The sequence below is a fragment of the Copadichromis virginalis genome, linkage group LG14, assembly GCF_057382275.1.
Source record: "Copadichromis virginalis isolate Kocher_CV1m ecotype Utaka linkage group LG14, C_Virginalis_male_GT1.1, whole genome shotgun sequence".
In the NCBI taxonomy this organism is placed as follows: domain Eukaryota; kingdom Metazoa; phylum Chordata; class Actinopteri; order Cichliformes; family Cichlidae; genus Copadichromis; species Copadichromis virginalis.
Genome location: NC_140631.1, coordinates 41,463,722 through 41,524,669, shown reverse-complemented (window position 1 = coordinate 41,524,669; position 60,948 = coordinate 41,463,722). Strand labels below are relative to the sequence as shown.

The following is a 60,948-nucleotide window of genomic DNA, read 5'->3' as shown; positions in this document are numbered from 1 at the left end:
ATGAAGAGGACTGTTGTTGTGATTTGGTGCTATATCAATAAAGCTGCACTGAATTGGAAAGAGATGAGTCTGTGGACTGAAGGCCACAGTTCTGTGATTGATGAAGCTCAGGAACTCAGATGTAGATGCATCTACATCTGAGTTCCTGAGTCTGTGGGTAGCTGAGGTTTGTGATGAATCTCAGTACTCTGTCATAGATGCTGTGTAAGCCTCGTGCATATAAATAACATCACCATAACCCAGCAGTGACATGAAGCAGGAACAGCATGCTAGCCTCAAAGGACAGGACGCGACTCTGAGGTAGAAACCCAGTTTTAGGAAGCAGCTAAACACAAATAAAGCTTCACAAATCTGCTCATTAATCAGAGAAAGCCACAGTTCAGAACCTGCCTGAGAATCCATGCATACTGTTAAACTGTTCTACATCCATGACACGCTGCAGAGAGCAGCTGCTGCTGGGTCTCTCTGCTGCTGTTAACAGCACCGCTGATTAAACAGGAATAAACTCAGGCTACAAATGGAGCTCAAAGATGGCCTGGAGTCAACATCACAGCAGCACATAAAGGCTGCCTGACACCTTTATTGTCGTACGTGTTCCCAAACTACTTTAGTTCCCATCAGAAGGAGGGAACATCCTCGGTTTTCACAAAGAAGATGGATTTACAGGTAGCAGCCAGTTCAGTGAGACACATCAGGTTGTTTCAGCTGCAATTACTGTTGAAGAGAAGGTGAAAGATGAGTCACATTAAAAGCAGCACTCCTCCCCTGCAGACAGAAATCCACTCAGAGTGGGCTTTTTTTGGACTTTCTTACCTAACGTTCAAGGTTCAAGGTTCTTTATTTGTCACATGCATAGTTATACAAGTATAACACACAGTGAAATGTAGCCTGACACGCTCCTCGACATGTGCAAAAATGGGGGGGGGGGGGGCTGGCTGTAGAGGAAGAACATATATATGTAGTATATACATTGGGTGAATGTGCAGTAGTAGCAGCAAGCAGGTGAATTCTGTACATTAATAAGAATAGACATCAGTTAACAACGCCGTGGTTCAGGCTCTGAGAGGCTCACCTCCTGGGTCACTGGTGGTACTACGGTGGCATTTGGTTTGGAGTAATTGGGCATGTAAACATTTCTCCTCTAACAGCTGTTACTGTTAGCAGACAGACTGTATAAGAACGATGGCGTTAGCTACTATAGCTCGACTCACTGGTTTCTGAAGTACATGTGACCATGTTTGGACCGGAGGATGGAAGGCTATGTTATCAGCTAATGCCAGTTAGCAACCCCAGACTGTGTGTTAGCATCACACAGTACCATACCTGCCAATCAGAGCTCCGTGACATCCAAATATAATCAGAGAATTTCACCAAAGCTGGAGCTCAGACCACTTGGATACTCCTGTGTCACCATCCACCTGTCAGTCAGAGACCACACCCCTAATAATGCCATTTAAACAGGTGAGCTATGAAAACATTGTTGTTAAGAAGGAGTTATTTATAGACCAGCACCAACGCCCACCCACAGATTCAGCTGTGCGAGGTAAAGGTGCGCCGCTCAGGTGTAATGAGCTGTTTGGGTTGCTTTTCCTTCTTATTATCAGGAGTATATTTAGCATTGCTACATATATGGAGGCAGTTTAAATTGCCTAAAGCTTACCTGCACAGCTCAACAAATCTGTTGAACCAAAGTTGGAGTTAACGACATCAGCAGGTTAGGGCGGGACCACCTGGAAGTAAATCACAGGTGATGTCAAGTCAAAGTGAGCGTGTAAAGTGACTGCAGTGCTGTAAAAAGTGAACATCCTGGAATCATCATTGTTCCCCATCAGGTCCACAGAGGGTTAGCTCTCCGCTGATAAACTGCAGGACAGTTTCTGGGCTTAAAGCTGTTGTTAACTGATTTTAAATAAAGTTTTATTTTGTAGGCGTTTTGACACAGTCACATGACCCCACAGAGGTTTCAGGTTCCCCCGTCGCTGATCATCAGTAAATAACTCGTGTTTTCTGTAAATCGGGGATTTTAGCGAGGCTGAGCATCAGCAGTAAAGCCTGCAGCGTGTTTACATGCTGTGGTTATATTTGGACAGTGATGGATAGTTTCCTCTTGGAACGGCGAGCGCTCTGACGGCGGCCAGAAAGAGCTGAGCGCGATCCAAACCCAGCAGGAGGCGAGATGGAGAGAGGAGAGCAGGTGGAGGAGACAGGTGCTGAGGCACCAGGAAGCAGGAGAGAAGAGAAAGGTTAGGAGGAAGCAAAATGAGGCGTTTGAGATGAGCTGTGTGGCGCCGGGCGGCTGAATGAAGCGGACGCAGACGAAGAGTCAGACAGGAGTTATTTTATCAAGTGCTATTTACAACAGTAGTTCCACATTACAGGAGATAAAGTCACTGTGTGCACAAACAGCCTCCGTTCACATGACAGCTCCCTCCATCATACCCGCTCACACAGAGCGAGCTGCTTCCTCTCACTGCTCCCCCCGGTGGTCGAGAGAGGAAGCTGCTTAAAGGATGTAGTGAAGGAATCCACCAGCTCACCCTGCCTGAGGGTTAATTAGACGAAGTGTTTGAGTGTCCGATTGAAACCTTTAGTCTGGATGGTTTTTAAATGTGTCTGAGTCTAAAGTGTCACAGAGGCCATGTGACTTATGATGTCATTTTAACATGAATACATTATTTCAACGGCCTGCGGCACCAACCACGTGCATGACGTCATATTCTCAGAAGATTGAGCATCTTTAATGTAGCGCACACGTTACCTTATGTGTGCCATCATCTGCAAACAAGACTGCATCTCCTTATTCTGTATCCAGAAATTATCACCTTTATATAGAAGAATTAAAGAGCATGATTATACTAAATCCCCATTTCTACGCTCAACATTTTAAACTTTGGTCAGCAGGAAGGTTTTTTTATCTATACATGGGAAAAAATTGGGCACACGATAGCAGATGTTCATGTTGTGACCTGACAGTACTGGAAACCGATCACACACACACATGCTGTGTGTAATAAATGTGACATAATGTGCAGACCTGAGGCTTCTTTCTGAAGGTCTTACTCAGGGATGTTCCCCAGGGTTCGATTCAACCTGTTCCTGAGCCCAATTCTGCAGTACGACGCGAGATCATGAACCTGCTCTCGTCCCACAGTGTTGGTGTTTAAATAAATGGAGCAAAGTCGATTAAGGTGGAGTACGTCAAGGCTCTATTATGGGCCCGTTATTTACAGATGTACTCCTCTCAGAGTATCATACGGCCTATTTGATCTATTTATTAATAGATCAAAAACTATATCATTAATATCTGTTGACAGGATTAAATTATGGACTTTCAGATATTCAATAAGATGTCAGATTCTTACTCAGTTCTATGCAGATGATGATCTGTCCTCTACGTAACTTTAGTTATTTGAATGCAGCAAAGCTTTTAGTGTTTTCAATTTACTCTGAGGCTACGTCCACACGTACACGGGTATTTTTGAAAACGGAGATTTTCCGTTTTCGTTTTAAAAAATAATCCCGTCCACACATAAAGGCACAAATGAAGGAAAACGCTGCTATGAACATGCCAAAGCAGCAGGTGGCGATATATTCCTAACCGTGCAGAAATGTTGGCCAATCAGAAGTCTAGAAGCCTCGGTGGGAAAAAGTAAACAAAGCTGGGGCATAGAAGCAGAACCGAGTCGTATGTGTGGAGGGACAGTAACTGTGTGTATATGTGAGCATTTAAACACTGCAGAGAGTAGAATTAACAGTAACAGTATTGTAGAAATTCATTTCACCGAAACAATAACGTGGCGCACAGTGTGACGTCAAAAAATGAGCACACCTTTGACGCTGCGTTTTCTCCGTTTTTCTCATCCACGCGTAAGCGCAAAAACTGAGTTTTCGAAAATCTCCACGCTGGCCGGAGTTTTTAGAAATCTCCATTTTCAGTGACCGAAAACGGCGTTTACGTGTGGACGAAAGGTGCAAACGCATAGAAAAATCTTTCAAAAATACCCGGGTACGTGTGGACGTAGCCTAAGAATTAGTTCTGGGCTCTCATATCTGAGAACTACGCAGATGATAAAGACATTTCCTTCTTCTTCTATGGTCCAACAAACTTTACTAATAAATAAACAGCTCCCTGTTTAACTTAAATGTCAACCACAAATCCAATAGCAGGTTCGATGTTTGATCCTGAGGCCTCCCGTCTTTATTCTGGTCTCTAACTGTAGTATAATTAAGATAAATAAATCTGTGCAATGCAAATTTTGTAAAACAAATCACATGAGCTAATGAGTCAACTGAAGTGGCACAATCCAGGGTTCAATCGTGAGGCCTTGTTGACCAAATCTTGAATTTTCTTGTTGTTCCCTAAAACTGCAGACAATCGTAATCTGAGTGGCGCCGCCCCAGATTCACTTCTGGAGTGTTTTTCTTCTCAGCCACTCTTCAACAGAATCGATCGCTGTGCAGATGACAGCCTGATTTACTCTGTGGAGGCGAGACTTTCCAAGGTTTGATGCTCATATTCTGCAGTTTAATTTACTTTTCTGATGACACCGAGATGTCAGTTACACTTATTAAGAACTGAAGTTGATGCAGAACTTCATTAACTGTTTTTCCTTTCATGAAATGTAAACTAAGGTTTCATTTTATTGAGAACTTTAGATGTAAATTTGAGAAAGACTCACTGAGGACGTAGAGAGAAATTCAGCTTAAAAGACTTTATAGTGAAATCCAGCGAAGAGCCTTCACAGATGGGGAGGAGCTGCCATCTGAAGGGATACACCCACCCACGTCTACGTTGCATAAAGAAATCCATCGTCATAACAAAGCAGAGCAGCGAGGTACAGAAAAATAAAAACTCACAGTCAAAAGGTTCTCAACAAATAGAGAAAGCAGTAAGGTCAAAAGTCACGGAGCTCAGAAGAACACACTGATTACATTTCCACCGAGCAGGAGAGCGTGGTGCGGCACTTTGATGGTGTGAAAAACCTCTGAGTGGGAGTGTCAGTGCGGGTCTGTGGGGTCGGCAGAGCAGTGTACCGTTTAGCTTTAACTTACTTCAGTGTCTTAATGCTACATGACGTATATGTGCGTTTGTATAAGTGTGTACTTGTTCTGTGTTCACTAATTGCACTTGAGGATGAGGATATGGAGATCGCATTGTCTGCAGATTCTTTTTCTGGTTTTTTGCATTTTCCTGGAAATGTTTCAGACTTTGACAAAAAAACAGAACAAACCTGGGACGACTCACCTTCGGCACAACCAGCTGCGGCTCAAACACGCCGGCGCGCAGTCGCATCCTGAAGGCGGCAGATGTCGCCGATGCTCGTTTACGTCAGGAGATCAAAAATATCTGCTTTAGTGTTTTTAAGCTGTAGTGAGCTGCTCGCATTAGTGCTGACTGCAGTCGCGCTTCAGCTGTCCAATCAGAGCTGAGCACAGGCTCTGACTCTGTAATCAATATTTAGGTTTCACCGAGGCTGAAGCTGAGATGAAGCACATTTTTCTTTTCCTTGTATATAAACACGACACCACAGTGTCTGATGGTCATGTGGCTAAATCTGTGATGATTTGTGCCCCTCAAAAAAACCCTTGTAGAGGTGGTGGTAATGACATCACAGCACCATCTCATTAGACACATCCCGCAGCCAAGCTGCCTGAGCTCCAAACTGAGGCTCGCCACATAATCGGTGGTTTCTGGAGCCAAACAGCGTTCGCTTACTGCACAGTAACTGTGCCAGAAACCAGCCTGGAGCTCCATCACACCAAACCTCCACCTACAGTTGGAGTGTAAAAAGTCCCAATCGGGATTTGGTCCCAATGTTTTGTGAGCGACCTGAAAGGCCGACGATCACGTGGCGAGCTGGCGGCGCTGAAGGGGAGTCGAACCCTCGACATCCAAACACTAAGAAGCAGCTGCGGAGTAAACATCGGTCAGGTTAGAAATCATAAACTAAGTTACAGTGAAGCTTATTAAATAGTGATCAAAACAAACAAGATGGAGAAAGAGGAAGTGGCGAGCGAGGCCGGTGATATCGAGCCGGAAGTGACACGTTACTGACTGCGGTCGCCGTGCAGCAGATTAACCTGAGCAGTAAACAGAAACGCTGCTGTGAGCTTCAAGTCCCAAACTGTTACGCCTCGCTCACACGCACAGGCCCAAAACCCACCACGCCCCCATCAGGACCACGAGCTACGCCATCCGTCTGGATCTGGACCCTGGAATGTCTGGAAGGATTCTGGACTACGCTCAAGCTCATCAAAACAAACTGAAATGAGGAAAACTGGGAAAACATTGCAAACTACACGGGATCCAGGGCGTCTGTCAGAACGTGAGCCTGCGAGCGCGAACGAGATGCAACACCAACCGGCAGCTCAGCCGACTCCATCAGGGGAAGCTGCGTCTTTGGACCAATCACAATCACTGCAGCTCTGCCGGTTAATGAGAACATCTACAGCGTGCACTGCGACCACGCGTCGGTAAAGTGTCACCATCAACTGATATGATATACCGTCATTCGACAGCGAGGAGGACACGGCGTCCGCCATCGAGAGGAAACACGGCGGTGTTTGTTTTTTTTACATTCTGTGCAAAATCAGACGAAAAGTAGTCGACAAACCATCGTCAGTCTGTTCCTCCTTCTGCCCACACATGTCAGAGTTCAGTCACTTTGTTCCTTTTTACAGTTAGTTTCTAAGACGTTAGTACCATCATCGTCGTCCCGCGGTGGGACTAAGACATTCCTCAGAGGGACAAAATCCAGCTTCGTCCGAGCTCTGCTGCTTTTGCTCCTCGATGTGAGACTTCAGGCTGTCCGCAGCTCCTGAAAGCGTCCGCCGTCCGATCAGCGAGCTCTGAAATGCTCGACGCCGAGCTGCTGCGAAAACTTGCTGTTTGGTTTGGAAAACGAGTCATTAGATATTTTGAGTAACTTGCTCATAATTATGAAAACCTCGTACTCGTGTCATCACGAGGAACGAGCGCGTGGAGGTGAAGAGCAGCTGACGCTCGCTTCAGTTTTTCTGCACTGGTCAGCATTTAGACCGACCTTCATGACTCCTGCAGTTCTCTGCTGGACAAATGCAGTCCTGCCTCATCAATGATCCATGCACGGATCCAAATATGAATGTGATGATCTCTGAGCCTCAGTAATCACCTGAGGCGTGTAACTTGGAGCTTCATCGTGCTGGAAAACAAACAGATTGTCACCGAATTCTTCCTAAATCGTTGGGAGAAATTCGTCTTTGAGGAGTTTTAGTTTGTCTGGTCTTTAAGGAGCAGGTGGAACAGCTGAAGTCCACAAACTGAAAAGCTCAGGATCAGATCTCCATCGATCAGAATTCGGCTGGTGTCCAACATGAGAACTGCAGAAGGCCTGAAGAGCACGGGTGAACAGTGGAAATGCTGAGTCTTTGCAGAAATAGGATTTATTTATTTATGCTTTGATTGTTCTTCACTATATCACAGAAAAGTAAAAATGAAATAAAAACTGAGGCTTTGGCCACGCCAGCACTGAAATTCCCACATTCGTATCAAAGCAGCTGATTTTAGCCCGGCTCCTCGCTTTCACATCGTTTCTGCCGTCAGAGCTTCAGTGCCAAATTTAAACGACAGCGAGTCTGGCGTGAGACACACGTCACGATTTCAGGAGTTGGTGGACTCGTCTCATTTCCAGGATCCCTGATAATTATATTGAACTACAAACTACGAACACTGGAGCAGCAGAGCCGGCCGAAGGTGGACTTCCATCTCTTCCTTCATTTGTAAAACAACCTGCTGCTGTGCAGCTGTGTGTAAAAGGCATTCAGCAGGTAAAAACCACAGGGCACACAGTGAAAGAGGAGGAGGTGGGGACGGGAATAGAAAAATAAAAAAAATTGTGGCAGACACGACAAGACGATCACCTCACTTCACTCTGTGGCAGAGAAACATAAAAAAATTAAAAAAACAAAGTTTCAGAGGAGGTGGGGACAAGGCGAGGAGGAGAAAGGCTGAGAGGGAGGAGGAAGTCAGTCTCAGAAGAACTTGTCATCGATGCGGAAGTGCGGCCGCGTGACGTCGTCCGGGTTGATGAAGACTGAGATGGATTTGCCCGGATTCTCCGTGACGAGCTGCTGAAGCTTCTTGGCCAGCCGGTCGTCGGGCTGGTTCTCTCCGCCGGCGTCGGACTGCGGCGATGGCAGGTTGTTGGTGCTGCCCCGCCACTGCAGTTCCACCGTCAGCCTGTTGGCGGCCTTGGCGTGCTCGATGGTGGTGCGCAGGTGCTCGGCTGGGTCGGAGCGCACGGAGGAGAGTTTGCGGGCGTGCAGCATGGCCGTCTCGTCCGACAGGTGCTCCAGCATGTTGCACTGAGGGATGAAATAGTTGGGGCACATCTTGTTGACGAGGCAGTGCTGCAGGTCGTCGATCAGGCCCAGGAGGAAGTGGGCGGAGAAGTCGTCTTGCGCCAGGTAGTTGGCGGGGAGGCGGTCGCAGGCCCACAGCATGATGCTGCGGAGGTGGTAGGGGCTGATGGCTTTGGGGCGGGACAAGAGCTTGATGATGATGGCTTTGCAGGCCTGGTACGCCTGCATCAGGCTGGACGAGATGCACTTCTTCAGCTGCACCTCGCTGCGGGCGAACGACAGGCGCCACTCGTTCTCCTTGCGGCCTTTGTGGGAGCAGGCGGGGACGAGGTAGAAGCCGCTGATCACCTCCTCCTCGGTGATCTTCCCATCCCAGAAGTGATTCTCCATCAGCCAGCTCTGGGCGACAGCCGGCCACCCTTTAAACGACACCACGGGGACGATGTCGTAGAGCATCCGGCTGCTCCCGACGCCCAGGATGACGGAGATGATTGTGCCGTTCCGCTCCACCTTCTCCACCCTTGGCATTCCTCTCTGCGGCTTCTTCTGCACCTCCAGCAGCACCAAGGAGATGGACTGGTAGAACCAGTCAGCCACCAGTGTTGGGGAGAAGAAGTAGTTGGTGGTGCCGTTGATGTGGTCGACGATGGTGCAGCAGTCCTTCCACTTGTTGATGGTTCCTTCGTCGAAGAGGCGGAGGCTGAGCCAGGAGTGGCCCAGCGCCGAGTGTCTCATGTCCAGGGTCACCGGCTGGTTGCGGTCGTGGAGTTTGAGCGCAGGGACCAGCAGGGTGAAGTCCATGTCGTAGTCTGTGCCGCGGGCGTAGACGCTCAGCTCGTCCAGGTCCATGTCCACCACGCCCTCCCGAACGCCTCCTGACAGGAGGAGGTACTCGTTGGCCACGGGGAGCTTCTGGTCCAACTTCTGGACCATTCCTGAAACAGAGGACGACAAAAAGGATCAGATAAAGATTATGTGTAAAAACGAGCACCACGCACACAAGTGTAACCGGGGGTCAGGATTTAGGCCTCGAGATACTCGTCTTACAGCCAGCTGAGCGGGTTCAGTATCTGACCAGGATGGCTGTGGCTGACCTCAGGAATGTGGACCTGGGAGGAGACCCCGAGGAACCCCCAGGATGCACTGCAGAGATCCAATCTCTTGACTGATTGGCGGAGCGACGCAACGTTCCTCCAGATGAGCTGCAGGTCGTGGCCGAGGAGGGCAGGTCCGGGCACGTCTGCTTACAAGATAGACTGACGTCAGAAGCAACTCATTCGTATCTGGATAAAGTTCGACTAACATCGATTTAAAAGCTTCCCCCTGTTGTAATTAAATTCTTTAACGTTGACCGGCGGCTCTGCCGATTCGTCCAGTCTGGTTTTTGCTTTCACAGACGAGGCTGATGTTAAGGTGAGCTTTTAACGAAGTCTGCTTCGTTTGTGTCCAGCTCAGTCTGGATCGGGTCCAGTTTGGCCCTCCTGTTTTCCAGTTCCTTTCATGTCAGGTCTATTTTTGAAGCTCGCTGTGTTTGGAAGCGGACCGCGTGAGCCCCGACGGGTCACTGCGTTCAGCCCCATCGGTCGGGCCGGGCCGGCCTGGACGAGTTTTCCGCTCTGCTGAGTTTAAAGAAGAGGCGCACACACTTCCTGGCTGTCGACTGCATTCCTGCGCTGCGGTTGTTTGGACGCACGCAGTCCGTCTCTCAGAAACAGTTTCAAATAAATCAGATGAACTCAGCTCGGGGGCTGCTCGTTACCTCGGTACAGAGACGATCCTGCAAATACACACTGTCTTTGAATGAACGTCTCACACTCACTTTATAATTCCTGACTGATTTTCCTTTTTTATTGATTGGATTGATTAAATCTGGAGCATAAAACCGCCTCATCGCTTTTCTTTTGGTCTGTCTGTGAGCTGCAAACAGTGAGCGAGCTGTGAAGACAGGATGGAGCGCCGCTTCCTGTTGGGACATTTTGGAACGCTTGTTATTTCTGTGAGGAGGCGCCGTGTGCGAGCTGGCAGACTGTCAGTACATCTGAGAAAATGAACACTAATGTGAGTGTGCGGCTCTGTCAGATGGACATTTCTGCAGTTTCTGTGTGTGATTCTGTCTTTGTCGTGTATGTGTGTGTGTGTGTGTGTGTGTGAGAGAGTCTTTTTACATCCAGATCTTGGAGGCGCTCCAGCGTCATTATCAAACTCGCATTCCTGCACTCCATCCTCCGCACTTCCTCTCAGGTTCAGTTATGATGAGCTGAGTCCTCTCAGCAGATTTGTGGCCTTTTATTTTGAAAGGTTAGGGCCCCACCGCCTTCAAAATTTTAATTATAACCTTGTAATTCCTGATTTATGTCAAATATTAAAGCTGTGTGAGGTTCATTTTTTCTCCTAAGTGAAATGTGAAGACATATTTACCATTTATATCTTGGCATATCTTCAAAATGCTAAACACAACAAATGTGCTGTAGAGCAATTCAAAGAAATTCAAAGGTCAACGTAATAAACTAAAATGTTATTTCTGATCAAACGCTTCAAATGTTACAGAGAAACAAAGTCAAACATTAGATCATCATTTAATAAAAAAAAGTAAATGTTAATACAAACAGAGTATACAGAAATATCTAATGAAAATAATTTTCTTTATTTTCAAACTCTGTCAACTGTTTGTAAACAAACTCTTGAATAAATAAACAAAAACAAACACTGTGCGGAGCGATTCATTGGATTTTAATCTGGATTTTCGTGCCCGTGTTCTAACGAACATCATCGAGCGATACAGAAAGTGCACGCTCCACCATCAGAATCAAGAGCTCCTTAAATGAGCACTGAGCACGCACCTGCATGAGCCAATCACAGCTCCTCCCTGCACCTGACCGCAGTGACCTCATACAGGCCATCGAGACAATATTCAGCACGGCAGAAGCTGAAGAGCTCCTCTAAGAGAGTCAGATTTAGCACGAGTGATGTGAACTAAACACGCATTCACAAGGAGTGTTGTGCGTCTGCACCACAAAGCAACACAACTAAATTATTCAGCCACCTGCAAACACACAGCAAACTGCAGGATAATCAAAGCACGAAGGCCAGAAAAATGAGACGGAGGACGCTGACGCAAATCATCTGACATCAGCTCAGCGCGGCGCGCCAGCTTGTACACATGCACTGAAATCACCAACCAATCAAAGAGAGTGCTCAACACAAAGGTCAACAGATGCGTCGTCCCCTCACACAGTTAATTTTTCCAAATCCTGCACCAATATTGGGAATAAAATAAAATAATTTCCACACATGTGCACACAACAAATCAGTTTCCTGGTTGTGCCGCAGAAATCCTACATGCTAAAATCCAAGAATTTCCCCTAGCAGGACCGGAGCTCCGCCTTCGTGGATGAGCTGTTACTACAGTAACCTCACAGCAGCCATGTTATTGGTCACGTGACACATTGAAAATGTTCCAAAAGGCTCCAACAGCACAAACACGGTCCAGAGGTCCAGTTCAGGTGAAGCTGAGCAGTCAGCTAGCAGCTACAGCCACCTGTGTCATCATCCACCCATCAGTCAAAGAGGCCACGCCCCTAATCATATAAACTTTAAGCCTTATTACAGTTTAACCGGGTGAACCCTAAAAACTTTCTTCTACTGTACAGGTGTTACGAAGGAGGACATTATCCACAGAGACAAACAGTTTGTGTATCAGGCTGCAATCATGTTTATTTCTGCTGTACAGTTTTAACATGGGAGTCTATGGGGGACTGACTCACTGCTGCCTCTGCTGGACGTCAGAGGAACTGGAATCTTTTCATTTGCCCCACGGGGTGATGTTTGGGGAAAAAACGGATGATTTATTTCTCGCTGTAAAAGAAATTCGGACAACTAATTTGGCAGAATTTAATCTGACAATTTTAAATATATTTGAGCACATTTGTTCCTCACTGATGCGCTATGTGCGGAAAAAACACCTGCTGGTCGGAGTCCTCACAGCTGGAAGTTTAATATTAGTGAAGATTTGTTTGTTTTTAATATATTTGAAGGTGTGGATGAGGCTGGGATTGTAGTGGGCTTCACCTTGCACTGAGGGTGGTGTTAGTGTCGTCTGTGTTTAGTATTTCCGTATTTGTGCAGCACCTGGAGAAGCTCAGCTACACTTTTATGTTCGTTTTAAACCAAGAAACGAGAAGAAGAGAGGCTAAGAGGATGCATGCGATCCCTAATGCGGTCCAGGTGGAGCAGATGTGCATCACCTGAGCCTCTGCACATCTGGATCACCCCTGCAGCTCCGCGCTCACACCAGCTGAAATAATCAGGTGGAGTCCGAGGATGTTTACCGCAGCCTGGTGTGTGCGTGTGTGTGTGTGTGCGTGCGTGTCCTCACCCAGCATGGAGAAGATGAAGTCCTTGGCCGTGTGGATCTCCAGAGCCCGCTGGTCGTCGTACTCCCGCTGGTCGTGCTTGCTGAACTCCTGGATGAGCCGGTTCAGATCCTCCATGCGGGCCGCCGACCTGAAGTCCAGCTCGGGCCCGCCGCCGTGCGGCAGCCTCCCGGCGGCCATGGTGGGGCTGTTCCCGAGGCTGCCCGACGAGCCAGCCCGGCCGGAGAGAGCAGGGGCCGCCATGGTTCCTCCGCGGTCACACGCTGGTTCTGCACTGCCCACGCTGCAGCTGCTCCTCTGTCGCGGACCGAACCGAACCGAGCCAAGGCGAGCCACTCCACAGTGAACACAAGCACCGGAAACCTGCCCCGCTTCCGCCACTCAGCGCTTTCAAAATAAATGCCCCCTAATTAAATTGTATTATCTTATCTTATATTATATTATATTATTATCAGCGTTCACCATCTGCTTCCATCTCACCCACCCACCTATCCCAGCACCCTCCTCTGTCACACCAACCCCATGTCTTCCACTGTATTCATGGATCACCTCAGAGGTTTTTCTGTTTTCCTTCTGGCAGCTCCACCTTCAACATCCATCTCCAAACCATGCATCACAGCAGGTCTCGCTATCATCTTTTGAACCTTCTCTTTCACTCTTGGTGCTATTTTTCTGTCGTAAGTATCGGTCATATCAGACACTTGTCTCCTTTCACTCCACCCCGCCTGCAACCTCTACTTCTACCACCTCTCCTGTGCACTGACCCTTCCTTTGGGTGGTTGACTCCCGGGTATCTATCTTCCATACTTCTCTTCACCTTTCCACCTTTCTCCTGCTCATTGCTTCTATTTACTTTCATTCTTCTTCTCTTCTACAGTCTCATCCACCTATACCATACTCTCATCACATACTTTCTGTAGATCCACAAAGACCACAAAGATCCACAGTTCATCACCTTCTGACCTTCTCTATACTTCTCCATCAACACTCTTAAAGTACACTGCTCCTCAGTGATCGCCATTTCTCTTCTTCTCAACCACTCTTTCTCATATCTTCATCTTCATACCTTGTTCTTAAAAATTAGTACCAGAACACTTTTGTATTATTCCTCTGACACTCATTTGCATTTTTTGTGTTTCACTCTGAAAATAAATATCAAATTTCGTTGTATTGACTTTGGCAGCGTTTTACCTTGAAGGTCACAGGCGGATGTTGTGCTTCGTGTTGAGGATTTTGTTTTGTTGATTCAATTGTGTGCAGTATCCGCTTCTGTCCTGCGGGCGTCGCTGACGGTGCCGGAGCTCCTTGGTGACCCGGAAATGAACAACTGCTAGGCGGCCCTTCGGCCGACCTGTCGGGGTCACCGGGATCCAATATGGCGTGGAGGAGCTGCTCCGTCCTGCTCAGACTGACCGGAGATGAAGGCTTACGGAGCTCCGTGAGGGGTGGCAGGTCAGTCCCCACAGGCGGGGGCGAGCAGCCCGTCCCGGGTTACAAACAGACAGATCCTTGCTGTCGGAGTTAGCTCCAAGGACAGTTTAGAATCAACGGGCTGTTAGCAGGTTAACGTTAGCCGCTGCTAACAAGCGGGGAGCTGCCTGGGTGTGTTTGTGTGTTTATCTAATTATCCGGTGATGTAAAGCTGTTTGTCCTATTTAAACACCCCAGTGTGCCCCCTTACATACATGCCCATTACATGCAGTCCTTCCGAAGCTCTTTCAGGTCCTCCCTCCGGCTCAGTGCAGAGGGACGCTGCTTCCGTCGGTGCCCTAAAACCCAGGGGTTAATCTCCTGTGGCCAGCTGACCTGTGCTGCTTTAGGTGGCTTTATTTATAATCCACAAGCAGTCCACTCGGACCCTTCCAATGACCAAAAGTTACTAAATGGATTCAGTGACATAAAACCAGACGTTTGTGGTAAAAATGTTTTTGGGATTGTTGCTCAGTCTGAGGCCGGCTGGTAAAAGGAGACAGCAGCTAATCCTTAGATAATTAAAAGGTTGGCAGGATGTTTATACTCTGACACACTGGTGCATTTACAGTCATGATAAAAAGAAAGTGCACCCACTCTCAGCGGGAAGGTTTTATCTAATCACGGGAAGATGAATTGAGTCGGGTCCTTGGCAGAAGTCTGTACTGCGAAGCAGGAGTTCACCATGGTAACTTGTGCTGTGAACACAACCTGCTCACCACCTACTGACCAATCAAATCTCCAGAAATTACCATCGCCTTTCCTGTGTGTGTGGAGCGTCAGTAATAAATGTAGATTCTTCGATACAACTTTGTTCCTTTGGTTATTTATTAATGATTTTTTCATTTAATTATTTTTGCCTTTTGACAGGAAACAACATTTTTTGTTGTGCTTCCTGTCTGTGGTTGTGGCAGGAGGATGCTGGCGCTTCATTAAAGAGAACTTTTTTCTCACAGTTGTGATTCCTCGTCTGTCCACCAGGTGGCCTCAAAGCTTCCAGCAGAGATGCGGCTTCAGGAAAGCTGCAAGGAAACCCGAGTCCAAGAAGGTGGAAGAGGAGTTAGGCCCCGCCCACAGCGAATCCTCTGAAGCTGCGGCACAGCGCCGGACCCCCGCTCCTCACTGGGACCATCAAGCTCCACCCAGTCCCCCACGCGCCTTCGGCCGGCTCGTCAGGCCGCTCGTCTTTACCATCGGGGTAGGTGATGTTTTTTCGGTGGCGATGACACCGCTGATGATGTCACGGACAGGTGTTGACTCCATGTCAGTTTACAGGCTGCTCCTTCGGCTCGGCGGCCATCTGGCAGTACGAGTCCCTCAAGTCTCGAGTGCAGAGCTACTTTGACGAGCTGCGAGCCGATTGGCTGGAGAAGGTGCGACCTCAGAAACGAGGAGACATCCGCAAAGAGGTGAGGGTTCGACGTCATCACCTGTAACCAGGCTCCACCCACACTTTGATCTGAGTCTTAATTGGCTGTCTGTGTTTTAGATCAACCAATGGTGGAACAGCCTGAGCGAGGGCCAGAGGACGGTAACAGGTGAGTCAGTGCTTACGAGCAAAGCGCTGAACTTTCACATGGGGGTTGCTGGATTGAATTTCTTTTTTCCCAGGGATCATTGCTGCTAACGCCATCGTGTTCTGCTGCTGGAGAGTGCCGTCTCTGCAGCGCTTCATGATCAGATACTTCACCGCCAATCCGGCCTCCAGTGAGTCTCGCCACCGCCGCCACGATTCGTTCAGGGTCTCCGATTGAGCCTCTGTAACTGTGGCTGTTTGTTGTTGCCCCGCAGGGACTCTGTGCTCTCCCATGATTCTCTCCGCCTTCAGTCACTTCTCGTTCTTCCACATGGCGGCCAACATGTACGTCCTCTGGAGCTTCTCCACCAGCGCCGTCTCCATGCTGGGCCGAGAGCAGTTCATGGCCGTGTACCTGTCGGCAGGTGCTTTTCACTGTGGTGTAATCTCTGAGATTATCTGTGTTTGTTTATGAGTGTGACGTTGATTTTATTTCTTCCGTTTTCAGGTGTTATTTCTACGTTTGTCAGTTATGTGTGCAAGATGGCCACGGGGAGGTTCGGCCCATCTCTCGGAGCGGTGAGTGACTGCTTCACAGGTCAAACTGTACCTCGCTCAGAGTCACGTCTGTTTTATGGTTTTATTTTAGAGGACGTGTAGATTTTAGGAGGTCAGTGCGAACACACTGATGTGATTCTTTTGAGCGATTTTCTTTGGTGGACGTCTGTAAATGTTCTCAATAAATAAACAGCCTGAAGTTCCTGTTTCTGTTTTCAGTCTGGCGCCATCATGACCGTCCTCGCTGCTGTTTGTACCAAAATACCTGAAGCCAAACTGGCCATCATCTTCCTCCCCATGTTCACCTTCACCGCTGGCAACGTAAGACCCCGCCCACCCCTCTCCTCGCCCAGTCTACCTGGACAGAGATCTCTTTTTCATCTTCTGCATCATCCCACCTGCAGCTGCTGCACATCTGCAAGCTGCTTTGAAACCCACCTGAGCTTCAGCTCCTGCTGCTGGCTTTGACCTGACTGAACTCGCGCTCTGTTTCCGTGTCTGTCTGCAGGCTCTCAAGGCCATCGTTGCCATGGATACCGCAGGCCTGGTGCTTGGATGGAGGTTTTTCGACCATGCTGCTCATTTAGGAGGAGCCATGTTTGGAATGTAAGTTAACAAGTTAGTCGATTTTTTTATTTATAAAGGTTCATTTTTAATTTTCTTTGTTAATTCACAGAGAAGTTTTTTTTTTTACCTTCTTACAGCAATTTTCTATATTAGATGGTGGGAAAAAAACAGCTTTTCTGTCACTTAATTGTTGAACTTAATTACTTAATCACGTTGGTTTAGTGTGAGTGGCCGTGGGCGACGTCTGTATCCATAGGAACAGCTGTAAAATGTGGAAATACAGTTAAAAGTACAAAATTGATGGCTTCCTTGACATTTTCCAGAGCCAGACTGCAGTCTTTTCCGGGCCGATTCTGGTCCCTGGGACTTATGTTTGACCTCTCTGGATCAGATGGTTAATAGGTAGAAGCGGAAGTGTGAAGGCAAAGCTGTCGATTTCCTGTTTGTGTTCCTGAGTGAAGAAAAGAGCGAGACTGTAGACACGAGCTGTAGAAAGGGAGCCCGCCGAGGAGGTGCAGCGGGACCAGGGCCTCCTCGCTGACGTGTTTTGGACGTTGAGATATTTGGAAAACTGATTTATTCTGTTTTGTGACGACGTTGCAATGACGTGTTTTTAATCAGACTTGTTCTTCTCTCCTCAGCTGGTACGTTCTGTTCGGCCACGAGTTGATCTGGAAGAACCGAGAACCTTTCGTCAAACTTTGGCACGACTTCAGAACTCGAAGGGGACCGGGAGGAGGAGAAGGCGGCGGCGGAGGGGACCGAGGAGGCGCCATTTAGGACGCTGAAACGCAGAGAATGAAGGAAATAAAATGCTAACGTAACATGTAAAGATGTATAAAATGTACAGAGAGAATCACGGAGCCCGGGCACAGGCCGGAGTCGAAGTAAAGACTCGTACTTGTATTTATAAAACATGAACGATTCCATTGTTGTCTCCTCGCCTGCTTTTGTTTACAGTTTGATCAGAGACAAAGACAAACGCGGCACAGAGGTTTACAGCAACGACCTGTCGGCTGATCGTGTGACAAACAGCCCAGACAGAACCAGTCAGAGGGACTTTTTGCCTCAAAAATCTGTAAAAGACTTAAAAAGACAGCTGAGGGATTCTTAAAGAGCTCCACCTACCTCAGGTGAAACTTCAAACCCCATCAGGACGCCGTGTCTGAAACTAGAGTCTGGCTGCTGCTGCAGAACGAACCGGACGACTGAACAAACACCGTGTTTGCCAAACAGGCTGAAGTCCACCAACAGATCAGACTGATGGTGTCAGAGCGCGATCTGAAGGGTCGTCACGGAGAGCGTCATACGCCTGCTGCGATTGGCTCACAGCTTTAATAAAGCCCTGTGATGCTCGTGGGTTTAACTTTCTTAAAATAGACTCGATGATATTTGTGTTGTGGAAAAATAAACTGATCAAAACCTGATTTTCTGAGATTTATTCAAAGTTTAAAACAAAGGGACCAAAAACAATGCAGCACCAACATCAACAAGTAAACAAAATACTAACAGCTCCTTTATAGCCGTTGTCTTGATGCAGTCTTTGTTCAGCTGTAGGGACCTGTTCCCACAGTCGTGTAGCAGTGGTCTGATAATGACGGCAGAGCTTCACACTCATTCTTTGTTACAAACCAACAGCACGCAGAGAGGAGAGCAGCTGAAGCGCAGCACACCAGAGCTTGTGACACATTATTTTGGTTTTTGAAATCGATGAACGAGACAGAGATGAACACTGAACACCTCAAACTAAAGAAAAGGCCGACCCTCGCTCAGAGACTCGCACTTTTTTAATGTCTCTTTAATAAAATGCACTCATTCAAACCTTTTACCTGATTCACAACTGAGATCAGACATGAGTGTGCACATCTGTGAGACCTCGGTGATGCTGAATGATCTGTGAGGGATTTAGAGCAGCACAGAGGTTCTTATTTCATACAAACAACATATTCCCACATCCAGAGAATCGGAGTATTAAACTCCACATCTGTCAGCAGCTGAAAACATCTGGAGCTTTTCAAACCAAACACTTGACGAAGGAGGTGCGAGGTGTGCGAACCCTCTGGTTCCTGAGGGAACATTTGCCGTTAAAATCACCGCAGCTTGTTTGCAGTCGTCTTACTAAAGCAAGGACGGACTTCCCAGATAAAAGATCACCTGTTGTTGGTCCTCTTGTATGTCAAAGCCTTACAGAGAGAAGAGCTGCTGCAGCAGGATAGGAAACCTGCTGTTTTCAGTTTATCAAAAAGGCTCTGAAGGACTTTTAAACCACAGGTTTCCTTCTTTTGGTATATTTTGTCCCACTCCTGCATAGAAGCAGGGTTTTATCTTTGACGGCTGAAACCAGCTCATCACAAACGGTGGGAGGTGAAACTGGGATTCCTGAATGTCGATACTGATGTGTGTTTAGAGACGGTTTGGCCTTTCCCAGAGTTCATCGACCCTGAACAGCAGCAGACCTCAGAAGATCAGACCCGCTTCAAACCGCCGCGCTTCACATCGCAGACACAACCTGAGCGACGCCTGCAGAGACACAAACCCTGGAGAAGGCCTTTCTGCAACCTCCAAACCTGTGCCGACGGTAAGAACCGATCCATCAGACTCAAGCCGTCAAACCTTTAGCTGCACTTTAGCCTTTAACAACTGGCTCAGGTGACGTGTGCGTTTCGACAGGTCTGTACGGGTGAAACTGAGCTCCACGTCTCCTCTGCGGCAGATAGTTCCTATTTTCAAATGAAACACGATAGTGGGGATGCACACTCTGCTGGGACGGATACGTCCTCTTTGTTCATCTCCCTGAAATTCGTTTCTTTAGCTCAAATGGCCTCTACAGTCACCACATCCCAATCCAGCAGAGCACCTTTGGGGTGTGGGAAATGGGAGATTCACATCGTGGATGTAAAATCCCCGAGGAATGTTTCCAGCACCTCGTTGAATCTGAGACACGAAGAGCGAGAACAGTTCTGAAGGAAAAATGTGTCCGACCTGTACTAGCAGGGTGTACATAATAAAGTGGCCAGCGAGTGTAAATCACACAGTGTCCCAACAGTGATACTTTTATTATAATCACTGATGAAATCCTGTTACACGTGTTTGGAGTCACACCGAGACGGGAAATCGTAGTTGACTTTGAGTCGACCGCCTGCATTTGAGTTTGTGTTTTACAAACTGGCTCGGATCTTCCCACAGTGAGCTCGTGCACCACGTCCATCAGCGGTGATTTACTCTCTGTGCTGCAGGCAGCTCAGAGTAAACTCTGTAAACACAGAAGTCAAAGCTGCTCTTTGGACTTTGGTCCACGTCACTGATCCGAGTGCTGTTTTCCTGTGTTATGTTCTGTTAACGAAAATAGAAAAAATACACATATATCTTTAGTATCAGCTCCGAATATTATCTGAGTTCTTGAAGAAGTAAAAAATTATATTAAACACAACATTTAATACTACGTTGATTGGTGAGCTTAATTTCAGCTTAATTTCAGTCACTGATACTTCATGGATGTGTCAGATGTCACACGGCCCGAGAGCAGAGCCCTGAGGAACTCCACAAACTCCACAGCTCGTGCCTCCTCCTTCTTCAAAATCATCTGTTTCCAGGTGTTCCAGGTGTTCCAGGTGTGTGCGGAGACGCTGAGCAGAATGGCGGTGGGCCTGCAGATTGTGGGTCTGTTTCTGGGCGTGGTGTCCTGGTGTCTGCAGTCCAGCTGTACCTCCAACCAGGTGTGGAAGATGAGGAGTCAGTCGGAGTCGGTTACCACCAGCCAGTGGCAGTTCGAGGGCCTGTGGATGAGCTGTGCTGCCACCTCGTTGGGGTCCATCCAGTGCAGCAAGTTCAAGACGGTGCTGGGACTGTCGGGTGAGAACGGCTGCTTCGTAATCATCAGCAGCTATTATGGAGTTATGATGATGGCTCAGTCGGAGCACAGGAAAAGGTCCACAGCAAGGACAATTATTTTTCATTCATTGATGAGAGCATTAGTTTTGGAAAAAAACTCATCTCTGTTTCTGCCTGAGAGCTGAGACAGAAATAAGAGAGGTCATATATCTTATTTATAGCGAGTTCTTATCTTTTGCTGCCCAAACAAAGTAACAGCTTGTTCATGAACTTTAATGAGTCCCATGAGGACAATGTTGCTTAATGTTGTGGGAACTAGATGATGGCTTGTTCCCACAAGATAAACTGGGTTTATAAAAAGGGAAAAGACATCTGCAAAAACTGTAAAGCTGTGCGACGAGGAAGATGTTCATTTACCTGTAATGATGCTTTGCAGCTCACCTGCAGACCTGCAGGGCTCTGATGATCCTGTCCCTGCTCTTCGGTCTGACCTCCATCATCGTCTCCGTGCTGGGACTCAAATGCACCAAACTCGGCAGAACGCCCGAGCAGGTCAAAGCCAAGATCGTCCTGAGCGGAGGGATCCTCTTCATCCTGTCGGGTACGAGGCTTCGGGACTGGAGCAGAAACAAACCCCAAACCTGTAAAAAAGCAGCGTTTTCGTTTTGTTTCTCCTTCCTGCAGTTCAACCTGCACAAACTGGAAGCTGCAATTTCACTTGTTTCAAATTATGGCTGTCGTACAGGAAATGTCGACGTAGACAGAACATGTAAATGACGACATACAGTCTGTGTTTGTGTTATGATCAGAACTTCACGGGGAGTGTTTCTTTGTGGAAGAAGAAATGGTGATATTTAGAGAACAGATATCGCTGCATGTGCACATCAGTATTCAGGATGGAATCATCTTTATTCCTCATTTAACTGAAAACAAACATCTAAAAAATATTCAGATTAAAACGAGGCTTTTGCAAAGTTCTGGGATCTGTGGAGACACCGGAGCTCGAGCAGCTGGAAACTGAATCATGAGCTTCTGTGTTTTTCTTCAGGTCTCTTCACTCTGATCGCCGTGTCCTGGTACGCTGCCAGAGTCATCAACGACTTCTACGACCCGCTCTACGGAGGAGTCCGGTGAGCAGCAGTGTGTGTGTGTGTGTGTGTGTGTGTGTGTGTGTGTGTGTTCCTGCTGCTGAATCTTTAGAGTTTGTGCTGCAGGTTCGAGCTGGGTACTGGTCTGTATCTGGGCTGGGCAGCCGCTGGTCTGGCCATACTGGGAGGATCTATGCTTTGCTGCTCCAGTAAGACTACTCCCTCCAGCCCACCTGCTCGGTAAACATACACACCCATCATCGTCTCCTTATTTAATGCTCAGTAATGACTTCTAAGTTTGTATCAGGCTGTAAAGATGCTCATTTCTAAAGTAAAGTTGGTCATTTTAACACGGGAGTCTATGGGACTCCCTGCTGAAGCCTCTGGTGGACGTTAGAGGAACTGCAGGATTCATTGTACAGATGTTATCATAAAGAAGAATGAAAAAGAAAGAAAATGAAACGCTGCAAAGAGTGTTGAGTAACTGACGGTTTTGCATATTAGTGAAGCTTTTGTGCAGGTGAGAGCACTTCAGGTAACAGACGAGCTGACGACCACAAATCTGATTATATAAAGTATGTATATAGTTTAAAAAGTTGGTGAGCGAATCTGTTTCATGTACATCGCTGTTGCTCCGCCCTCTAACCTTCATCTGCTCCCCTGCAGGCAGTTTTCTTACTACTCCACCACCGGCCAAGGTCGGAGCATCTACAGAGCAGCTCCGGCCTCAGACGCCAGCGGCTCCAAGGCTTACGTCTGAACCGACCGACCTCCACCGTCCTTTGTTAGGCTCGTGCTGTTTTCTGAAACATGGAATCGCCTCAGAATCACACTGCAAATAAAAGGTCTCCTGAAGCTGTGTGGCCAAGCAGTACCAGGTGTGTCCAAGAGAGGGCGCCACAGGGAATCGCTCTCAGAACTTCACAACAGATCAATTTATTTATTAGGTTTTGCTGTTTCAATTGAAAACACTTTGTGGTTCATTTACATTTGACTTTTATTAATCACATTTACCTGTATGTTTGAATTAATTTCACATTATTAATTTTCTATAGTTAACTTCAGTTTACCTTTTTTAGGATATTAAAGAGAGGAAAGGCTATCATCTAACTAATCATGCTGACAGATCTGTGTGCAGTTTCCAAATGTGACGTTGCAGAGAAAGAAACACGTGTGGTGAAATGAAACTGAGAGAATAAAGATGTTTATTAATGCACACAAAGCTAGAAACCTACTGACAAATTCAGCCTTTAGATTCATGACATCACTGATGAACAGACATTAATTAAACGTTAAATAAAACGATCCATTAAAAGGTTTGAATAAAACTTTATTATTTCCCTTTTTAAGACTGTTAACATGTCGCAGGTGTGTTCAGGTGCGTGACTGCACTGTGCTGCTTGTGTGCGTGCTGGCTCACGGGAACGCTGATGAACACTACAAATCCAGCTGCAGCCCAGCGTGCACAGCAGTAACATCAGTCTATCCACCAGATCTCCAGTTTGGTTTGAGAGCTGATCTCAACCTGCAGATGTTTCCTGCTGGGATCTTTGTGCTGATGTCAATTCTTAGCAGGTTGTGTCTTTATTTCAGGAAGCTGACGCTCATCTTGGTATCAATGTCCATTTTCTCCAGTGACTGAAAAACAAATGAACACAACAATAATTTTTTAAATAAATTTGATTTGAAGAAAGTCCCTCCTCCTCCTCCTCCTCCTCCTCCTCCTTCTTCTTCTTCTTCTTCTGTTTCTCAGACAGAAATAAATGCTGGTCCTAAATCATGTGTGAGCTTTGAGAGGTGTTTGAACCACCACACACAGTATATTTTATACATTTATTATTGTATTTGTGTGAGAGCCCAGATTTTTGATCAGATGCAGCATGAAGCAGGTAAGAGTCTCACCTTTTTGAACTCGTCAAAGGAGATGGCATCATCTTTGTCGAGGTCGGCCTCCTGAATGGCTCGCTCAGCTATGCTCTGCAGCTGCTCCCCGGTCACCTGCAGCCCCAGCATCGCCCGCAGAACCTGAAGGACGCAGGACACAAGTATTAATAATGTACCAACGATGCTGATCGAAATCCTCTCCGAGACCCGTTTTTCTGCAGAACTAAAGAACATGCGAGTGGTGGACCCTTCTATGCAGATGACACACGATTATTTTTCTGATTCTAGAAAACTAAAACTAGCTTAACGCCACAGAGGATTTCTTTGAGGGCAAGCTGGGCCAAGCAACTGTTTTCCTCTAGTGCAAGTCCACAGCAGCTCCATCTGCTGTGGGAAACACTTCGGAAATAAGGGATCAGCCAAAGTACCTGCTACTTCTTCTTTTCTAAAATAATAATCACCCCAGTGGGCTAGCTTTATACTGTAGGAGGGGCTCGGTAATGTTTTCTTTCAGCTAAATAAAAATTCTTCTCTCACTTCCCTCCATTCTGCAGCCATGCAAAAACCCCTGATCTTAGCCAAATGTGAGTATGAGCTCCTGCGTCCTGGTTGCAGGTGTGTAATTTGTGCAAACAATGAAGACCTGACTGACAGCCCCACACACCAAAAACAGACTGCACAGGAGAGTCTCTGTGCATGGGAAGGAACTATGAACTTGTCAGCGATGAGGAGAAGAAATGAAAACTCTCAAATAAGTGGACACAGACCTGAAGAAGCTCCTCTCTGGAAATCTTCCCATCTCGGTCCAGATCGTACAGCTGAAAGGCAACTGAGCAGCTTCTACATTATTTTCTTTATTGTACGCAAAGATAAAATAAAAGACAGAACAAAGTGACCTGGACTCACATTTGAGCTTCCTGGTCCTGCTGCTGGGGAGCTCTTGCTGTGTTCCTTCTTTGTTTCGGTTTCTGTCAGTTGGACGGAAATGAGCCAGAATCCGGACAAAGGAGGAAAAGTCCACGGTATCCTGTCTGGAGAGAAATACTTCCTGTTTACCCTTCACAGTGTCACCTGACCAGTGCCTGAGTCTAGACCTCTGCAACTCAAATGAGTTGATGTGACAGTCCTTGCTCTGTCAGTGCAGAAACAAGTGATTCCTGTGATAACAGCAGGCTGTCGTACCCCGAGGAGAAAAAGGCTTCTATGATTCTGCCTCCGATGGGGTTCATGGCCAAACCTCCGAGCGCTTCAAAGTCGTCAGGGCTGCGATACAGAAGGAGACAGACAGTCAGAGGCTCTGGGACACTGACGTCCCTCAGAGTCTCACAGGCTTTGTTTTAAATCTTTAGATTTTTATAAAGAAACACGACCTGTTTGTTTTTCTGCAAAGGTTTCACTTTCAGCCTGCATGATGTTTAAGAGCGGTCATATTAAAGCAGGGTTATTATAGTTAACTCAAACTTAACTAAAGATCAAAACTAGATGTGAAAAAACATTTTAAACTAGACGTAAACAAACTTCCTGAAAGGATTTCATGAACTTAGAAACTAAACTTCTGATAGAGAAGAAGTTTTAGACTTTGATTAAATGTTATCACTGTTTGTGTGATGAGACTTTGACGGACGCTGAATGTCCTCAGGACTGTGAGTCGCTGCTTTCCAAAGGTTGTATAGTTTTATATCAGTGTTACATATTTCTGACGCAGACGGATAAAACTAAATAAACTAAATAAACTCATCTTCAGGCTTATTTCATTCTGGGATGTTTTTTGGGGAAACAAACAAACCCTATAAAAACATTATTGTTATTAAGCTGGATGATGATTGTGAGCAGTGCGTCCACACACCTGAGGTATCCTCTGTTGTCTCTGTCCAGACTCTCAAACCTGTCGTGCAGACGGAGGAGATGAGCAGACGAGACTGAAACAGACACGATTTGTTCTTTACTCAGAGTAAACTTTAACAGCTCAGTCAGTCTTTGCAAATACTTGCTGAGGGAAGAAGTATGACTGTCTTCAACAGTAACTTGTATGTCGATACCTCAAATACACCAGAGGTTTGTTTGCAGTATCCAGGGTGTGCATATATTAAATATATTATGTAATCGCTCAAATGGGTCGAACAGGTTTGAGCAGAAATCCTGTGACATCAAAATTAAAGGAGAAGAAATTCAAATAAAGGAAACCAAAAAGAAAAGATCAAAAACGAATAGCTTATGGTCCCAAAGTAAAAGAAATAATAATTATATGTAATTATATTTCTTATTACGAAAAACTAATGTTTCATCTGGGCTTAATCAGCCATCGAGCACAGTCGTGTTTATCTGCCCACAGTGTCCTTATCAGCGAGGACAGTTCAGGGTGTTGCCACGGAAACGCACACAAACAGCCGGCGATGAGCTCACACACGGGAAACAGCAACAACTCACACCGTCGCCGTTACAGTCTCACATGAAAGCTGAAAGTGATGTTGAGTCCCCCCCACACACACACACACATTTCCTATTGACAATAACTGTTTTGGGGTTTTCCCAATAAAGAGATCAAGACCCCACGATGGGAGAAATACGAGATTTTACCATCAGCACCTTTAGAGCCTCTGAAACGATTGTCTTCTTAAATTTACGGTTAAAAGAAGAAAAATGTTCACATCCTGAAGTTCAGCTCGTTGTTAGGGGTACACCTCGCTGGTACTTCAGCGTGATGTTCAAGTTTGAGATGATTTGAATTTATGACATGGTGCATTATCCTGCTCAGAAGATGGTACACAAAGGCATGGACGAGGACAGCGACAGGACTCAGGTACGTGGGCGTCAGCTGGCACATCTGGAAAGGCTCCATAAGCGCTGAAAGGTGTAAAGTGTTGTCAGAGCAACATCTGCTCCATGCAGATGTTTCTCAGGAAGGCCTTTGTGTTTGAGCCGGATGAACTGCAGACTGCTTCTATAACAGCCTCACGGCTTCAGAGGAGCAGAGGAGCCTGCAGTCCAGACCTCTGACCAGCTGACAACATCTGGAGCATCATGAAAGCAGCAAGAGGACGAAGCAGAGCCAGAACTGCTGAGCAGCTGGAATCCTCCATCAGACTGGTGTTAGAGAGCAAACATGGACCTGTCCTACTTTTACAGACGTGTCGCTGCATCATGTTCACAAGGAGCTCATATTTTTATCACCATGTTCACAGTTTCAACATTTGTTATGTTTTTATGTTCAGTTATGAATAAAATCTGAGTCTATAAGATTCTGTGCTTGTAATTACAGGCTGATCACAGCTGGAAACCTGCCTCGGTCAGCTGTGTTTAATGTCTCCCAGCTGCCTGTCGATGTGTTCTTGTACATACATGTTGTAAAAACCTGAGATATTAAAGACTTTTAACTGCTGTAAACTTTATCCCAGGCTCGTCTGTTCTCTCCTCTCTAGTTTTCCTCAAACTTGCTTCAGATGCTTCAAAGCAGAAAAAACACTCACATCCGGTTTGGCGCATGAGCTCCTGGGCGTTGGGGATTTTGTTCCTGCTGGAGCTGCTGGAGCCCATCCTGCTGCCGGTGTCGCTGCGTAAACCCAGACTTTCAGTTGCTGCAGTTCAAGCCCGATGAATTTATCTCTGCGCTCTGACCGAGGTGTACGCTCGCGCCCACTGCTGACATACAGACCAGCCAATCACCGCTCGCCAAGAACCACACTCTGATCAGTGGGAGGTCCATAAACACATCCACCGTACGTCTGTGCTCTGAGAGATAACTGCTGCAGGAGATAAAGAGCAAATTCAGTTTGAACGATTGAGGATTATTTCAAAGATATGTGACGGCTTGACCCACACCTCCCCTCCCACATCCGCACAGACCCCCCTGAACTCTGTTTGAGTAAGCCGTTTACAAGTATTTCCTGAAGTGGGGTTGCACACAAAGCACTGATATGTACAGCAAGAAGAAACAGTTATCTCGTAGGCTTTTGTTGGCCTGTCACAAAAACGTAATCTGGGAAACCACCTCCAGACAAAGACTTCTGTCCTAACCAGGACCCTGAAGACAATGAGTACAAATGGTGACGAGTAACAGCTGCTGCTCAGATGTGCTCAGAGAGGCATTTTTGTGTCATGAAATCAAATAGAAGCAAGTCTGTAAAGTGTGACGGAGAGAAAGACTGTGAGGCTGAGTCTGCAGGAAGGAGTCGGTCCGGCCCTACACACCGATCCAAACTAACTGTGACAGCTGCTTCAGAGCTTTGAGGGAAACGGCTGCTCTGATCTTCAAACCGAATAAACACGTCGGTCCATTAATGAACACTAGATGGAGCAGTTTCCACATATATGTGCACAGCAAGAGCGCTCACAGTGGTTGGACTTTCTGCTCATGCAGGTCATGAGTCTGCAGATTCAGGTGTCTTTAGAGTGCACGCTGACACTGTGTGAGAAGTATTACATACATTTTATGACACCCTGTAATGTAACTGTAATCAGATTTGAATTTCATGTAATATTTAGAATTTTAACTTTAGATATTTAATCTTTTTTTCACTGTTTATCTTCCAAAATGACACAAAAGTCAAAGAAAAGTGTCTGAAAGTCGAAACAGAACTTAAAAAATCGCTGCCTCACCTGACCTCACCTGACCCTGTGCATCTCCCCTGATTGAAAACTCTAACTTGATTTTGAGCTTGATGATTAGAGGACGTGAGGAGTGAAGATGGTGCTGATACGTTACTGAGGAGAAGCCGCGGGGCGGTTGCTGCCACAGGTGATCTTTGAGTTTAAACTCGTCCTCTGTGCGAGTTCTGACTTTCAGACAGATCTTTTTCTCCTGTTTGTTGAGCTTTTAACATCCGAGTTCAAGTCGTGAAGGAGAAGTGAAAGGCTCACCAGAGAGACACGGGCAGCAATATTCTTAGAAGACCTGGCGGTGCACTCACAGGAAAAGTGACCGAATCAGTCGTGTTCAAAATGAAAGAGAGCCGAGTTTCAACTGTCAGCTGAAGCGATTGCAGGGAAAGTACAGTAATCAGACGTGTGAGGGTGTGGGGTTTTCCTCGGAACATATTAGAACAGCAGACAGACCTGAAGGAGTGCATCTGAGCAAGTGGGTAAAAAGCTTATCAAAGATAAATCGATAACACGTGGAGCTTCACAGAGGGTCCTGCTGCCCCTAGTGGCCCCAAAGCAGCTTTAAGTGTGTTTGTTTGTGGCGCATTTAGATGCTATTACCAGCAGTGCAGCGCTCTGATGGTTTATCAGAAGTAATTCAGCTTCTCCCTCCGGACTTGGACACAGTTAAGTCTTCTTTGGCCGGTTATCAGAGAGTTTTCAGTCTTTCCTGCCAACACTTAAATTGACTTATCAGTTCTGTTTATCAGTTGTTGCTTTCTGTCTGTCAAAATGTGTGAACTGCAGGATATGCACGAACCATAAATCCTGTCCCGTCACATGCCCGATGCGTCGGTTTGGTTAAACTTGTCTTGGCAGAGACGTTCTCACTAAAACCGCCCGGTGTCACTCAGGAGCACTGCAGCCAGGTTCGGGAATAAAACCCCGACGTGATCATATTAAGGATGAAACACAGTCCAAGGCTTTATCCTTCAGTAAGGTAACCAGTGACGTACTCGCCCAACAGACTCAGTAATCACACTTCTGCTTCAGTGCTTCCTCCATCGTCGGAGCGATGTGTCAAAGCCTTCCTCGGCTCCCAGCAAATTCAGAAAGCACATCGGTCCTGCACTGGTGCCCACTCAGCTCTACGGCTGGGTTTATTGCACCTGCGGCACAACTGCACTGTGTGCAGCGTTTTCACGTCACTCTCAGCCAGTCATTACTTTCTAAACAGGGACTGCAAGAACTTAAAACAATCCATATAAAACATAGACATATGCCTGATAGAACATGCATACCATCACTGCATAGATCCATGCAGATCCAGTCCTTTTCCCTCTGTGTATTTAGCTCAGACCATTTCCTCCACTTGTAGAATAATGATGCAATTAAATGGCCAGCAGGGGGCGACTCGTCTGGGTGCAAAAACACTCATGGTTGCACAGCCTCCTGAGACCCAGCCTGTTCATCCATGTCCTCTGTGATGGACATTTGTTTTTGGTATATCTGTTGACTTATTTGAGCTGCCCTGCTAACATCCTGGGCCTCTGTTAGCTCCAAAGAGGAAGGAAACCACAACAACAGTTCACCTCTAATACAGTTTTTTTCCTCGGTTCTCGGGAGGATAGAAGTTTGTGGGAAAGCGTCAGCTCCTTCATCACAGTCCCGTTAAAGTCGGAAAGGATGAATATTCATTAGATGCTTTCTGGCTGATGACTGTGTGTCATCGTTTCCACTCTTACATGCTTATGTTGTAGATTTATAGATTTATCATGTACTTATAGTACCGACTCACTCTGTAATATATATTTTACATCCATCCTGAGCCTGTCCAACTCCAGCATTACCTTACAAGAACAAAAAGCTAGCAAATTTTCATTCTGTTATTTACAGGATGTGCTTTCTGAGACGCGTGCCATTGAAATAAAAATGGTTTCATTGGGGCATCGAGCCAGCCAACGATCTCCATTTCCCATAATCCCCGCCCTTTCTTCGTCTGTTGCTCTCTGAGATTTGGTTTTTTCCAGGCTGGGAAATGAAAGCACAGGTATGTTGGGTATGCGGTGACAAGCGACACGTGGGCGAGTACTTGGATGACAGACTAAACAATAGGCCGCATGCCGCAACAGTCACAGGGAACTCGTAGGTGTCATTTCACCACTTTTTCACCTGCCAACACAGTTACAGGAAAAGCAACAAAACAATGACTAACAAAATCACAAAGAAGCAGAAAACCTCCACAAAATGACTCAAAAATCACAAACAGTTACTAAAACCACACAAAACTGGACAACACTAATAGAGAAACATCACCAGGAAATGACTCAAGATGACATAAAAACCACTAACGTGGATTCAAAACCACAAAAAGGGTTTTAAAAAGCCACAAATGAATATGTGGGACTAAATATCTCAGGGACACAAAATGAACAAAAAGAGACATGAAAACACTAAAAAGTGATGCACAAAGACCAAGAGGCACGAAAAAGCCTAAAACAACAAGTCAATAAACTCTGTCACGAGTCACACAATCACACAAAGCTACAAAGACACAAAAGGAGACTAAATTCCCAAAAACAAAGCAAAACCAGCAGAAAATCACTCAAAACCACACAAACCTTTGTGCTTATGAAATCGAGGTGATAGTTTAGGTAAGTGTGAAAACTGCAGTTCCTCTGATGTCCAGCAGAGGCCCCGTAGACTCCCATGTTAAAGTTTTACATGTTTAACGCCTGATACAGAAACTGTTTGGCCCGTGGACGGTTTAGTCCTTCGTGTCAGCTCTATCTGGATTTTAGTTAAGGGGCGTGGCTGCTTTGACTGACAGGTGCATGTCGTTACCTGTAAAGTTCATGGATGCAGGAAGTTTCATCGTTCCTGCTGGTCAAATACGGTCACTTCAAAAAACCAACACGGCGGTCCAGCAGCAAGGCTTTTAAACATCCTCATGCCAACAGGTGGCTACATCCATCTTTTACATACAGTCTATGTGGTTGCAACACAACCAACGGTGGAAAATATTTGACCCAACCTAGAAAACCTGCAGAGTGTGATTGATGATCCGTCTGACATAACGGTTGTTTGAGATGAAAGCTGCCTGAGCTTTCAGAAACAGTAACTAAGGTTTGTCTTAGCAGGTGAAATTTGATTAGGATTTTTTTAACGTTTGCATCAACCGTCAGCATGCATCACCAGCACGACGCTGGCTTTTCCCCCTCCTGTCGTGCAGGATGCGTGCTGTGAAAGGCTGCACGCTCTAGCTGCTCCTGATCAAACACGACGTCTGTGGCTCTTTGAGCAAAATCACAGCGAGGATTTGTGAGTGTACGACGGGCCAATCAGAGACCTCGACTTTTGATTATAACAGGAGCAGTGGTTCAAAGGTAGACAAACTACAGCTCATCTGACCCCGCCCACTCCGGCTGACTGACAGGTGCACTGACTGACAGGTGTGGATGGATGTGAGAGGAACAGGCCAACAGAGCCACGGCTCTGCTCTGCTGTGCCTCGCTGGGCTTTTGTCCCGACTGTCACAAACAATGAAACTGAAAGCATGTCAGCGTGTGTGTGTGTGTTGGCAGAATTCCAGCAGGAAATGAATGAAGTTTTCCTGGTTGAGTGAACTTTGACCCTGTTTAACTCCCTCGACTGCCCACCGCCAGTTAGTGCACAGAAGCTGCCGAGAAGCCAAAAGAGGTAAAAATCCAGTGAATATTAAAATAGAAGCAGATTTAATGACACTCTGCAGACGGCTGTTGCTCATTACCTCACACACCTGAGGTGTGCTTTAGCCTCAGGTATTAAACAGGTGTAACCTCGCACAGCAGCAGGAGCCACACTGTTGGAGGCTCCAGCGAGTCAGTCCCCACAGACCTCCATGTTCAAACTTAGCCAGTAAATCTTTTATATGAAGGTTTCTATGCAAGTTCCAAAGACCAGCATGGTAGGGTCAAAACACAAACCCGAGGCCTAAAACCATCCATGTCCTCACCAAACAAATGAAACCGAGCATAAAAACTATTCGTGGAGTCTTACGGGGTCATTAAAGTCTAAATGTTGGATCCTCTGGGGAGCAGGAATGTGATTTCCTGCTTTACAAATGCATGAATATTTTGCACTGATGGTCTTCTTGTTCTCAGCGAGCTGTTTTCAGGTCCGCTGATGTGCTCGTGCAGGTTAAAGTTTGTAAAGGAATCGGTGCAACAGGCAGGATGTTGGGTCTCATTACAGGCCGGCGTGGGCTCAGTGGGATCTTCCTCCTCCTCCTCTCCGTCTGTCTGTCTCCTGGTAGAAGCTGGACCGCTGAGCGTATCCTCTCATTTGTCTGCAGAAACAAGGGCACAGTTATATAATTACATTCCTCGCATACTTTTCTGCAAGGAAAAGAAATGAACGTTTTAAGGAGAATATTTTCAGCTCCAGCAGTCACACTGGGAGCTGACCAGTACAACCAGTCCTGCAGTCTGATCCAATAACCTGTGTTTGCTCGTTTGGTGGGACCGAACAGTGATACAGCTGAAGCTGGTACTCTCCGTGACGATGAGGTTTGGGATGAGACTCTGATCGTACATCAGCAGCATGAGGGTTGGTGTATGGGTCATGTACAGTAGTGTGTGTGTGTGTGTGTGTGTGTGTGTGGTATCACAATCAGAGTGAGGCCGGAGTGAGAGTGCGGTATTTCCCCGCCGCCTGTTTTCGTCTCTGCACAGGAAGCCGCTGCACTGAACTGACTTCATGTTTACACAAGAAAACAATCAGATTTGTGACTCACACGGAGCTCCGCCCATTCACTTCCTGTGCAGCGGCTGGCATCAGGCATTCCCCGTGTCACCTGTGTACTCATACACACCTGCCAGTTATGTAAGAGCTGTTTCTGGTAAAGCCCTTCGCTGTATTAGACGTATTAGCAGTGATTTAACCTGATATTCAACTGATGAACGTTCAGTTTCACATTTGGAACGTCTGATCTGAACTGACTGAAATCCTGTAAACGGCGTGACCTCAGCCTCGGTTTCTGGTCTGCGAGGCTGAGCTAAAAAAAGAGACGCCGATCTGACTTCTGTCGAATTGAACATCTTAATATCAAAATACATTTTGGATTTGACACTCGCGTGTTGTCCAAAATTTCAGATATTTGCGATGCTGTGTAAAATTATAAATGTAAAAAATAAGTGAAGGCAGTGATTTCCCAGTCTCATAAACTAGATTTTATTCCCAATAGCACATAAATGTATCCAATGAGAAAATGCGTCACTGAATTTGATGACAACACATCTCATAAAAGGTGGGATTGAAACAACAAAACGCTGGAAAAATAAAGATCTGGAGGAACATTTGGTAACTGACGAGTTTAATTAACAGCAGATCAGGGAGATGAGTTTCTCAAGAGGTTCAACCTGGAATAATGTTGCTCAACATAAAATTGTGAGGACTGAATATGTGATCATCTGCAGCACATAAAAGCATCAAAAGATTCAGAAATCTGGAGAAATCTGTGGGCAACAAACGGTGTTGGAGGTGTGTGATCTTTGGCCCCGCAGGGCAAATGCAAATCAGGAACGCCGGCAGTGTCAGGTCGCTGATGGTGTACAGATCTCTGAAGTCATGCTTTTCTTTGCCCTGGTCTCTGCAGGCCGTGCTGTGGACATCTTTCGCCAGTGATGCTGGAGGACCTCTGGCGGTTTATTCAAGCTCATGTGCAAGTTGAATAAGGAAGATCTGCAGTCTCACATCTGTCTGCTTTCCAGGTGTTTGGTGCTTAATCTAAGATCTACATCTCTTCCACTTTCCCACGCTCTCATTGCAGCATCACTGCTCTACTTCAGGCCAATCAGCCTCCACTTTATGTGGTTTAAATCAGCGCTCTCCATCATTTTCCCTTTCAGACTCTGATTTGTTTAAACCACCTCCCCCCAGTGTCACTGAGGCTCCATCCAAGCGTCCATCTTCATCTCCGCCTCCACCACCAGGGGGTCCTGCCCTAATCCCTCTCCCTGCTGGCATTCCGATTGCCAAACATCTTAACTGAATTCTGTATATCAATAAGTCGTGTTCAATTCCTTCTAATAATCTCTCCTCATTGAACTGACATTTCTGCCAGTGAGTAACCGCCACGATCTTTAAGAAGCAGAAGAACCAACGAGGCAGTATCACGGGTTACTAATCCCAGGATTAAGGATTTCCCCGCTGTTTGATGTTTCTGGAGTGAAAGGGCAGATTTTCACGAGGTGGTACGTGGCAGGTACAGCGGTTAGGTTGTGCAGGTATAAGGCTACCTGCAGAGGGAACACAGTCCCGTGAAGTGAGGCATGCAGGAAAGACGAGAGTCCCAAAACACCAGCAGAGCCAAAGCCTGTTTTCTGAGTGTCGTGCTTTCAGCTGTCAGGCTGGAATGTGTCTGACATTTACCTGCAGCTCTGAAGGCAGGTACCGCTGAGGGGGAAAGTAGATCTCTGTGTCACGGCCTTCATCCTGCTGCATGAACTATGGCACATTTCTACATATGTACAGAAGTTTTTGTCTCCCTGCAGAGTTTCAGGGGTGCTGCAGTTGGCACGAGTGTATGTTTTGCATACTGACTGATTGTTTTCACATTTTGGTGAATCACCTGTTGCATATTCACAGGACTCTAACCCTCACTATGCTCAGGAGGCCTGGACAGCATCAGACTGCAGACACGCAGTCTGACCTTTACTAAGCTACTGACCTCTGCAGGATGTCTGGGCTCCGGCTAAGAGGTAGAGTGAGGAGCTCGACATCTGGAGGGAGGTGAAGTGGTTCCTGTATCTGATTGTGGCAGGATGAATGTTATCCCTCGGTCCAACCCACTTTCAGCCTGGCCCATTAGGGGGCGCTGGTATAAATAGTGGCCATTTGAGTGTCTCTGGGTCGCTTGCCTGTGATCTCCTTTTTGGTCACCTGACTTCCTCTTGGTGTGGTAGAGATCATTTGAGGGTTACTCCTCTGAAGCCTCCATCGCGGCTGGTCGTAGCTATAGAAGCCTCCTCTGAGCTATTTTGCTTACGTTCTATGACACGGCTTACTTGGTACATAATCAACTTTTGTTACGCTCTCTGCCTTCTATTGTTCTTTTATAGTAATTATTTATTATGTTTCGCAGGAAGTGTGGGCCTTAGTTTTGCGCCAAGCTACGTGAACTGAAGTGCTGCTGTTTTGCCTTGCTGTGCTTTTATCGTCTGTTCCCGTTGTGAGAATTCTTTCCCTGCTGCTGTCAGCTTTTACAGTGGACGTCGGCGTGGACAACGGCCATATGCATGCCGGTTATCGGAGTCAGCTGGCGTGCATATTGATTGACTGTTAACCTGTTGTCGTGTGACGGCAAGTTGGAGCAGTACGGCGATTCCGTTTGCTCCAGATTTTAGAGTTTTATCCAGATTGTATGTTGTTTTATTGCTTTTGATTTGTAGTTTGGATTTTTGTTACACCACTGGTGGGAGGCCCTTTTTCTAGCTGTAGATCACCAGTGTGGTCCTGCAGTTGGGTTATCCCCCGGTGCTACACATTAGTTTGTTGTAATATATTAAAATTTTCTTTGTTTCTTTTATTCAGATGCGGAGTGCCGACGTGGAGGAGACTAGGGTGCCTTGGTGGTGGGATCCCTTGAGTGTACACACCCGCCTTGTTTAGTTTATTAGTGTGATAGTGTGTTGCACCTGTGTGTTGGTGTGTTTTCTTTCTTTAGTTTGAGTGTGGCATCCCTGCCCCTCCACTGGTAAGCCTCAGCTCTGAATACCTTTTTAAGGAGCTGCTGACCGTCTTCTACCGCTGCTCCATTGAAAGTGTGCTGACATATTGCATCGGTGTGTGGTTCTCCAGCTGCACCACAGCACACAGAAAGGCACTCCAGAGGGTCATCAACATGGCCCAAAAAATCATTGGACATCCTCTTCCCTCCCTGAAGGACCTGTACAGCACTCGCTGTCTCAAGAGGGCACGCAGCATCCTACGGGACTGCACACACCCAGGACACCGGGTGTTTAAGCTGCTGCCGTCTGGCAGGAGGTTCAGGCTGCTGAGGTCCCGAACAAATAGACTCAAGGACAGCTTTTACAACAGGGCAATAGCCCTGATCAATGCTAACAGCTGACCTGACTGGATACCTCCCTGGACTTTTTAGGGGGAGGTAACAATGTTTAAAACGATAACAATAATATTTATATTTATAACAAGGTGCAATAATAATTAATGTGCAATACACATACACTTATTCTTCTTTTTTATACTAAGTTAATATACTGTGTTGTGTTGTTTGTTACGTTGTGATGTGTCATATCGTGTCGTGTTGTGTTATATGTAGTGCCGACGTAGGACAGTTTTTCCAATTTCATTGTACTACTGTACTATGTATGACTGTGCAATGACAATAAAGAGTTATCTTATCTTATCTTATCTTATCTTAAGCATATTTGTACTTGAATATTTATGATTGTGCTTTTATATGGTGTTTTAAATAATTGTTAATAAATTGTTAATTTGTTGATCATTGAACCTCGTCTCTGGATTGACTATAGCGAACCTAAGTGCCTTTCTGGTGATTTAGTGTTACTTTCAGTATTCTCTGGGTGAAATTCCCAGGGTGGCGTTGTCTTTTTAAAACTGCAAAGAGTATTTACTTTATTTCTACCTCGTCTCGCCACATGATCATCAGGACGGGGAGTGTCCCAGAATAGCCCAAGAGGAACTGAGGACCTGGGGGAAAAGGAAGTCTGGAATACCCTGCTAATCCCAGCAGTGGTGCACTTGTGGTTGCTTTGTCGTTGTTAGGATGACCCAGAGGTTTGAGTTTATTATATTATTTATCATTTCTAGTCTTTGGTTTCTTTGTCTGTGTTCTGTCTTATGGTTCACGTCTCGGTTCCCTCTGTTGCAGTGCCTGCATGTGAGTCTGTGTCTTTAGTTCAGTCTGTGTTGCTTCCTGTTTTATTTTGAAGGTCCATGTCTGATGTTAATGTATCTGGTTTTGCTTCCTTTGTCTTGTTAGGCCTGATTTGCCTCAGCTGTGTCTCCCTCCTGTTACTCATTCCCTGATTGCTCCTCTGTGTATTTAAGCCCTGTGTTTCAGTTTGTCTGCGTTGTGATCTACTGTTTTCTGTGCTGTGTGTTCTGTCTGCTTGCCAGAGTTTATTTGGAGTCTCAGTTTTGTTACTGTTTTTGAGTTCAGCATTGAAGCTGTGTTTAAGTTCACCTTTTATCTCTGACTGTCTCCACCATTCCTGCCTACACACAGCCGTTTCATAACAGCCGTGCATTACTCAAACAACAAAGTTTATCTTTACTCAAAGGTTTGCCTCATCTCACCTCGAGGTTCCTCCTGTGATGTGGAGTACCTACCCTCAAACATTGCTTGAAAAGAAAAAACACAAGTTCCTAGTTCCTGCAGGGTGGACACGGTACTTTCTCCAGTACTTCAAAGAATTATGAAAAAGTTCCTGGAGTCTGAAAGCACCTTGTGTTTGTGTTTAGCAACCCAACCTTCTGACTTTCCTCTGGATGAAGCGCAGGGTCAGCGCAGGGTCAGGGAAGACATGGTCCTTGAAGACAATGTGGAAAGTGTAAAATGTGTCCATTCTATTAGTTTGCAGGCCTGAGGTATAAACAGGAAAGCTGATCATCAAGTAATTAAAGTGTTTTTCTACTTCTTCTTGATTGTCGTCCATTAATCACAATTCATGTAAAACAACAAAGCAATGAAAGGATCGTGAACAAAGAGAAAGCGGATCATTCACCACTACATGACTGATTGCTGTGCATTGTTTCTGTTTCAGTTCAGACTGATCTGAGTCCAGATTCAGCTGGAGGTTTGTAGGTAAACAGCTCTCAGTGACTCACACCAGAAGGAAACAGTCCAAACAAGGTAAAAAGTCACCTCACGAACACTGAAGTTTAGAGAGTGAGAGGAAGCAGCAGGTCAGAGCATCAGACGGACCTGGTTATACGCTGTTTAAAGAACAGCCTCCTGTAGTCACCCTATTAGTCTTATTGATGTTATATCCCGATAAGAGTTTTGATTGCTGCAGAAGCTGCTCATGATGGAGCATTTAGACAATAAGCTGCAGGTACAAAGTGGCTCACACGCTCTTTGAACTCTAGTGTTTTGCACTTTTACTTTTTAGTTTGAATTTTGAACATGTTTTTGACTTAAATTTAAGCACTTTAAACCAGTTTTGCAGCCAATTGTGTCTTTCGCTGCTTCTTCTTCTGGCTGCTATCTTTGGAAGTTTTGTAGAGCAGATCATCTACTCTCCTTATCATGCTCTCATCACACCAACCCTCTGCTTAGATATAGACAGAATAGTTTATTTGGAACATGTAACTAGAACTAAAATCACAAGATGAAAGAAAACGTGTGGTGCCTGTGTTTTTGACTTTTGCTGCCATGATGCCAGGTTGAAAATTGGATTTTTAATCTTGATAAATAAAGGATTAATAATAACTTAAAAACATCAACTTTTCATGATTATCTCTATGTCCACACAATGTTTATGCTCCAAAAGGAGCAGGATACACGAAAAAAGGATGCTGGATATTTATCAGATTCAGCATCCTTTGACCTCTGCACGTCTCATCCTGATTCTCTCACTCCAAACTGAGCTGCTCATTCCCAATGAAAATCCTTATACCTGTCTTTGTGTCAGCACCACGTCTCCTAACCACACATCACAGCAGGTTTCACTACCATCTTTTAAACCTGCTGCTGCCATCCTTCTGCCGCCTCGTCTCCACCCACTCCACCCTGCCTGTCTGTTACTTTGGTCATACACCTTCAATGCCTCCGCTCCTTGGCGCTTCACCGTTACACCAAATCAGAAAAACATTTTTCTCAGTGTGTATTGTGAAGTAAACACTGCACCGTAACACACTGAGGAAAATTTGCCCTCTAACATGAGGCTGTGTTGCATCTCTTGAGAACTGAAGCTCGGTAGAATAAATGCAGAAAGCTGCTGTTGACTGTAAATGATGTAGCAACAAGGTAAAAACACTCCTGCCAGAAATAAACACGATGGTATCGTCTGCATACGTGAGACCACCTGCTGCACGACGAGAAGAACGGTTGTTAAATGGGACTGAAAAGACGTGGAGCCACTACAACACAACGCTGTTACGTCTTCACCACTAAACTGACACAAAGTGCTGAAAGACGATAAAGAGATGTGTAACGCTGCAGAGAGAGAAATCTCGAGATACATCAGAGATCCCTTTGACATAGCTGTGTTATTTTAGTCATGTTTCCTGCAACATAAGCCTTCTTCCTGCATGACTGTTTCCCAGTCATCCAGTGCACATACTGTCCATCCAAACCAGATAATCATCTCTCTTTACTTTCTTACCTGAAAACCCCAAAGACTCCGCCAACCTCACGTATACCACTCCCTTAACCGGGAGTTTCCAGTTTCACCGATCCCTAAAACAGGTTTGTTTGATTTACTGTAAGAACATACAGAGTAAAAGCCCCGATAAAGAATTTGGGTTTCTTGCCAACTAATCAGATTTCCTCCCTTTCTCTTAAAAAAGCTGGCCTGGCAATGACTCACCGGCCTTTGAACCAGAGTGTTCATGAAGCTGGCCCACCGGAGGGACGAGAAACCCCCGACAATCACAAACAACTGAACTCAGCTGTTATATTTCTGTTTCGGCTAGAAAAGACAATCAACACATCACTCTGGATTCTATGTTTGACGTCAACGTTATTCCTGTTCTCCAAACCGGATGCTTAGGTGTGCTGACAGAGGCCTTCTCGGGATTCCAGCTACCCGTCTGAGACGGGAAGAGTTGTGGAAGAGTTTACCACCCTCTTTAAAAAGCAGCTTAAACCCATCAATTCAAACAGATACAGAGGAGTATTAGGGCCACATTAAGAAAAAAACACAACAATCGTTTTATGAATGAAGCTGAAGTTTTGAGATTAAAGTCATAAGTCTGTGAAGGTTCTCAGTCTCAGTTGAAACAGTATTTTAAGAAATAAATAGGTTAGAGTTTCAAGACAAACTGCTGGTTTTCCCAGTTAGTTTCACTCGGAGGGCAAAGCAAACGAGGCAGCTTGTCTTCAAACTCACTGAACTTATTTCGCAAAATACATTTTTGCCAGTAATCTTGAAATTTTCTACTTTATTCTCAAAATGATCAAAATGATATATAGATTTTTTTAATGTGTCCATAATACTCTGTCGTAGACTAGGTACTAATCCAACTACTTTTTTCAAGTAATGGGTGAAGTAAGGGATTACTATTGCAAAAAGTAATCCCTTACTTCACTGTTACTTTCCCATAAGCACGCTGTGTTACCGCGTTACTGCATTACTGCGGACTCATGACAACGACGTACGAGCAGCAACAGACGTGTGCAGATCAACAATGGCTAACATGGAGTGATGGAGAGAGTACGACCATGCAGCGTTTAAAGCGTGGAAGTAATCACATTACTTTAAATTTGATTCTGTAAAAAGTGACACAAACATTAGATTCTGCAGTTCACTCTGTTTGGGAAGAAAACTTCTTTCTACAGCGAAAAATTAAACTTCAACTCTGAGCGAACAGCGAGCACGCTGCCACGGGAACGTGACACTCACAGAGAAACCCCCGGATCCCCCCACTGACACGACCACTGTGGGCGAACCTCCACCCGCCCCACTCCTCCTACACAGGTGACTAGGGATGGGTATCGAAAACCGGTTCTTGTTGAGAGCCGGTTCCCACTGTTTCAATTGCTTGGGATTGTTTGCCATTTTTGCAAACGATTCCCTTATCGATTCCAGTCGCCCCGAATGACGTCACCACGTTGCGGAGCGTCATTTACCTGGCAGGAAACACGGCGCCTGAGCGGCTCAAACGCTCAAAAGTTTGGTTATACTTTACGAGAACGGATGACAACAGGGCAACGTGCAATACTTGCAAAGTAGATATTTCATTTAAGGGAGGAAACACTACGAATATGCAAAAGCATTTGATCACAAAACACGTGATGACCTTAAATGAATGTCGTGTTTTTAATTCTGGACTCGTGAATCTCAACCAGCAGCAGCGGTAACGTTTGCACGTCCTCTCCCGTTAATGCGGCAGGTAAATAATCAACTAACAGTGCATATTATGTTAGCGCGATCTGCCTTATTACAAACCTGCCATTACTGTGCATTTAGGTGATCATGATGAGACAGACAGAGTCTGGCTCAGATGCTGGCAGTTCTCGCTGCAGTCTGCCGGTAGCGTCTCCTTTCAGGCCAGGATAGACGAATGTCACCGAGCAGTGACTCAGTTTGTGGTCAAAGGCTTGCACCCATTTGCCACAGCAGATGATTTTCAGTAAGTGAATGTGTTTAATTGTAGGCAGGACATTACTGGATATTCATGTGTTATTGCTACAGAAGAATATTTATTTTATTATTTTACATTTACAATTTTTTTTTTCCTGGGGACCCTGTGACACCCCATTGAAGAGCCGTAGGCTGGATCTCTTAAGATCTCACTGTTGGGTTTGTAAGGCCATGTTACTCCTAAATTTCTATCTTGTTCAAAGAGAAGATATAAAACAAAGTTCTAAGCTAATCGACCTTAGTGTTCTCCTTTTTTAAAGAGAATCGATAAAGAATCGAATCGTTAAACAGAATTGAAAATGGAATCGGAATCGTGAAAATCTTATCAATACCCATCCCTACAGGTGACTATAGATTTAAGAGCGACATGACTCAGAGCTGCTGAGTTTTTGCTTTTATTTATTTCTGCTGTGTTTTACTTGCATCTATTTGAAAGAGTGTAAACACAAAACATTATTTTATTTTATGTGCTGGAATATGCAGGAAATAGGTTTACATGTTAAACAAATTTCTTCAAGTCAGAGTAGTTGCATATAATTAAATTTTTGCTTGATTCAATGTGCATAAAATTAAAAGATTAAAACTGATAACAGAAGTTTTAAAAAGAGACTTTTTCATTTGATTCAGTTTTATATGATGTGTTATGCAGAAAAAATAGAATTGGGCTGAAAGGTCTGTTGCTTTATTACGTATTCAGGTTCATGTTTTTAAAAAGTAACTAAGTAACTAATTACTTTTGAAAATAAGTAATCAGTAAAATAACGGGATTACTTTCAGTAATTAGTAACTAATTACTATTTTCAAGTAACTTGACCAACACTGCTTTTGTGTTGTTTCACTTGATTCCCGTGTTTTCATTTTGACTGCGTTATTTAATACCGTATTTTCACTTAAAATTTTCTCAAACATCGACAGTGCGCCTTATGGTCCAAAAATACAGTAACTCTGTAAAGCCCAATTTCACCCACGTCAACCCCGTCATCGACAACCCTGCTTTCTGATCCACAACAACAGAATATGTAGATTTGGGGTTTGAAAATTGTGTTTTCAAGGTTTTGGACAAAAATAACTAAAAGAATTTTAGCTTCCTGTTCATCTCAGACAAGCCTTTTCTTCGTGAACGTGGCTGTTGTGCCCCATTGTAACTGAACACTCGTTACCACTATTGTGGACATTTGGAGGAAAGAATGGCTCAAAAAGATGTCGGTGCATGATTATGTGTGCCAGGAATTAGATCTATCCTGTCCCAGTCGGCAACATGGACTTTCCAGACAGGTAATGTCTGTGTTTCAATTCAGTCAGGCTATAAACCAACATCTGAAACATTTCATGAAATGTTTTTGTTGGAGTGATTTTTACGTACATGCTCTACTGTTTCTGAAAATTTCCTGCTAGCCTTGAACTGACAGCAAAAAAAGCCCCTCTGGCATTAAATCAAGTGAATGTGCCGGAAGATCAACATACTGAGTTTTTTCCAGCAGACACAATGATGCTTATTAGGAAACGTTCAGGAAATCTCTTGTCCCCAGCTTTCTGTATATCTCTGCGTTTACACGAAAACGTGACGCATTTTCAAAGCACTCAGCCCCACTTCAGATAAAACTGTAAACTGCTCCCCGAGGAGCTGGAGATGGCAAAGATCAGCTCGGCATCAAAATGAAAGTTTGTTTGCTTTTATGCTCGATCGATGTTTTGTTTTCAGTGAAGCGATCAGAGTTTCAAGATTTCACCCACAACAAAATGCTAAGAATGCACAAAAGCAGTTACAAAGGAGGGCGAGTGCCAGCTCCTGTCATTCAGAAATGTTTCAGTTAAACACTCCAACTCGTTTACTTTCTATTTGAAAACAGTTTTCAGTTTTTGTTGCTTACTGATCTTGAATTCAAAATAACCCTGACTAAATACGACTTTTGAATCTCGGAGCGTAGATGAAGAGGTGGAAAAGTGTTCTTCAGTAAAATCTTCATGTATCTGTAGTTTTCTGACCACTTTTGCTTCCTACATTTTCATTTGTCACATTTTCAAAACAGGTTCATTAATTTACGTTTACGACATAAGAGTCACATCACTGCACGCCTTCAAACGGTTTTCAAAGCCTCACTTCAGATAAGCTGGATTAAACCAGGAACAACATTCCATGAAACAGTTCTGTCGGCACAGCCAACACTTTTTGCACAGTCAGATAAGAGGGGCCCTTTTTTAAACACTGCATCGTTTATGCGGCTACACTCAGGAGCTGAAGGGGACCAGAACCACTGGGAATGATCCGGATGTTTCTGGTGCAGATATAAGTCAGTTGTAATTGTGTACAGAGCTGCAGAAGAGGAGCGAACACAAATGGAGTAACATTTCTGACGTGGCATGCAATTTCAAATGTCATGTTTCTATCAGCTCAACAAATGTCAGCTAGCTAAAAGTTCAGGTGTTGTAATTCCCAGCACAGGAGACAACCTCAGGTGGAAAAAGATTTAGGAAAAAGAGAAATCCAAAGCTTACATGTTCTCATGTAAACAGAGAAAATTTCTACAGAGATGTGTTTTTAACATGTTTTAATGCTTTGTATCTTTTTCTATTTAATCTCAAAAAGCCCCTAAAAACAGTCAGTGATCACTGTCGGCCTCTCTGTTCATTTTAAAGCTCAGTTTTTAAACCTTACGACGTAGCTACAGCCCAGCCCATGCAGCAGTATATGAATGACTAACCTGGTATTGTGGATGGATTATCTCAGTTGTTCTCCTGGCTGAAGTTTGGTCCTTTTACAGCATCCTGCCATGCGATTGCATTTGTCCCTAACCATCAGGAACCCTCACGTTAACTTTTATCGAGTGGAAAAAAGTTAGCATTCATCCTCCAGCTTCACTGTGTTTATGCTATGCTAACATAGCTGTGTAGCTAGCGATCAATCACGTAGCACATCATTATATACCAGCTAGCCCAACTTCAGTAACTCTAAAAACGTCACTGCTGTTTAGTTTCCTGTCTTCATTTATGTTGGAAGTGATAGCAGAGCTGTACGTTTTAATTTCAGAAAAATGCAAAATCATGTTTAGGTGGAAGCTAGCGAGCTAACTTCCTGCTAACTTCTAACTCTGTTAAATGTAATAATTTCTGTTTTCATGGATGCCTGGATGTTAAACTTAATTGTTACACCTGGTAAAGCAGCAACGCTGATCATTTTATTACAGATGAAAGAATTTAGACAGTTTTTCAACTCTCATTGATGCCTCAGTGATCGCTTGACTTATGGACCTGCAGCGGAGTTTGGGCCCAGACTAATGACGTCAGACTTAAAGACCGGATAGAAATGGATGAGAAATGAGACCCCGCTGCTCCGTTGTAAGCATGAGATAATCTGAACGGTAGGTGTGTGGAGGCCCTGAGAACACCATAAACAGATGACATCATACAGATCCAAAAGTGAAAAAAACCTTGCGATAAATGGCGTGTTTAGAGCAGTTTGGATCACTGGGATAACTGTGGCCATGTTTACCATGAACATCCACCACAGGAACACAAGACATGACAGGAAACACTGAAAAGCAGGAATAAAACCAGAATCTGCACAAAACACGCACACATGTGCATTCAACGACTGGACCCGTTCAAGCATGAAGTACAGAGCTCTGATACTCTGCACAACCAAATGTGTTCATTCAAAATAACAGAAACAATAGAGTCTAACAGGAAGTGATCTATGTTATTCTTTCAGAGTTAATCAGTTTCAATATAATGTCAGGGCTGAGGTCAGTCTCCTTTTTTTGTCCTGTATTATGAATGATTTAATCAGAAATCCATGTGATGCATTCACTTTCACTTTGTTATTTAGAAAGGCGTGACCACAGCAGACCTGCAGCGACCCTGCTCAGTCAAACCAGTTTTAATTTGGACCTCCAGCAGCGCCTCTCAGACCCAAAACAGAATATTTTGTTTTTAAATTGTTAAAAGCTCAGTTTTCCCTGACTGATAGAATAGAATAGAATAGAATAGAATAGCTCTTTATTGGCACTGTTACAAGAACAGTGAAAGGCTGTTTGGCATCTCTCCATGTGTGTGAAATACACAATAGTGTAAGTATTTACACAATAACACAGACAAATTTACATTTACACAACAAAGATATGTACACGTTATACATACACCTGCATACATACACACACATATTTCCACGTAAACGCTTACATATATATGCATACACATACATGCCATCTGAGGAGCAGGTGCATTGTGAGGTGCAGTGTGATCAGTGATATTGCACATTGAGTGTGTGTGTGTGGGGTGGTGGTGGTTGTTGCTACTATAATAAATACAGCTTAAAGAGGTATAAATAAAAATCCAGTTTATAAATAAAGTGTAATGTAGGGAGTGTTTCACAGCCTGTGGGTAGAAACTTCTATTGAGTCTGTTTGTCTTTGTAATGAAGAAAGTTATGAGACATCAGTCTCAGCCTGAAGCCTAACGCATTACAGAAAGCACGGAAAAGCAGATAACCTTTAACGAAGAGAAAATCCCTTCCAGCAGTTGGACATGATGCTGAAGTTTTTTGATTGATTGATTGATTGAATCTTTATTTTGAACATGTTGAAAATGTACAACAAAATAGAATTAAAAGAGACAAATGAACAAAGCAAAACAAAAGGAAAACGAGCAACCACAACTCCAAATAACGTTCATGTTCAAAAAGGAGCAGGAAGAAGCATAAGCTTATTTAATCCCACCCCTTTCCCACTATCTAGTATCAATAGACTACAGAAATACCTCCTTGCAATTACATTATATGTCATGTGTATTTTTTTTTATGTCTATACGTATATGTTTCTATCTATCCATACATACGTATATACACATGCGCACATATACACATTTACAATAACCCCATTAACACCTCAAGGATAAACAACCTACAAATATATACATACATATATACCCACACCAACATACCCGTGCATGCGCACACACATGAAAATATTAGACAAGAACACCCTATCAAATCTCTACCTTTTCCCTGTACCCTGTAAAAACCATATCCTTAAACCGCTTTTTAAACTGTGCCATGCTCGGACATTGCTTCATATCTTTACTTAGTCTGTTCCACAGCTTCACTCCACACACAGAGATGCAAAAACTTTTTAATGTTGTACGGATACGAGGATGTTTTAAATTTAATTCCCCCCTCAAATTGTATCCCCGTTCCCTTTTAGAAAACATTTTTAGAATATTGTCAGGAAGCAGGTTATTTATTGCTTTATATATAATTTGTGCTGTTAGAAAATGAACCAGATCTGTGAATTTTAGAATTTTTGATTTTAAGAATAGTGGATTTGTATGATCTCTGTAACCAGTTTTATGGATTATCCTTATGGCCCTTTTTTGTAATATAAAGATTGATGATAGCGAACATTTGTAAGTATTGCCCCAAACCTCTGCACAGTAATTCAAATACGGTGCAATCAGGGAACAATAGAGAATGTGGAGTGATTTGTGGTCCAGAATGTGTTTTACTCAAGATTGAGACACTTCTTGAAATTTTGTTATGTATATGATTTATATGAGACTTCCAGTTTAATTTATCATCTATAATCACACCAAGAAACTTATGTTCAAGTACTCTTTCAATTTCCACAACATCTACATGAATCTGCACTTGTGCATTTCTAAGGGAATTCCCAAATAAGATAATTTTAGTTTTACTTAGATTTAGCGATAGTTTGTTCCTGTTAAACCATTTTTTAATTTTGCACATTTCTGAAGTAATTGTATCCAGCAGCTCCTTATTTCCCCCCCAGAACAAAAAATATTTGTGTCATCTGCAAATAATACTAATTTTAATATATCAGATGCCTTACAAATATCATTTATATAAATAATAAATAATTTTTGGACCCAATACAGAGCCTTGTGGAACACCACAAGCAATGTCCAAGCATGATGAGGAATGGACACCCAGCTTCACATCTTGTTTCCTGTCACTTAAAAGTTTAAGCTCCAGATCTTCTTCTGCAGGGTCAACTCGGTCCAGCTCTCAGGGACTGTGGCCTCGCAGCCTGGAACGCTGTATGATGGAGCAATGGTTAGCACTGCTGCCTCACCACACCAAGGTCCTGGGCTGGTGACTCTGTGGGTCTCGCCGTGTTGGCCCTGACAGCTGGGGTAGGCTGGAAAAAAACCCGCGTGTACCACGCAGGTACACACTGTTTAGACTTCGTAGCTTATGGTGGCACAGCTGCCTGAACACCATTCACGTTTGAATTGCAACCAAATTGGACGATAAAGATGGCGCATAAATGAAACGTCCAAGAGTTAAAGCGGTTTGCACAGATCTGCACACACACAGGCATCTCCGATCAAACATGTCAGCAATGTTCAGGGTCACTAACTAATGATACGTCTAATATTTTACATTGTTTCTTTGCTAGTGTCTCACCACACAGTGGCGCTACCCATATTAAATTAGGCTACGTGAATCAGTGTCTCAGCTGCACGCTGGCCCTCTACAACAGCACCAGGTTGTTTCCCATCAGCAGAAGCAAAAAACTTCAGAGTTCCTTAAAACAAACACCAACCACTCCTTATCTGATGGCTAAATTTATGTGTGAACAGAACTTTAGGGAACTATCAAGGTTGCTGTCAGGAAGAAGGAAGTCAGTATCAGTGTAGTAATCTACTGCTGTGCACTCTTGGCTCCGTACAACCATTTCCTCTTTGGCTGTTAACGGAAAAGGTGCTTTTCACTGTTTTTCTGATGAAGCTTGTGCTCTAAGTTTTCATCGACTAGAAAACGGTTACTTCAAAATAAACGCTGCTGCTTCGATTCAGCAGCTACCTGGAACTTCCTGGTTTTCTCTTCTTCCTTCCTCAGTCTCTGCTGAGGTTTGACGGTGCTCGGTGAGCCATGTGCCAGCTGGACGTCGGTGTAATCAGTGTTTAAAGAAACAGTGAATTGAGGGAAACCCCTCGGGCCCACGGGGACCGAGTCTAGCGGCGCTGTTTGAAGTGGACTGCAGAGGGTCTCTGGAGTTTTCCTGTGGGTTTCGGCTCTCACAGCAAACATGCACACGGGGAGATTAACTCGTCTGTTGTGGCGAGCTCTGACATCTGCTGATGAAAAACAAAAGAAAAAAATCTATTAGACAAGAGAAATCGGTGACACGTGCATGAAAGACGGCTCTGAGAATAATGACAAAAATAAACTGAGTTTTCGGGTGAAGGTCAGTCTCTGTAGAAGGAATGAGTTTGTAGAGCTGGATCCTCTTTTGTGGTTTGTGGTTTTCTATAGAGAAGTGGTCAATATTCAATACCATGTATTAATACTTTAATACTAACAATAACACCACCAACAATACTAATAATTAGTAGCAGTCCTTTGTGTTTTTAGCTTGCTCATGTCTAAAATATGTTTCTTTTTTATTATGATCGGCTACTCTGGAGCTCTGCAACAAAACGTTGTTACCCACTTCTCACTTTGTGACAGTAAAGCTAAATCTGAGCAGGATTAATGTAACAAAGCAGTGTTATAATCATAGGAATTAGCACTCAAAAAGCAGCTTGCTCTCTGGGCTTGATTCACTTTTAATTGCGTAGTATTGTATTTTGGATAAATTCAGTTTTTAGTGCAAAATCAGATAAAGGCAAACACTGGTCTGCTGGGGCGACAGCATCTCTGCCGGGGACAGGAAGAGACTGAACAGGCTGATCCACAGGCCCAGCTCTGTTCTGCCCTCTGGACCCAGTGGAGGTGGTGAGTGACAGGAGAACGGTGGCTCAGCTGTCATCCCTGTTGGACAACATCTCCCACCTCATGCAGGAGACTCTGACAGCACTGAGCAGCTCCTTCAGTGGCTGCAGCACCCACGGTGTGGGACGGAGAGATTTTGCAGGTCTTTCCTCCCCACTGCTGTCAGACTCCACAAAAAGGACTTTACAGATGACCACACATACATCTAATACACCATGGTAGCCTTCGCCGATTCTCCCTTATGTGCAATACAATACAAGTGTAATTTTCTGATGCAACATAGTATTTTATTTTACTGTATACAGTTTGTTATTCTAGTTTATCTTATTCTATTCCGGTGTTTTTCTTAATTTTTGCTGCTCTTAACTTTGTACTGTCCACTTTCTGCTGTGACCCAACAAATTTACCACGTGTGGGACTAATGCAGATTATCTTCTCTTGTTGATTTGTAAATAACTGGACACGAATAACTTCAGCTTATGAAATAATAGAGAATATTTCTAACTAACCAAGCAGCTCATTCTATTTCTTTTGATGATACTTAAAAAAAGAGAGATTTAAAAATATTTCTTTTAGAATAGAATAGAATAGAATAGAATTCAACTTTATTGTCATTGCACATGCACAGGTACAGGGCAACGAAATGCAGTTTGCATCCATCCAGAAGTGCTTTAGTGATATAGATATATTACAATATATATTAGCAATAATATAGATATGTGAGTATATTACAGAAATGGGTCTATTATGGTATGTTATAATGTACACAGTATGAAGTATGTTGTGAATATTCTATAACTATAAGTATGTACAGGCTGTAGTGAGTACAAGCTATGTACAGGATATGAACAGGATATAAATATGAAAAACTATACAGAATATGAAATAAATAACTTTACAGAATCTGGGATATACAGCTATACAGAAATGGGAACTATGCAAGTTGTAAACAGTTGTAGGATTAAAGATTATCGAATGTACAGAATGATTATTTACACAGAGCTATACAGTAGTGCAGTTAAGGTAAGTGAGGGTGTAGATAGTTTCTACAGAGGCTATATAAAGTGCTGGTGGTTGTGAGTGGTGGTTCAGTCCATGTTATTATTGTGTTTGAGGGTACACTTGTCCATTGTGGGTGTGTGTATGTTCAGTCCATGAGTTTAACGTGGGTCAGATGTCAGGAGGCAGAGTTCAGGAGTCTGACAGCTGTGGGGAAGAAGCTGTTCCAGTACCTGGTGGTCTTAGTCCGGAGGCTCCTGTGGCGCCTCCCAGAGGGCAGGTAAAGCCTGTTTTCCCTGTCAAACCTCTTTATCCAACATCACATTGGACTGACTGCACTTTTCCCCTTGGCTCGATTGGTCGGGTCGTGGGTGAACCAATCGGGGAATAAATCGACTGTTGACTTCCTGTCAGGCATGCTGCACGCTCCTCTGGGATTCAGGGTGTTTATCCGATCACGGATTACACACTGATAAGTTGAGTAACAGCGAGTATGTGTGTTTAGATTCGAGTGCAGTCACTTCCTGAGGTTGTATCACTCTCCGAGCTGGGGAAATCCAACAAGAAGGACAGACGTGTGACTTCAAACCTGCGACCAAAGAACACAAAGGCCCTGTTTGAGTCCTGGAGGCCTCCAGGTGAATGCCACCGATGTGAAACAGCAGAGTCATCCTTCACTGCGTAACGTGTGACAGAAAGTTTGGTAAAACCCAAACACGTCTCTGATGCATTACTAGATCAGCTGCCAAAGTAAACAGAGAGCTGAGCGAGCGCGACTCCAGTGGACTGAATCACAAGCACAAATCGTACCGACAACGATAACGTACCATGAGTCAGAATTCAAATTAAACCATTATTCTCATGTTTGCCTGTAAATAATTACAAACACAACCGGGTTTGTTGTTTTGAAGGGAGTTTCTTTCAAAAGAGCAAGAAAATGAAGGTACAAATTCAAATGTACTGATGTCACAAGTCAAAACATCACTCAGATATCAGATAAACTGTCCGTCATCAAAGCAACAAATAAATCTCAGCTGCCTTTTAAAGTTACAAATACTGAGAACTGTACCGATGTGGTCGTTATTAACTGTGGAAACGTTTGATTTAATCAAAGTGTTTTAAGATGAAAGTGTTCATGAACATTTCTGTGATCAAGAAAACGAAAGAAAGAAAAACTTTGTGTCCTCTTGGGATTTAACGTGATTTCTGCACTGATTACGCAGAGAAGCGAGCTCAGGAAGTGGTTGGCAGCACGTAGACCGCGAATGTTTTGTGCACATGTGTTCTGAAACACACACACAAACGGGACCCAGCACATTAAGTTCTTTAAAAAACACCCATGGCACTGGGAATATCGAAAACCCAAACGTGCCACATAAGTGCTTTGTTCTCAGACGTGAGGACAGCAGAGAAATAAATAGAGAGAGTCGTTTGATCAGAGCCGGCGAGTTTTTTCTTCCATCTGCGTGTCGACCTGCAGACCGGCAGGTGCGGCGGCATAAGCTGGAAACATGAACATAAACAACTAAAGAAGAAGAGCAGCGTGAAAGGAAAACTGGCTCAGAGCGTGTGGCGAGAGTGCATTACACACCTGCGAGAGAACAAGGTGACGAGGGAGGAGCAGGTGCACCAGCAGCATCGCTCACCTCTGCAGGGCGAACGGTTTAAACGCAACAACCGTGCAGCCACAACCCCTCCACACACCCCTCATTTCCCGCCTTTTGTTGTGCTTGGCCGTCCTGTATACTTCTCCCTGTGGTCAGTTATTTATAACGCCTGTAATACTTCACAGATGTCACAGATGTGTGACTGACTGTGTTTTCTCGTGTGATTGTTTAAAGGAAACTGCAGGCCTTCTGGCTCAGTTTGAATTTTCTGCAGCCTGCTCAGAAAAGCTTTAATCACAGTTCTGATCATCACACAAGAAGATGGTTCAGTTTTTGCTTCTTGCTTTCAGCCTGCCACTAACATCCTGATGATTCACTGATAGAAAGCAAATCTCCATCAACTGCTTGCTTCCCAGATTACATTTCTACAACTAACGAGGCGATAGGAACAATTAGTTCAACTTATTTTTATAATATAGTTCATGAGACTAAATTACAAAACCTGAAAGTCTGAAAGTTCTTCCTATAGAGCTCCTTTTTTACTTTCAGGATTATCATATCAGTTTCAGTCTACGGGTGCCTCTCGTCCTGTAACTTTATCCTGTAGGATTAAAAAAGTTCAGAATGCACCACTCTAAAAATGATGTATTTAAATATATTATAAGCAATATTAAAAAGTTTCTATTGTAAATGATCTCTCATACCCACCTGCAGCATCTCTGTGTCCCACTGTGAGGCCACAATCTGATGATATTTGAAGTCAGCGTGCACATCAAACAAAATAAAATGTTCAGGTTGTCATTTCAACCACGTGCAGCGGTACAGTACTCTGTGAAACGAGGCAACGTTCCTCCAAGACCACGGTGCTACAGATGACAGACAAACACAGGACTACAGTGCAAGTGTGCAAAAACAGTGCAACACCAGACAGAACAAAACGAAAGACTGAGCATTGTGCAAAAAGTAACTTGGTGTATGAAGATGTGTGTGTGTGTGTGTGTGTGTGTGTGTGTGTGTGTGTGTGTGTGTGTGTGTGTGTGTGTGTGTGTGTCAGTCCAGTCACTGAGTGTTCAGGAGCCTGATGGGGGGGAAGAAACTGTTCCACAGCCTGGCGGTGAGGGCCGGATGCTCGGGTGTCTTTCCAGAAGGCAGCAGGGTGAAGAGTGTGTGTGAGGGTTGTGTGGGGTCCTCCACGATGCTGGTGGCTTTCCGGATGCAGTGGGTGCGATGGGTGTCTGTGATGGAGGGAAGAGAGGCTCCAATGATCTTCTCAGGTGGTTTTGTGGACACTAGTTTCAGTTTTAGACAATTGAAGTGATCATATTTTATGACCTTTCATTTATAATTTTATTATTTCTTTTCTTGTCTTTACTAAATAAGTCAGTGAAGAAGGGAAGGGAACATGTGAAGCAGAGCGGGAGAAGACACGCAGCAAAGGGGCTGAGTCAAATCAACCCGGGCTGCTGTCTTTGGTGCAATTGTGTTTGCCTGCTGAGCTAAATCAGCACCTATAAAAGAACTCCTGTTACCTCCACATGAGATGGTTGTTTCAGAGGTAAGACTTAGGATTAAAGGGCGGTGACATGACTGTGACAGTTCTCAGTCATCCACGTCATCGTAGTCTGAGGAGCTGTGAAAGGAAACCATTTGGAAGCTTCTTCAGTTCTAAGAGTAACTGGTGGAGAGTCTCAGACTTTAAATCCAACTGGGAGTGTCCCCAAGAGGGTCATGGACCCCCCATCAGTGTTGGGAGGGTTACTTTTAAAATGTATTCCATTACAGAATACAGATTACATGCCCTAAAATGTATTCTGTAACGTATTCCGTTACGTTACTCAATGAGAGTAACGTATTCTGAATACTTTGGATTACTTAATATATTATCATGCTGAATGTACTATTGCTGTGTGATTTATTACTGTTACTGAAGGTCCGCGACTCCGAGCTGTAGTAAAGGGACCTCTGACTAATACGGCGGGGTCCCTGTCGGCTCATAGCCGAAAAATAGCTTTACTTTGTTGTGTGGGTCAACTTTGAGACAGAGAGAGGCGTTGAAAGACTGCTCCAACGGAACTTATTGTTTTCGGAGGAAAACACGAACACGGTGTACAGTCGAGTCTTAATAGCTTACTTACAGCTGGGCTCGTCAGGCTCTCTTCTTGGCTGCAGTGGTTATTATTATATTTACATGCTTCCAGCTCCCGTTTTTCCTCGATGACAACTCTACTTTTTGACTCTCCTTTTTCTCCCTCCTCGCTCACAGACACATAACGTGTATGGCAGTCCATTCTCCCTGCAACACGGACTACACTGCCCATGATGCTACATTCTTTAGAGCTATGCTTGTAGCATTCTGCCTGTTAGCTTAGCACAACAACAACAACAACAACAAAAGGCGCTCTCTCACCCAGGAAACACACAGTCGCAGAGAGAGAGAGAGCGTCGCCCTGTAACCATGGCAACCGTAACGCTGCCGCCTGGAACAACAGAACGTAGCTGTCAAACAAAACCCAAACAGTCCTGACCCGCCACAATATGAAACAGGAAAGTACCGCAGTGTAATCCATTTATTTCAACAAAGTAACTGTATTCTGAATACCACCTTTTTAAACGGTAACTGTAACGGAATACAGTTACTCATATTTTGTATTTTAAATACGTAACGGTGGTACATGTACTCCGTTACTGTCATGGCCTGGGTCTAGGGACCCAGGGCTCAGGCATTTTCAGTGTATGTTTATGTTTTCCGTGTGTTGTATTGGTTTGCTCTCCATCTCTCCATGTGTCTCTGTGTGAGCTTCCGGAGGTGTGGGTTCGCTGAGGAGACTGCGAACCCGGAAGTGGTCTACTCGAGAGACGGCCGCACCTGCCGCTCGTCGTCCTCTGCCAGCTGCAGCAGATTACGCTCGTCTAGGAATCACACCAAATCACATCAAAGGTCAGCTAAAGGTGCTTTACACTGCCAGGTGAAGACCCTGCAGTCCTCCGGGGAAAAGCCCAACAACCCGGTAACAACCTATGAGCAGCACTTGGCAATGGTAGGAAAGAAAAACTCCCTTTTAACAGGAAGAAACCTCCAACAAGGGAAGTTTCTTCCTGTTAAGAGACCTGAAGGAAAGCTGTTAGTGAGGGACAGCCAATCAGAAAACAGTTGGTTTAAACCTCTTAAACCAGTTACAGTCACAGGTTTAAGAGGAAGTTTTATATTTGGTTTTATGGGCGCTTTTTTGTGGACTTGTATGTTTCATGTTTTCATTTCCCAAAAGGCTTTGGTATTCAGATCAGGTTGTTTCCAGTCATGCTCAGTGTGGTAAACAAACCCAAGAAATAAACTCACATAGTTTTCTGTCATTATGTTTAATCACTCTGCTTCCTGAGTGGATGCGCCCCTCTGTAGGAACGCCGGGTAATTCCAGGTTTTATATCAGAGATTTTAATGACATGGCGTGATTGACAGGTTAGAAAACAACAAGCTGAGGTTTTTATTTATGTAAGGCAGAGTTCAAGGAGAGTTGAGCGCTCCCGGCCGGTCCCTCGGATTTGCGTAATTTGCACAATTACGTGAAAGTCCGATGTGTTTTTTCCCCTTCCTGCTTGCGACGCCTTACACCTGTAAGTGAAGTCACCATCTGATCTCAGCGATATCAGCATCCGAACTGGGGCTCAAACCGGCAACCTTCAAGTCACTCCTGAAGACCGCATAGGCAGCGAATTAACCGAGATAAAGCTTTAAAAGGGTGAAACTTGCTGCTATGTAGAAAGGTGTTGGTTAAGTGAGAAGCAGCTCATTGACAGACAACAGGAAGTGATAGAAAACGCCTCAGGGCTCATGTCAGAGCGCCAACAGACACGCTGAACCCATTCTGATCAACTGTTGTGGAAAAAACCCCAGAGTTTCCCAACTCAGAGTGAACCAGCTAGGATATCAGGACCAGACTCTGGGGATGCGAACGGTTAAGAGCTTTTGGAGGATGAAGAGGATGAATCAGAGTTTGTTTCTGTGCATTCAGTGCTGGTTTGTGTTTGGGGATCTGATAACATGACAAATGACGCCAGTCTGGTGTAAACGCTGAGTTTAGTGTAAAATAACACAGCTGGAAGAAAGCCATCTGTGATGCAAATGTTTTAATATGAACATTTCTCAAGCCTGCAGAGAACAGCTGACCTCAGCCTGAGTGTTGTAATCGCAGCTCCTCTGTTTATGCAAGTAACACAAACTGGTTAGTCAGCAGCTCCCTCCCCTCTCACCTGGCTGGCGTCGTGCCTGACATGCTGCGGTTATCACTCCGTGCCAGCGTTATACCAGCGGCGCATCATCCACGAGTCGCAACTGAATCAACAACTGCTACTTTCACTATTCGAGTAAACCTCAGCTCGAACGGTGGCCCTCGAAGTCCTTAATAAGTCACTTGGTGAGCACATTTAACCAGAAAGAATGCAGGAGCTCAAAATGAAAGCGAAAGCATTTTATCTGCACATATATCTCATCTTAATTAGTCACAACAGAGAACTATAAATGTTATCAGAACTCTCAGGCCCCCGCTTCACATTCCTCACTGAGACACACAAACCAGCACACGTGTCAGAAGTTTTGGTCAGTCAGGCAGTCCTAATATAGCACTTTTCTATTGTGTTTTATTACAGTCACACACAGTCATAGGCGCTTTCATTTCTGTGCCTAAATGTAACCCAGGGTTCAGTGTCTCCACCTGTTCTACCTCCTGGCCTCAGGTGCACGAGGTATTCAGAAAGACTGACTGTACATAAGAGATGGAAGTAGCAATAGCAACGTCATCCAGTGTTGTTCTCGACCGCACATTTCTGAACCTTTGGAGCCAGAAGTGACAATATTTGGATGAGAGCTAATGGTGGCGAGCCTGGAGATCGAGCTGCATCCTCAGACTGTGTGGGAGCCTCTGGTGGACGTTAGAGGTACAGCCGTGCAGTTTTGGCACGTCACTGGTGGTTGCCGCTTGATTTATTTTAGTTTCTGATCATCGTTACTCCGATGTGACACAACAGTCTGATCCCAGAGGGAAATCTGAGGAGACAGAAGCATTCACCTCCCTGCTGCCCCTCTGCTTAAGTCCGGAGAAGTTGTCCTCTGGGCTCAGCGTTCGGAGAAAATCATCGACAGTGATGGCGTTGTCACTTTGGATCACAGCGTGACAATAAAGACACTGACTAACACGGAGGAATGTGCGCTCAGAGCTGCACGGTCACCCCAGCAGGAGGTGAGCAGACGGAGGTCAAACACATGCCAGAGTGGATGAACTCCTCACTGCAGCTCCACAACAACCCGATATTTCTGCACATGCTTCTTTCAGATCAAAATACAAACCTGCTTCTTAGATTTTCACAAATCACATTTTTGAATAAACATAAGTGAGCAGCCCGGTCTGCCACATGTAAACAGCTAACAGGGGGACATAAACATGCCTGGTGCACACCACACATCCAGACAAACAGATGAGGAGTGGATTGTTCTCCAGGGGAGGCTGGAACGAAGCGAGGGGGAACCAACTGAGTGTCATTTCAAACTCACCTGAACATCAACTGCACGTGCAGCAATTCTAGCGTTTAGTACGGGTACATGCAGAAGGAAAAAAGGGACGAGGGTTTTGCAGAGTACGCACCGTTACCGTGTCAGATTCTTTATATTAAGATGGAATTAAGCATTTTAAACTCTTTGAGCTCCTTCGGGCACAGATTGAAAGCTGCAGGCCTACAGCGATCCCTGCGCGTTTGATACGCAGGACTGTGACTGCAGCAGAGCTCAGGTGGAGGCCGGTAGTGCCGCATAGCTGAGAGGAGCTGAGGCGTGATGAGACATGCAGCACCAGAACACTCTGCACGCTTTTCTGGGTCACGGCCAGCCTCAGAGACACAGAAGCAGCAGCGCTGACGTGCCGACGCACAGCAGCTGCCAAACAAAAAGTCTATAAGTCATGATACGCAACGCGTTCTGTTGTTACCCTCGTGAGGACAGAAATCTTAAAGCCGGGACGAGATTTAGCAGCATGAATCCAGGGTTGCAGGTATCACCCAAGGATCTAAAATGAGGCCAATCAGACAGAAGCTGTGCAAATACTCCCTGAGATACAGCAGCAGTGTGGCAGCTACAGATCGGCTGCCCTCTGAGTCAACAGGACGTGACCTTTCACCAACAGGAAAAAGGATATAAGCTGAAAGGAAAAGGTTTTTTCGTAGAAACATTAAGAGCCTTCGTAAAGGCACTGACAAGACGAAAGGAGACAGAACAACAGGAAGGCAGACAGAGGGGGTAAAGAAATACAGAAATACTGTATTTATCTTTGTTTTGTCAGCTCATTAAGCTCCCCTCATTTCCCTCCACTCTCTGCGCCTTTGTTTACCGTCCTCTGATTGGTCAGTCGGCCTTGATTAGACGCACAGAGGAAATGTATATGTGCCTCCGGTCTTCCTCTTCATCCCTGTACGTATTTTTAGCCGGCTCTTCCTGCCTGAGTGAAAGACACAAACAAACATTTTCAGAGCGGGCTCAGAGGTGGGAGCTGTTCTATAACCCGACCACACAGTAAAGCTTTGACTGTTTTAATACAGGATTTACATATTTGTTAATAATCAGACTTCAGCGTTTCTTTCTTTCCCGCAGTGTTAAAGTTCCTGCATTAGGCTGTTTATATATAGCCAAAATTTCCTGCATGTGTTTCACATTAAAAGCCATACATCACTTCAGTAGACAGCAACAGTTTTTCATTTCTTATTGAGGCTTTTATTTTGAAATATTTGTAAGACTAAATTGTATGTGAAGAAATACACGTGATTATCTGTGGATATCACAGGAAACTGGTTAGTAATTTGTGGGTTATATCAGGACAGACAGGGAGACACAGACAGGTGTCAGAGGCCACGCCCCCCATGTAAACGTCTTTATTTCTGCTGACGTTTAACATGGAGTCTATGGAGACTGACTCACTGTTAGAGCCTCGAATGGACGATAGAGGAACTGCACGTTTGGCTCAACAGTCACATGTGCAGGAGCTGCAGGAGTTTATCAAACAACCATACCTGGCGTCAGTCAGTAGGACTCCCAGCATCATCTCCAACTCTGTCTCTGACCTCTGCAGACGGGTTTGTTCTGACAGCTTTCAGGGGCAGTTGCAGGTGACAGGTGTCGTTTTTTGTGTGAGGTTCAGCTTTTCCTGAGCACAGCAACAACTTGAGTTAACTGTGACCTCTGACCTCACTGCAGAGACAGACAGCGTGTGGCAGAGGATCACAGAGATTCCTCATGCTTGTTACAGTACTGTTCTCAGCAACGGTTTATGATGGACATGTGAAGCAGGTGGGACACAACGCGTCACTCTTCCTCTAAAGGAGGGTCGGGGAACTCCAGGCCTCGAGGGCCGGTGTCCTGCAGGTTTTAGATCTCACCGTAGGTCAGCACACCTGAGTCACATGATTAGTTCATTACCAGGCTTCTGGAGAACTTCAGGACATGTTGAGTAAGTCATTTAGCCGTTTAAATCAGCTGTGTTGGATCAAGGACACATCTAAACCCATCCAGGAAATCACAAAAGAACCCAGGACAGCACCTGCACAAAACCACTGAAGAACACAAAAGCATGTCTCATATTTGCCAGAAAACATCTGGACGAGCGGCAGAATTCCCAGAAGTTACTTCTTCAAAGTTTTGGGAAAAGTATGACGAGACAAAAGCCGAAGCTTCATCTGGCATCAAACTAACACAGCATTTCATAAAAAGGAGATCACAGCAACAGTCAGACCTCGTGGTGTTACGGTGATGATCACACATCGTGAGGGAAGAAGGAACACCCAGTGCATCATGGGAATCCCCCAGCATCTGGGGCCTGCTGGGAGAATTCTGCTCTCTATGTCTGAGCGCCAGTTTGTGAAACTGAAGCAGACAACAATTCGAAACACACCAGCAAGTTTATATCATGGAAGGATCTCACGATGTTCATCGTAGGCTTCGATTTAGCTACACGCACGTTAGATCCAGGTTGTGTGTGTGGCGTGCTCCAGAGTCTGAACTGAGTGGAAATGTAAGATTGCCACCAAGAAAGTGTGTGTGTGTAGACATAAATGGTAAATGGCCTGTATTTATATAGCGCTTTACTAGTCCCTAAGGACCCCAAAGCACTTTACACATTCAGTCATCCACACATTCACACACTGGTGATGGCAGCTACATTGTAGCCACAGCCACCCTGGGGCGCACTGACAGAGGCGAGGCTGCAACAGGACGAACACATGGTAAAGTCATCAGCAGTCCATAAACCTGCGAGGTGCCCATCTACATGAAACAGATCTGAGTCACAACATCCTTCGTTATCTCTGCCCTCATCTGCTCCCAACTTATCACTGCGAGCTTTTTGCCACGTCAGCCGGGACTTTCTCTTCCTATTGTCCTCCCTGCACCGACCTGGATGTTAAAAAAACGACATTTAGACATTTCTATTTTTCAGGCAGAGCATATGAAGTTGAAAGGTGAATCTTTTCACAGCGTCACTGCTTGATTATTGTTGTACGGATGTTTCTGCAGCTAAAAATGGAAATAAAATGGCTTTGGACTCATTCATAATGACTTTTTATTCTCTGTGTTTAAATGAGCTGAAAACTGTTCACAGGTGGACACGTGCACCATCATTTACTCTTTAAGGTGAGTTTTTTGATAAAACACTTCAAGATAACAAATGAATGGAAATTGATTCTGCTTCGAATCAGATGAGTCTTTTTATACGAGGTCACATGCAACCATGAAGACGTGTGCTGCATTACATACACATATATGAATAACCTGCTAATAGCAGTGGAGTAAGTAATACTTGTCTCAGCACCTTTCCTGGTTGGAGCCCTCACACTCCTCACGGATTATTCCATTCTCACCTTCATCCCCAAAAACAGAGTAACTTGCTGACCTTCCAACCTGATGATTGGCTAACGTAACAAACAGCAGGGCAGCAGGGGGGTTTGAACATTAGTGGCTGCGACTTACATTTTACTTACATTTGTACTCTGGCCAAGTTTTCAACAACAACCCGTTTTATTTCTACGCCTTTAAGCAGTTT

The 60,948-nt window shown here is 44.8% G+C and overlaps 4 protein-coding genes and 1 long non-coding RNA gene across 6 annotated transcripts; 2 read left to right on the top strand and 3 right to left on the bottom strand.

Annotated features, from left to right (window-relative positions):
• Window positions 1-2,318: 2,318 nt before the first annotated feature.
• On the bottom strand, window positions 2,319-13,029 carry LOC146694694 (nucleotidyltransferase MB21D2). The gene is made up of 2 exons (XM_085430962.1): window positions 12,716-13,029; window positions 2,319-9,275 (listed from the first exon to the last, which is right to left on the bottom strand). Exons 1-2 carry the CDS (start codon window positions 12,954-12,956, stop codon window positions 8,011-8,013), a joined length of 1,506 nt encoding a protein of 501 aa, XP_085287088.1. The 5' UTR covers window positions 12,957-13,029; the 3' UTR covers window positions 2,319-8,010.
• A 928-nt stretch (window positions 13,030-13,957) lies between these two features.
• Window positions 13,958-18,251, top strand: parlb (presenilin associated, rhomboid-like b). The gene is made up of 10 exons (XM_085430963.1): window positions 13,958-14,165; window positions 15,165-15,381; window positions 15,452-15,592; window positions 15,673-15,721; window positions 15,795-15,890; window positions 15,975-16,124; window positions 16,208-16,278; window positions 16,477-16,578; window positions 16,766-16,863; window positions 17,466-18,251. The coding sequence occupies exons 1-10, from the start codon at window positions 14,089-14,091 to the stop codon at window positions 17,602-17,604; spliced, it is 1,140 nt and encodes a 379-aa protein (XP_085287089.1). The 5' UTR covers window positions 13,958-14,088; the 3' UTR covers window positions 17,605-18,251.
• LOC146694693 (uncharacterized) lies at window positions 16,836-18,241 on the bottom strand. The gene is made up of 2 exons (XR_014914930.1): window positions 17,953-18,241; window positions 16,836-17,608 (listed from the first exon to the last, which is right to left on the bottom strand). It is a non-coding gene; the product is annotated as an uncharacterized LOC146694693 (long non-coding RNA).
• Window positions 18,252-19,243: 992 nt separating the features above from the next.
• Window positions 19,244-23,439, top strand: LOC146694691 (claudin-1-like). 2 transcript variants are annotated; one of them, XM_085430959.1, is made up of 6 exons: window positions 19,244-19,402; window positions 20,427-20,676; window positions 21,092-21,256; window positions 21,704-21,785; window positions 21,870-21,983; window positions 22,410-23,439. In XM_085430959.1, exons 2-6 carry the CDS (start codon window positions 20,460-20,462, stop codon window positions 22,501-22,503), a joined length of 672 nt encoding a protein of 223 aa, XP_085287085.1. In that variant the 5' UTR covers window positions 19,244-19,402; window positions 20,427-20,459; the 3' UTR covers window positions 22,504-23,439. The 2 variants fall into 2 exon arrangements, with proteins under 2 accessions (XP_085287085.1, XP_085287084.1); XM_085430958.1 differs by having other exon boundaries at window positions 20,418-20,676.
• Window positions 22,931-27,296, bottom strand: chp2 (calcineurin-like EF-hand protein 2). Its single transcript, XM_085430960.1, has 7 exons — window positions 27,095-27,296; window positions 25,474-25,546; window positions 24,810-24,890; window positions 24,534-24,658; window positions 24,395-24,456; window positions 23,646-23,768; window positions 22,931-23,381 (listed from the first exon to the last, which is right to left on the bottom strand). Exons 1-7 carry the CDS (start codon window positions 27,159-27,161, stop codon window positions 23,328-23,330), a joined length of 585 nt encoding a protein of 194 aa, XP_085287086.1. The 5' UTR covers window positions 27,162-27,296; the 3' UTR covers window positions 22,931-23,327.
• Window positions 27,297-60,948: the final 33,652 nt, after the last annotated feature.

What these genes read in the sequence shown, in the direction of transcription:
- LOC146694694 (XM_085430962.1), bottom strand. Translation starts at nt 12,956, where the DNA reads ATGGCGGCCCCTGCTCTCTCCGGCCGGGCTGGCTCGTCGGGCAGCCTC. An exon ending in CTTCATCTTCTCCATGCTGG is followed by an intron (nt 9,276 to 12,715) that starts GTGAGGACACGC and finishes CCTCTGTTTCAG; the next exon opens with GAATGGTCCAGAAGTTGGAC.
- parlb (XM_085430963.1), top strand. Translation starts at nt 14,089, where the DNA reads ATGGCGTGGAGGAGCTGCTCCGTCCTGCTCAGACTGACCGGAGATGAA. An exon ending in CGCTCGTCTTTACCATCGGG is followed by an intron (nt 15,382 to 15,451) that starts GTAGGTGATGTT and finishes ACTCCATGTCAG; the next exon opens with TTTACAGGCTGCTCCTTCGG. An exon ending in CACCGCCAATCCGGCCTCCA is followed by an intron (nt 15,891 to 15,974) that starts GTGAGTCTCGCC and finishes GTTGCCCCGCAG; the next exon opens with GGACTCTGTGCTCTCCCATG.
- LOC146694691 (XM_085430959.1), top strand. Translation starts at nt 20,460, where the DNA reads ATGGCGGTGGGCCTGCAGATTGTGGGTCTGTTTCTGGGCGTGGTGTCC. An exon ending in CCGCTCTACGGAGGAGTCCG is followed by an intron (nt 21,786 to 21,869) that starts GTGAGCAGCAGT and finishes TTTGTGCTGCAG; the next exon opens with GTTCGAGCTGGGTACTGGTC. An exon ending in CCCTCCAGCCCACCTGCTCG is followed by an intron (nt 21,984 to 22,409) that starts GTAAACATACAC and finishes GCTCCCCTGCAG; the next exon opens with GCAGTTTTCTTACTACTCCA.
- chp2 (XM_085430960.1), bottom strand. Translation starts at nt 27,161, where the DNA reads ATGGGCTCCAGCAGCTCCAGCAGGAACAAAATCCCCAACGCCCAGGAG. An exon ending in GACAACAGAGGATACCTCAG is followed by an intron (nt 24,891 to 25,473) that starts GTGTGTGGACGC and finishes TCTGTATCGCAG; the next exon opens with CCCTGACGACTTTGAAGCGC. An exon ending in CCTTTGACGAGTTCAAAAAG is followed by an intron (nt 23,382 to 23,645) that starts GTGAGACTCTTA and finishes TTTGTTTTTCAG; the next exon opens with TCACTGGAGAAAATGGACAT.